Raw genomic sequence first — 69,465 nt, 5'->3', positions numbered from 1 at the left:
TGTATTGTTCTGAAATTCAAATGCTTGAAATAAACAAAATTTAAAAAAAAAAAAAAAAAAAAAAAAAAAAAAAAAAAAAAAACAATTTAAGTGCTTATTAAAACTAGGACTGGGCGATATTAGAAATTATGTATCGTGATGCATCGTCAGTTTTGCATCGCGATATAGCGATGTATCGCGATGTAGCATTTTTGAATTTCATTTACTTGTAAGGCACAGAAAGTTAGATTTCTATCAAAGCTCCATACTCAGATTGATTTAAATCAATTTATAAATTTGAAGATATATATGTTTTGCTTAGGAAAGATATTAAATAAATTGACTACAATGTACAAATCTTACTTAAAATATTTGTTGAAATGTTTGCTTAGAAATTCATAATACGCTTAAAACAAAGTGTTAAAAGCTTTTTTTAAAGCGTTTTTCCACAAATTAATATTTTCTTGTACTATTATGCATAAATAATTACATAATTATTAAATGCGATCGTAATGTTCAATTTCTAAATGAAAAAGTAAATGCAAGTTTTATTACATTTTCTAAAAATGATCACGCAAATAAATGAAATATTTCTTAATTTAAAAATAAATAATAAAAAAATAAATAAAATTGAAATTTATCAATATATTTACCTAACAGTATAGAAAGAAAATTTAAAAAATAAGTTCGTTAAAAATTATTTGTATGTTTAAAACAACGTGCTAAATAAATTTTAGAAAAAAAAACGCTTTTAAAACATTATTTTTTATTGTTATTATTTCAAATAAATAATTAAATAAAATTGAATAATGACCTAATTAAGAACGAAAAGCAAAGTAAGGTTTAATTTCTTAAAAATAAAAGCAAAGAAATTGTGATATTCGGTAATATATTTAGCTAATTAACAAGTAATATGAAAAGAATATTTTTAAAAAAAATTATTATACTCTTTAATAAAACGAAGTGCTAAATGATTTAGAAAAATGAATAAAATACGCAAACTTTTCAAATTTTTTTGAGTAAACAAAGTTGAGTGATTTATGTCCAAATCCAAATGACAAAAAAATAAATTTTATTTTAACTTTATTTCTAAAAATAAAAACAACAAGTTTTATAAATTTAAAATCAGTAATAGAAACCTATTAAATTATTAGGAGTTTTATCCAAAAAGTTTTTAATAAATTAAAAGAAAGTAAAAAAATAACCTAACAAATTTAATTCTTTATGGGCGCCTTAAATTAGATTTCCGATAATTTTCACATTTAAAAATAAAAAAAAGTTTTGTTAAAAAAAACTTATCTAATTAATGTAGAAACTCCTCTTTATATATTCTTTTCAATAATAGATTGTCTTCAGAACAAGGTAACATCGGCGATCACGAAGTTAGTCCAGAGGCGTATCTAGAGAAAATGGCGCCTTTGGCAATCCTCCTATCGGCGCCCTTCTTAAAATATTTTTATTCTCTATTGTTTCACATATATACACACCAGCATATATATATATATATATATATATATATATATATATATATATATATATATATATATATATATATATATATATATATATATATATATATATATATATATATATATATATATATATTATTAAAATAAAAAAACAAAAATTTAAAAAAAAAAGTTAAATTAAAAAAATTTTTATAAAAATTCGGGAAAAAAAAGATACAATCTCTTCATCAGCTCACACTATTATATCCATAAAAAGAAGTGCTTTTCAATATTGTATCAATGTAGCCAGAGCAAATATCAATACAATAGTGTGAGGAGCACTCAAAAAACTTTTTTGAAACAAAATAAAACACATTAGGTAATAAATATCACGTAAAAAGCAGAAAATAAAATGTAAAAAAAAACTGAGCAAAACACAATACGAAATCTGTAAAGCGAATAGCTAATTCAAATGAACTTACATGTACGGGAAAATTTTGGAAATAATGATTTAAATTATTTCCATAATAAAATTGTCAGATTGCACAATATGAAAACAGAAGAGCAAATTGTGGTAAAAGCGTAAATAGAGTGATTTGTTTTAAGGCGCGTTCTTACTGAAGTACTGAAGCGCGCTTGATTTGTTAGTTACCAAGGATTGTCTCGAAAATGGATGTGCGCAAGGTGATATTAAACTGGCTAATTTAAAGATTATTGTAGTTCATTTACGTCACACTAGAGCTGCACAATGGGATTTAGAGAAGTTTATAATAATTAAAGTTGATATTTAATCATACAATTTTAATGATTTTAGAAAAATAACATTTATTTAAGAGGGAAAGGAACATGAATTGCAGTTTTGCACATATTTTTAGCTATGCAATTGCCCGAAATGGACTTGCACAAGAAGTTTTTAATAAACTTATTTATAATGACATACAATTAACTCAAGGATTTCACATAGAATATAATTACTTTAGTTGGGTATCCGTTGTTTTTTATCAAATTTTTAAAGAGTTCGCCGATTTTTTTTTTTTTTTTTTTTTGAATAAATAAACATTACTACATGTTCTTTTAATTCTATTCATTTGATTAAAAATGGTATTTAAATAGATATTTTTAGGAACATTAGAATTCTAAGCAATTAGTTTATTTATATTAAAATTAAAATCATTTCTGTTATCGTTCAAATCAACTAAGCAGATATTTTCTTCTTTTATAATACCCAAATCGAAAAAATTAAAATTAATATTATCATCATGATTACGAAGCAAGATTAATTCCTCGGGGTAAATGCTATTTAATAAAATTGTACAACCCTGAAAATTAAAGATAATTAAATCATCAATAATCTAAAAATAAATTTAATATTAGGAGAATGATTTTTTCTCTTCATAATAGTGCAAAAACAAGTTAGCTAAGAGAGATACGAAATTAAATCCTTTTGGTATTCCATCGATTTGAATAAAATTCTTTTCCATTGTAAAGGTAGTCATTAAAGAGACAAAATTAATTAGAATTTCTCAATGATCAAAATCGCAATTAAGGATATTTTTAAAATCATAGTAATAATTCAAAAAGACATCCTTTAGTTTAGAAAGGGGAATGCTATTGAAAAGATCCTGGAAATCAAAAGTTGCAATAGAATTAATTTCATTATCTTTAATATATTCTAAACTCGGGTGATTATTAGTAATAATTCAAGAAAAACCTTCTTTAATAATATTGTTAATAATTAATATTAAAGTAGTTAGAGAAAATGGAAACCACTATGTACATATTTTTCCGGCATTGTGCTTGAAATTTTTAAAAGGAAAATAAAGGCAGTTAAAATCTAGAGATTTTAGTTTCGTTTCGCATTTTTCATCTTCTTTAGGATATTGAAACTTTTTTTTAAAATCGAATTGTAGACTTAGAACTATCCAAAAGAATTATATATTTAAATAAAAGTTTGTATATTCAAATTAAAAATTCTTATCTTTAATTCTTGTTTGTTCATTTTATGCACATAAGTCCGAAGGTGGTTGGAACCCATCAAGTAAATCAGAAAAAGAATTACCTTTATAATCCTTATTGTTAGTATCAGATAATCATGCATTATTACAATTTTAATGGTTCGATAGGGAAACGTTAAATCTTTCATTTTAAATTACAAAATATATTACGATAAAATTGTAAGTTACTTTGTTTTTCTTTAAACCCATAGAAATAAGCTAAAAAATTAGTATATACAATAAAAATCAAATATAAAAACGTACTTCCCCTTAATAAACACGTTTTTCATCAAATTTAGGTTTTTGATCTTCAAAATATTCCCCAGAAGTTTAGAATAGAAAAGAGGTCGAAATTCTGTGCATCGTAATGATGCTCCCCCTCCCCCTTATATATTTCCTTTAAATTTGAACTAAATGGAATATTATTTTTATGTAAAGAAACAAAAAAGTTACAAAAGTGCAATAGTAACTAAAAACACATTTAGAAAATCAGCACAGATTAATTTCTTTTGTTCATATTTGTCACACAATTTTCGCATATTTCGCAAAATAAATAAATAAATAAAATTGAGGATAAAAACTTAATTTCTAAGAAGAAATATTCTGAATTAATATAATAAATAAAAACTGTTTTACACTAATCTTATTTTTCCAAATATGGCCATGGCTACTGTACCAAGGGTATTGTTAAAAAAATCCATAAAAGATATGATAAAAAATTGCTAAAAGAATTACCTAAAAAAAAAATATTATTTGAGCGGGCATAAAATGTTTTTTATAGGAAGGTAATGTAATATTATTATTAAATATTTCAAATAGTTCTAAGAATTTTCTATAATTACGGTTTATTGAAACCAAAATAGGCTATTATGTAACCAAAATACTACGTTAAACCTAAGTTAATTAAAAAGTCGTTTCTTAAATTTTGCACTCAAGCGGCAATTAGTTGAAAATATATATATATATATATATATATATATATATATATATATATATATATATATATATATATATATATATATATATATATATATATATATATATATATATATATATATATATATAAAAGATAGAGATTAAATGCACGTTTACAGAAAAAATTATTTAAAATTCATATGATCAAATATAATCCAAACATATAGATCGACAAATATATAATTATTAATAGAACAAATTTTTGCCTTAGAGGTAATACGTTTACACATTTGATGATGCACACACATTTTTTTTAAAATTTAAATATTGTCTGGGGTCATAAGTAAGTTTAAAATTTTAAGCGGTTAAAAATTTATCCAATCGAGAACCTTTACATTAAAATGCAACTTCAGTTTACAAGCAACAAATAATTAATACATAAAATAAAGGATTTAACCATCGATATTTTTTTGACAAAGCCATTATCCAAATAAATCTTTCCAAAATGAATTGAATTTAATTAGTTTTAAAATTTTCTATTAAAAAAAGGAGAAATATAAATCTTTTGAATATTTTGAGGAGAGAGGGCTTTTTGAATTTTTATAAAAATGCATATGTTTCATAAATAAACAAGATCAAATTTTTCTATAAGATGTTTATTATTATTTTTTACTTATTTTCTTAAAATAAAGGGAATTAATTAATGAAAAAAATTATTGTTGTTATTGTGCTGCTTTAATAGATAGTTATAAAATACATATTATAGCTTCAATGATATTTTGTTTATATTTTATTTTAATTGTAATGGACAAATATATAAATAAAGGTCACTTTATATGAACCCTTTTAAAAACAGTTTTTTCAAGTATAATTTATAACTACCAAAATAGGTCTATAGCAGGCAAAAGATTAAAAAATTTTGTGTACGAGATGCTTTGAAATTAAAAAAATACTAAGTAAGGTTTTGATAAATTACACAACTCTTTTCTTTTTCTCAATTTGTAAACAAAAGGATTATTTAAACTTGAGCTTAAGTTATTAATTTAAAATTAAAATTGTGTGTGAATAATATTTCTGTGACTTAAAAGCAAAAAAAAAATCAGTTTGAACAATTAACCGGTACGTTCCTTAATCTATTCATTCAATAAATAAATACATTAAAAAATTAATTAATTAATTAAAAATAAATAAATTGAACTTTTATGAGTGTTTAAACCTAAAATCTATCTGTTAATGAATGAAAAGAAATCTATTTCTGGGTAGTTGGCACTCTTAACTGAGCCAATGCTACGTAATTTACAGAAAAATATTTACATATTGCAATAATTTTTCAGGAAACTTATAAAATTATGTTTCCAACATTTCAAATTTTAACATTCGTTTTTTTTCCCATTAAGGCATTGTTTTTAATAATAATGATACAATAACCAGCATTTAATTACACAAAATTCACTTTTTGTTATCAAAATATCATTGTGCATATTAAATGTTTTTTTTATAAAAAAAATTATACGCAAAAACAAAATATTATAATGTAGTAAACGCCCCTCTCAATCTACATATACAGAGATGCAAACTTGCTCTGCTCCGTGTAGAAAAATATTTTTTATGGAGTGCAAAAGTTATATTTATTGTATGATTCTTTATTTATTTAATGTAAAACCATTTTCTCCCTCTACGTATAAATAATAAATAACTGAAAAAAATCATGTGAAACATAATTTTGTTCCAGGTGAGAATTATAAATTTTATCAGAATTATCTTAAATCCTGCAAGGTTTCGTTTTTAACTATCACTCAATAAAATATTTTAAAGAAAGTGGAGCAGTTGGCATTGCTAGAAAATATATCGATCGCTACAAAATATAACGCGAACTAATAAAGTGAGTATGATGCAATGCAATGATTTGAATAAATAAGAAATGATTACTTATAATTTAATCCTTGATTATAAGAAAATCCTTGTAATACTTTTTTTAAATTACACTTATGACTGTCTTTTTTTTTTCATAAAAAAAGAATAAATGAGATAGGGTGTATTCATTGTTAAGTCTTACCATTGGTTTAAACAAGGCACAGGCACCTCCTATTTTTAGTATTTAAATGTTATGTGACAGTGATTCCCACCATGTGTGGCAAAACCTTCCTTTTTGGAAGGATTTACGCCAATTTACAGCAAGGGTTCTATTTGTATAATCAATAAATTCGAAAGCCGCTTTTCAAAGTGATTTTCACCCCTGATAAAATTTAAGACCTCCAAGCATTTTAGATAATTGGGCTAAACTGGACAGGGACACCCCGTGGTTTTCACATTTCTCTGCCCTCTGTCACCACCAAAGGGCTATTCTCTGCCTGCAGGTGTTCTATTCATCCCCGGATAATTGCCCTTTTACATCCTGGTAATGTGATATGAAGAGATGTTTATCTTGTCTTTTTGCTTGACTGGAAAAAGGATCATTGGAAGTTTTTATTCTGCATTCTAAATGATTCGTTACAATGTTTTTTTTTTTTTTTTAAATTTTATTTTTACTTAAAACAAACAAAATATCAAAATATTTTGAAAAATTGTAAAAAGGAAAGAAACGTTGGTGTTGATTGATTTTGCGCCTTTTTCAAATAATGCGCCCGTGGCTCTTGCCCGGCCTGCCATACCCTAGATACGCCACTGAGTTAGTCCCACTGAAAATAATCTACAAGAAACGATATCAAATTGCTACAAAGAAAAAACTAAGAGGTAAGAAAACGAACATGCGAGATTACGATGTCCTCAAAACTCTGATTCTGATTCTACAGCTCACCAATCAAGGCCATTTCAACATAACGAATCGAACATCGTTCCACAGCGAGACGGTATCGGAACGTAAGAGAAGAATCTTATATCGCTATATCGTTTTCTTATATCCTTGCGTGTCTTATATCGCTATATCGTTTCGCGCTCGTTGTCTTTACTCGACGGCCTAAATCAGATTTCTGATGTATCGCCTTGAATGAAAGTCGCTGTATCGTCTTGCCGATATATGCGTTAAATCGATATGTCTCGACACATCGATTTACAGCCCAGTCCTAATTAAAACATATAAAAAATATAAAAATACTAAAAAGAATAAAATAATTAAAATAAAATAAAGAACAGTTTTATGAGCAATCTAAGCTGCGCAAAATATTTAATTTCATGAAGAACAATAAACTGGAAAATGTTAATAATTGTTCATATAGAATTTCATAATTGTCTGCTAGCGTTCAATTAGTTTGTTATTAAAACTTTTTTATGTTTTTCATTTGTGTTTAATGTAAATTGAAATTATTTTCATTCAAAGAGTCTTTCAAAATGTAATTTTATTCCTGTATTTAAATTACAAGTAACTTTGATATCTGGGTTGTGTACAAAAATACAAAAAGGGGCCAAAAATTTTTTAGAGCATTTCACAACATTTACTTTGATAGGCTATATATCAAAGATGATAAAAAAATTATTGATTTTTAAAAAATGATTTCATTGCTGTAATGAACATTTTGCATTGAAATGCTAATATCAAGAAATCTGGCAAACGTTTTCGTGGTTTTCCTTAGCTTAGAATATTATCGCAGAATTTAGCATAGTTAGCATCGCAGAATTTAGAACTTATCGCTGAATTTATTTACTACAATAGCTTTTATAAGTATGCTTTTATTCTGATACTTAACTTGCAAGTTACTTTGATTCCTGGATTGCGTAAAAAAATATTAATACACTGGTTATCATAAATTAAGGAAAAATCACAAAAATAGCGATAACTCTTTCAAAAGTAAGCCAAACCGTGCAAAATTTGCATATGTTGTCCACTAAGAGTAGCTGAGTAAAATTGCAATATGCAAATTAGTGGCGCTGCACTCGGCTTACGTCATCTGCCTGGAGCATAAAAGTCCAAGTTTGAGAGAAAGCACACAAATTTTACTGTGATTGCGACATTGAAAATCTGAGATAGCCAATTCGTAATAATGACCTCTAGGCATCATTTGCCTGAAGAACTACGATGGAGAGCCATCGGGAGACTAGAGGCAGGGCAGAGTCAATCAGAAGTGGCCAGATGGCTAAATGTGAGTCCATCTGTGGTTCATAGACTTTGGAGGCAATTTCAAACCACAGATTCGGCATCTAGGAGGTTCAGTCAAGGACGGCCAACTGTTACGACCAGTGCCGATGACCGATATTTGACATTAAGTGCACGCAGGAATAGAACCGCTACTCCGACACATCTTAGATCCTCTCTTGCTGCAGCCACCGGAAGGTTGGTGTCAACGTCAACTGTGCGCAGAAGGCTCCACGAAGGTGGTCTGTATGCGAGACGACCAGCCATTTGCGTGCCGCTCACATCACGCCATAGGAGAGACCGTTTGCAGTGGGCCCGACAACATGTCCACTGGACGTCAGATTTTTGGAGGCCTGTTCTCTTTACGGATGAGTCCAGGTTTAGTCTAGAAAGTGACAGTAGACGTTATTTGATATGGAGAGAACCTGGGACCCGTTATCATCCATCAAACATCCGTGAAAGAGATGCATACGGAAGAGGCAGTGTCTGTGTTTGGGGAGGCATATCCTTAGGAGGGCGCACATACCTCCATGTCTTTCCAAGGGGAACCGTGAATGCTCAGGTTTATCGAGACAACATCCTTGATGCTTATGTGCGCCCATATGCCGGGGCAATTGGTGATTGCTTCCTGTTACAGGACGATAATGCAAGACCACACAGAGCTCGCATTGTTGATGATTATCTTCAACAGGAAACAATTACTCGCATGGAGTGGCCAGCTCGATCCCCGGACTTGAATCCTATCGAGCACGTTTGGGATGCTCTAGGGAGGCGTGTATCTGCCATCAATCCGCCCCCTCAGACCCTTGCCACGCTTGCAACTGCTTTACAAGAGCAATGGCTCTCACTTCCTATTGAACTGATAGACCGCATAATTGAAAGCATCACACATCGCTGTTTGTGCTGTATTGCTTCTAGAGGCAATCATATTCCATATTAAAGGTACTTTTTCTATTGCAAACCGATACTTCCAATTTGTTTATTTTATACATGTGCTAATTTCTATACTACTATTAATGTCTGATAATTTCTTTTTATGTTGTTTAATACCTTACTATGTGTTGTATATTGTGGGTAAGTTTCATAAAATTCCATGTGTAATTTCTTGAGTTATCGCGATTTTTGTGAATTTTCCTTAATTTATGATAACCAGTGTATAAGAAGAGTGTTTCAGAATATTCACTAAGATGACAGATTGTTTTTCGAAGATGATAAAAAATTATTGATTATAAAATAAAATTTCACTGCGATAATCAACATTTAAGTTGGAAACCTACTACCATTCAGCAATTCAAAAAAAAATTTCGTGGTTTTCCTTCAAATGTAACGCAAATTTGATTATTTTAATTTAAATCTTCATTAAAATTAACTATTCTTATAACTTTCTTGAATATGATTGTATTCGGATACTTAAATTGTTAATTACTTTGATTTCTGAATTGAATTAAAAATAATAAGGATGTTCGTTACATTCACAAAGATGATAAGCTTTACAAGGATGAAAAAAAATTATTGGTTATTAAAAAATAATTTCTTTAAGATAATCAACATCTTGCTAGAATCTTATTACCAATAAAACCGATTTTTAAAAAAAGCTTTTTCGTGGTTTTCCTAAGCATTTAACGCAAAATTTGATAGTTTTAATTAAAATAAGTTATTTTTATAGCAATTGTACCTCGATACTTAAAATCCAACTTACTTTTATTTATAGGTTGAGTAAATAAAAAGAGATTTATGTTTTGTTCAGAAAGATGGTACCCTACGTATTAAGGATAATAATAATAAAAAAATGGCTGTTTATAAAAAATATTTTCATCGAGGGGATGATGAACCACCACTTATCACCAAGCTACTAAAAAAAAAAAAAAAAAAAAAAGTTTTGTGGTTTTTTCTTTGCGTGTAACGCAAACTGTGATTATTTTGATATAATATTAATTAAAATAAACTAATCTTTTAACTTTTATTCCGATATAATTTTATTCCGATGCTTAAATTGCAAGTTATTTTATTTTTTTTGCCAATAAAGGCAATCTGAAAAACATTTTCGTTTGTTTTTCTTAGCGTGCAGCGTGAAATTTGATCATTTCAATCTTGATTACAATTAGTTATTTTTATAACTTCCTTAAATATGGTTTAATTCCGATACTTAAATAGCGAGTTACTTTGATTTTCGGGTTGAGTTAAAAAGTACAAAAATATGAAGAACATCTCCTTATATTCACAAAGAAGTCTCTCAAAGATGCTAAAAAAATGATTCATTATAAAAAAAATTCATTGCGATTACTGAGCTTTTACATGGAATGAAGCAATCTTAAAGATATTTTTGTGGTTCCCCCTTATGTGTAATGCGAAATATGATTGTTTTCTCAAACTTTTATTCAAGCAAGAAAAGAAAAAAAATAATAATTTATACCACTACTAACCACTTCAAAAACCAGAGTAAATACTTTATTATAGAACTGATACGCCAAGAATTTGGAATTATGAAAAACTTGCCGATATATTTTGATTCAATAAGATGGTTTATTTTCTGCTTCCCTTTTTAAAATTTTTTTTAAGGTGAAAAATGAGAACTTATTACACCTTCTGACTCTTATAAAATATATATGAAATAAACATGAACTTTTTATACAGTGATAAAATTCAAAAACTTAAGTACTCGGATTCCTGTGATTTTATTATTTTACTAACAACTTATTCTAGTATATTATACTGAAATAGTATCTGATATATTGAAATGTCTGATATCTGATATATCTGGAGGAAAAAAAAATTCTAACCAAATATTCTTTAAGTTAGAAAAAGACAAAAAAAGAAAAAAAAAACTCTGTTGATATTTTTGAAATATACTTGGCTTTCAAAACAACGCCTTAAAAATTTTGTTCTCGATAAAATTAATTTCAGATGATTTTAATCCTTCATCTCTAATTAACCTTTTAAAATGTCAAATATCAACAGACCCCTACCTATTCATAAATTGTCTCAAACAGACAATTATCTAGAATTTCCAGGGGAATTTCTTTTAGGTAGGGGGAGATTCTTGTAGACATTTTCTATTTATTTTTTTTTCGGTGGTTTTGTCAAGAAAATTTCTCTGACATACAATTATTCTAAATCTTCTCTTACGTATAAGCTCTCACAGTGTTATTCCATCATTATTTAAACTAGATATTTCCAGTTCAAAATTTTGTTAAATATAAATAATTCTGTTTACTTTTATATTTTGTTTCATTAATTGTTTTAACTTAAATTATTAGTCGTTATTTTTTTTAAATAAAGCTTTTATAAAGTTTTTGTAATAAAGTTTATCGTTGGATAACAAGAAGACTGAGATCAGGGTTGTTCAATAATTACCAGGGTAAGTGCGAAAAGAAAAGACAATTGGTTTTTTTTTCATTGCTTTTTATAACAAATCAACTCTAGTTATTAAGTTTATAATAGAATAATATTTATATTTCCATCATTTCTATATTCTGCACTTTACATTTTTTAAAAACATTATTAGAAGAGAGAGATAATGTACTAAGGTGTTGAGTTACTCAACCACAATATAAAAAAATACTACTATATACTTTATTAACTCTAATTTACTCAAGTACTATTAACTATATCATTAAAAAATTAAAATGTTCAAATCATTATTTTAATCAACATTACTTTCATGTAGTTAAAATGTATACTAATCCAATCAGCTTTCTTCATAACACTCATTTGGGTCACCTAGAAATATCTATTTCTGTACTGAGGGACCAAAACTGAATTTTCAACAAGACTGACCTGGCAGTCGTAACAATACTCAGGTCAGAACTGTTAAAAATTCAGTCAATGCAGGAGCATTATTTCCACATGTAACTGATAACAACCTAGAACAAAACTAAACGCATTACAACTGAATATACAAAACACGACGCACAATTTGTGTTACAATACAACTTGTGCTTTTCAATATTATTCTAAATTTTAAAAATATCATTTATAGTAGAAATGTTATCATAGCAGCACCAAACAAATAATAAAATATGTAAACAGAGAACTTTAACACATGTAAGCTAATTTGTAAAACCAATCATATAATAAAATGTAAATCAATATTTTTATTTTAATACCATTTAAGCATATTCATACAAGGAAAGTTGATAATTTAAATGGTTACTTTAAAATAACGGTGCAAAATGTTATTAATTTAACCTTTTACTCATAAGAAATAAAAAAGTGTCCTTTCAAATAATATTAATGAAAATTCAATGCACATAAGTAATTAAACAAATTACACATAACTCCCACTTCATACATACGGGCACACTGAGGTTATTGAAGGAGCTTTAAAATAATGTATTTTATGAGTTGATGACAAGAAAGTCAACCTATAACAAAACAACACATCATTACATTACAATTGTTACATATTTATGCTTTCTATCAACTATTCAAATTTTATTCTAGTCCTTTCATATTATTCCAAACTATAATATAAATTTTCAAAATGTCACTTATAGTAATGTTCAATAAACAGAACCTCACAATAAAGAAATGTGAACTATACAATATATTAACTCTAATTTACCCTAGTACTATTAACTACATCATGAAAACAAATTAAAATGCTTAAAACATTACTTTTAAGTAGTTAATATGTATACTAATCTAATCCGCTTTCTTCATAACATTAATATTTTTATTTTAATACCATTTAAGCATATTCATACAAAGAAAGTTGATAATTTTAATGGTTACTTTGAAGTCACGGTGCAAAATGCTATTAATTTAACCTTTTACTCATAAGAAACAAAAAAGTGGTTTCCATTCAACCTTGTTTTATTAAAGTTATGTAAAGTATTTGTCATTCATATTTTCTTTCAAATAATATTCAGTACACAGACACAAATAACAATCTTTATAAGTAACAAAAAATTTTTTTGCTGTAAATAAAAACACAGATCCGACAATAATGCTATGAAAAGTGATTAAAATGATACCTGCAATATTACTGATTTCAGTAGTGAGGTAGCTGCAATGTATGGCTAGCAAGTAAAAATGTTGACACCAAGAGCTAGTTTATATTAATTCAGCAAGCGGTGCAATACTAAAATCTCTTTGCATGGAAAAAAATATTATTCCGGCTGGCATTCAAGACAGTGCGTTAGTGGCTGCCTCTGGGAAATTGTATCATTCTTAGCTATCGTATGTGAGCTGTATGCACAAGGCAACGGATATGCAATCCAATTCAAAGCCAATCATCATCATGAAATTTCAATCAAGATGGCGAGCTAGTTAAGACTAGATATATCGATAAGACTAGATAATCTAAGAGATCATTGAATTCATTATATTCATTTATCACAATGGATAAAGGAAATACAAATTTTCCTTCGGAATACAAAAATAAATCTAGTGGAACTGAATTTCGATCATCCAATCCTTCGTGTTCCAATAATCACTGGCAAGGAAGGCCAGGAGATATGAAGAGGACGCAAGGTAAGAAAAGGGAACGGAGCCCTGAGAAAGAATGTAAGAAAGATAATCCTCACTCTAGAAATCTGACAAATATTAAAAAAGAAGAAAACTCCAATGAAGAAGAGCAGGTAAATTCAAATTCTAGTATTCAGCAGCAGTTTCAGCCATCTCATCTTACGATCTCCTCTCAACCATCGCTTCAATCTAACACGCAGCAACCAACAATTCCTACTATGGCTCAATCTTTTTCTGCTTACAGTTATGGTGTTCCAGAACAATATAACGTTGACCCGAATCAACGATCTTATTCTATGATGACTCCTTTTAACATGTATGCTGCAATGAATCCTCAGTGGCCTGGTAACCAAATGGATGGCATGGGAATGCCTCCGAATACAATGCAAGCTTCTACTACACTTCCTGTTAGCTCAGGCATGGATATGATGCCTAGTACAAGTGCTGGTATTAATCCTTATGCAGCCTATATGCCCATGACAGGTGATATGTATGGTATGATGGGAAACTATTTACCATATCCTATGTATCCCCCAGACAACTCTATGATGATTCCTCCAGTAAAGGAAACTATCACTTTATCCTCTTGTGTTCTTTATCCTCCTCATCCAGGGCAACATATTAAGACAAGAGAAAGACACCCAGGTTGTAAAACTGTGTTTGTTGGAGGCTTACCGGAAAAAATTTCCGAAGAAATAGTCCGTGAGATCTTTAGTAGATGTGGTGAAATAAGTACTGTTCGAATGAGTAAAAAGAATTTTTGCCATGTGCGGTTTATTGCAGAAGCTTATGTAGATGAGGCAATGATGTTATCTGGCTATAGATTAAAAATTGAAAATAAAGACGAAAGCGCTTATTCTGGAAGGCTTCATGTTGATTTTGCTAAAGCAAGAGATGATGAGTATGAATGGGAATGTTTGCAACGAGCATTACAAAGAGAAGCTCGTCATAGAGAAAGAATGGAGCAAGAAGCTTCGAGACCTCCAACGCCACCACCGGTTGTTCATTATTCTGAGCATGAAGCAAATCTGTTAACTGATAAACTTAAGAGCAAAGAACATTTCAAATCTGCTACTCATGTTTTGATTACTTGGTTAGAAAGAGGAGAATGTAACAGGAAAACTTGTGGAAGTTTTTATTCCATGATTCAGTGTACAAATAGTCATGTGAAGACATTGTTAAATGAGAAAGTTAAGTTAGAAGAAAAAATGTCCGATGCCAAGGGGCAGATGCAGCAGAAAATGACATCTATTTCTTTATGTTTCAATGAGATATACAAGGTTTTTGAGACAATTCAAAGCTTACCATCTTTAATGGATAGTTTCACAAAAGCGCAAAGAAAAGAAATTGAGATTATGAGGGAAAAAACATTGGATATCATCAAAACCCATTCCAGAGAATTAGTTGAAGAACGTGTTGAAGATGAAATGGAACTAAGTGAAGGAGAGGAAGAAGAGCAAAAATCAGCAGATATCTCTGAAAATACCAAAGGCGTATCGAAAGATGAAGTTCGGAAACTTCGTGAAGAAGTAGAGGAGTTAAGGAATCGCTATCAAAATGCTGTTGAAAAAAATGCTACATTGAAAATAAAGATGGAATCAACTTGTAATACATATGCTCAAATTCTGCAAGAAAAGAAAGAAGAAGCTATAGCAAAACAAGCAGAGTTATCTGAATTAGAAAAATTTAAAGAAGAATTTGTAGCTACTCAAGGTCTTAACACCGCTTCTAGCCAATCACATGATGTTAGATCCAGTTCTGTAGATGAAAGCGGTAATAATATGAGCACTATTACTCAACATGAGATGTGTTTAATTGCTTTGATTGCGACGTTCTTGAATGTCCATCCCTTTGGAGCTAGTATTGATTACATATGCTCATATTTAATCAAGATTGATTCAAATGTAAATGCAGGAGATATAGAAAGCTTATTGGAAAGGTTTCCAAATTTATTCAAAAAACACACTTCTGGAATTGGAGCTACTTTGGTGAAAAATTGGAAATTTTTAGGCTTCTCTTCAATGTCTAATTAAGTTTTTTTTTTTTCATTTAATGTTCATCTTTTTTTTCACCTACCTTTTATTTCCTTTAGTTTTCATTTCTTACCCTATCATTTAGCTATTACACTTGTGTAATATATCACTTATAACTTAATATATTTATATATAATAAGCATCTTCAGAGCCCGATAATTATATTCCCTATTATCCAAACTAACTTCTAAATGATTCTGCTGAATTCTACTTTTTTTTTTACATCCAAACAAAGAGCCATATATTAAATATATTTCAGGATTAAAATCTGACAATAATTTAACTTTGATGAAATCTTAATATTTCTAATAAAAATTTATTGTATATTATGATCTTAATAGCTACTTTTTTTTATTTATTTATCTTTGCATTTAGTTCTTAAAATTCTTATTTCTTGATAATTTGTTAATGTATCCTTGACATTATTACTTATGGATAATTCATAATGTTTGCTTAAAATCATATTTCACTTTCCTTTAATGGCAGATATTTAGAAATTTTTTTTCTACTATAATAGTAAATAGAATAGTTAAGGTTTTAATTTCAGTGATCGTACTTTGTAAATCATATGTAATAATCGTGTGATATTAACTTATCAATTATTATGCGTTTATTTGATAAAATTGTTAACATATAAAGACTTCATGTAAGTTGGCTATAAAATCTAAAGACGAAAAAATTAGCAAATTTTTTTTGCATGTTTTTTCATTTTGTAATGTCTTCTAAAATAAAGCTACTTTTACTTACAATCATTTATCGATATTAGCCTATGACAGTTATGCATAATAGGGAGTAATATTTAATTTAATCAAATTTTCTATATCGTGTAATGTAGGGGTGCACAACCTGCGGCCCGCGGGCCAAATGCGGCCCGCCAACCCTCAATGTGCGGCCCGCTACCGCAATCTAAACAAAATGAAGAAAAAAAATTAAATTTTTTTTTAAATAAAAAAAAAATTCGGAAATTTGAAATTTACGCATTTAAGTTTTTGACGCACCCAATTTCACTGAATGTACTTTTCGATCGCTTTTTTTCGATGGTTACCTCTACAGATTTAGGCATAGTTTTGAAAATACCATTATTTTGAACACATCATTATTACGATATACGAGTTTCTAATTTTAGTTATTACTTTTGACTCTCTTTGAGTGCTCCGATTTTATCGTAAATTCAATGACTTTCCGGTAGTTATTGCTGCCCATTTTCACGTATTTTCTGAAATCGCGATTTTTAAAGAGTTATGAAACGCTTTATTTGTGCAAACTTCATGAAAAATCTAATCTTTTTCGGCAGTTGTTGCTACGCATTTCCGCATGGTTTTTAAAATTTTGATATTTTGGCACGATATTATTACGAATCGCGATTAAATAATCGCTCATTTAGATAACCATTTTTTGACGTGGTTTATTTGTGCCAATTTTATTGCAAATCAAATTATTTTTCAATCGTTATTTTGGCAATTATTGTTACACATCTCTACAAGGTTTTGAAAGTCCGATATTTTTTATATGCTATTTTGATACTTTAATTTCGCATTTAAATACATAAAATTTTGACGCGTTTTATTGACACCAATTTCACCGCAAATATAAAGGTATTTTGATAATTTCCTTTGTAGTTATTACTACGCTTTTTACCCGTGATTTAAAAAAAATTTATATTTTTCATATAATTTGACAGCACGCGAGTTTTGAATCGCGCATTAAAATAATTACTTTTTATGTGCTGTATTTGTGTCGATTTTTACATAAATATAAAAGGTTTTTCGAACGTCTTTTTACTTGTAATTTAGAATATCCTGATATTTTAGCACAATATTACAACTCTTAAAATTCGATACTGTTTTAATTTTTTTTTGGAACTTAAAAAGTAATTACGTATTTTAGCAAAATCGATACCTTCCTAAAAAGAATAAAAATGAAAAATAAAAACAAGTTGTGTACATTTATATTAAACGCGTTCCCCTTTGCTAAAAAATAATTCAAAACACGTATATTTCTTTAGTCCCATGAACAAGTGCAAGTTAACATCACACACTCAACCTATTCTTTTTGTTGTTACATGATTTAAAAATCACATGTCGAGATTCGTATTTATACATTTCAAAAATCATACGTTTTAATTCTTCGCGTAATTTAAAATTCACACATCGTAATTCGTATTTACGCGATCTTAAAATTGCGCAGCGCATTTCGTATTAAAAATAACGAGATTTAAAAATCATCCATCGCGATTCATATTCACGCGATTTAAAAACCATATATCGCGATTCATATTCACACATTTTAAAAATCATGCGCTGTGAGTAGTCTTTTCGCAATTTAAAATTGTACACCTCAATTCGTATTCACGCAATTAGAAAATCACACATTGCGTTTTATATTTGCGCAATTTAAAAAGCACACATAACAATTAGTATTTAGGCAATTATAAAATAACACATCGCTATTTGTATTCACGCGATTTAAAAACCATATATCGCGATTCATATTCACACATTTTAAAAATCATGCGCTGTGAGTAGTCTTTTCGCAATTTAAAATTGTACACCTCAATTCGTATTCACGCAATTTGAAAATCACACATTGCGTTTTATATTTGCGCAATTTAAAAAGCACACATAACAATTAGTATTTGGGCAATTATAAAATAACACATCACTATTTGTATTCACGTGATTTAAAAATATGGAAATGAAGAACACCATCTAGGAAGAATTCCAAAAGTGATTAAGTTTTTTGCCCTAATTTAATACTACCCACAACAACAGCTTCTGTCATAAGACTGTTTTCCAGAATAAATTTGGCCTATTCAAAATTACAGAGCAGTCTTTTAACAAATTCATTTAATGGCTCGAAAAAGCATGATCAAGTGAATCACATGATCAAGTGAATAAAATTATCCCAATATTTAAAATTTTTTCAAATTACACGATAACCATTAAGAAAATTTTTTAACCATTTTCTTATGCTATACTTCCACCATTTCATATCATTCATGATTGTACGTTGGGAAATGATTTGTATGTCATTAAATTTTAACAGTAAAAAATATAATCAAAATAAGTTTCGTTAAGTAATGTAAATGTTACTAATTGTTTATGCATATGTGTATTAATTGTAAATAGAAAGTGTCATGTTAAAAAAATACTCGCCATAAAAATTTTAAACAAGTATCTTAATAGTTTTTTATTATTAAGGAAAATAGTTTATTCAAGATTAATGCTTTCTTTCTGTCTTCCCTCTCTCTGCCCCTGCTTCCTATCATTAATTTAAAATAAATGTTTTAAAGTTTAAGTATATTCCCCTTCTAAATGCTAAATCTTATTTTCCGCAGATGGGGTTTTGTTTCAATTTTTATCATTTTTAACCCTATAAACTTTCTTTAAATCAAAGTATTTAACTTGTATTTATTTTAATAACTAGAAAATTTTTTTAAAATTTATTTCTATGAACAAATTTTTTTAAGTTAAAATTTATGTTAAAATGGACTTATGTATTATGTAATATGACTTTTAAAAAACATGTATTTTCCCATAGTTTTTTAATTATTTCAATTTATCTAAATTTTCTTCTGATTAACTGATTCTGTTTTTTCTTAGAAGGCTCAGTTTTTTCTTAGTTTAGAAGTTTTTAACGTTAAACATTTAAAAGTATTTAATTTTATGCTAAGATATTACAAGGTTAACTTAGAAAAGGAATTTAGTGGTTAGAACAATGTTTTTATAACAATTACTACCTAATATTGCTATGAATATGTTTGTCTAAATACTTTGGGTGTTCCCTTTGGCATGCGGCCCTTCGTTAGTCAATCTGCTGCGCATGTGGCCCTTCACTCAAAAAGGTTGTGCACCCCTAGTGTAATGGCAAAAATAGAGAATCGGGAGTATCATTTTCTGTCGTTATTTATCTTTAGTTTTTTAATCGTTTCTTGGAGAAAAAATTTATACTTTCATTTTTGAGTCGTTATGCCCCAATTTTTTTAAATCTCAATGTACTGTTTTGTCATTATTATTTTATCAATTTATTTTTATTTATGTTTATTTTGTGATTTCATCCTTTTTTAGAAAAAAGGTATATTAGTTCATAGAATATTTAGTTTCACAACTTTAATTTTTTATATATTCATGGAGTTCATGAAAATTTAAAGTAAGAATTTGATGAAATCTTAGGAGCTCTCAATTTTCAAACTCAGGAACAAGTAAATATTTTATAAAATCATTTTTTGAATTAATGCATAAATTTTGAATTAAGTTTTAATATGGTTGAAAAAGTAAATATATATTTTCTTTTCTAAAAGAAAAGAATAAATACATTTACAGAATACAGTTAAAATTTCTGAATCTTATTTATTCTTTCTTTTTTTTTCATTATCTGGATCTCTGACCTTTGGACTTTGTTAGGTAATTTTTCTCTTTTTTTTTTATTACCTAACAAATATCTCTAAAAAAAAGTGCACATTCTGATTTGAACATACTACGAATCTAAATAGTGACTCCTGAACAGAATCTATCACAGAGTGAGTGACTTCAGATTCGTGAAAAATGAAAACAATTTCAGCATTTACTGTTATTAGGTAAAATACACACCGGAATTTCAGCATTTACTGTTTCTAGAAAACTCTTACCAAAATTTTAGCATCCACTAGGTAATTCAATTTCTTTTTAAATCTGAATCTTCTTAGTATGATATGAAGAGTACTGGTAACTTTTTGTCCTTCGACAGCTAACATTCCGTAAGTTATTTTTTAAGTTTAAAGCTTTTTTTGATAACAAGGACAGAAAATAGTGAGCATTTTGATTTACTACTGTGCTATTAAGTATGAAGCGAAAAAAGACTTACCTGTCTTAAAAGTAATGTAAGTTACCTGTCTGTAAAGTAATGTAACTTACGTCTCTGTAAGTTATTTTTTAAATTTAAAGCTTTTCTTCACAACAAGGACAGAAAACAGTGAGCATTTTGATTTACTAAGGTGCTTTTAAATGTAAAAGGACAAGACTTACCTGTCATGTAAAGTAATCATTAAGCCTTAGTTAAATTGTTTCTTCTTGTGCCAAACTGAGTCTACATTGATGTCAGTAAACTTCTACATGTTTCCTCCTGTTTGAACTGTTTCCTGCTTGTTATAGGTAAGGATGTTTCTTATACCTCTAATTTGTGTTTTATATATAAAGTACTGTTTTCATGACTTTTTCAGTTTTTAATATAAGGACTGGTAAGTATTAAAGCTATTTAGATTACTTTATACCATTGATCACAAGTGCCAATTCATGGTGTTTAAAATTTATATTGAATAGGCAACATACATTTTTGATATTTATTTCAAATCAGGGTTGGGTTTTTGACATGACAGTGGTAAAAAACGTGTTTTTACCGGTAAAAACCGTCAAAAACCTACTGTTTTCTTTAATTTATGGCATATAGCGGACAATATATTATTTTCACCTAATTGCCTTTATAAATGAATGTTTTAAATGATTGCTATTGATTTTGCAACTATATACAAGTATTCTTATAGAAGGATATACATTCATACAGAAATATTGTGACATACTTATTGAAAATAGTGATACTTAACTTTTATCATTATAACTTGATTTGCAACAGATTCTAAATTTTGCACTTCTTAATTGTTAGAAATAAACAAACAAAAAAACTTGGAACTATTAATAAATTCAAAAATTAAAAAGAATTTAAGATTTGGCATTTCTTAAATATTCTAATAATTCTTAAATATTCTAAGCTAAACAAAACTTTAAAAACTTGTAACTACTAACAAACTCTAAGTCAGGAATGACTTGACATTCTTTAGTAATGTAATATTCCAAACAAAATGATGCTTGGAAATGTTGAAAATTTTGTTTAGTATCCTAATATTTTACTTCAAATTGTATGATTTGATATAATCATGTTGGAAAAATGCAAAAATCTGTTCTTAAATATCTTGTAACAATTTTTTTTCTAATTTTATTGCCCAAAAATGAATTAATTTTAAATCATAAGCAGTTAAACTCAAATTAAAATACAGTTTTATCAAAACTATGGGTTTTTGACAGTTTCTGACGTTTTTGACATTACGGTAAAAACCATGGTAAAAACCGGTAAAGACCATCATGTGTCAAAAACTTGCCAACCCTGTTTCAAATCAAAGTTAACTGTCGGAAAAATTAGCTTTTAATATTAGACTTTGTGACTATGGCTAAATATTTTTAATTGAATATATGATTTGAATTGAAATAAATGAATTAATAGTTTTATTATCATTTTCTCTTGCATTTCCTTTCAATTTTTTCCATAATTTGGTCAAAAATTAGATAATCTACACTGTTAGTGAGCCAATCTTTGTAATGAACTTTTTTTTCAACAGCTGCTACATCTGTTTTTATCAGAACCGAGAAAAAATAGTAAAAACCTAGCAAATACTATTAACTCATGATTATTTATTGGAAGATGGTGATTTATTATTTATGACTGATTCAAATATATTTCTATATCACTAAATATGAGGCATTATGAGATAATTAGTCACTTCACTAGTGCCTTGATAAAATTTTCTTTTTACTTTTACATAATTCAACAAAAGAATAATTTGAAAAATGTTTATATTATTTGGAATAACTTAATTAGCATTTATATTGAAAAGACGTTTATATATTGCCAAACAACTAAACGGGTCTGAATTTCTGAAAGGTAAAACAGAATTTTATTTTAGATTTAATTTTATAATCATTATACAAAAATAAATGTCAAACTGAATTTGTTTTATTAGTTATTTTTTTCTTTTAAAATTATACTTTAGTTTTCTATATTTAAGAGAAAATTATCTTAAATAACTATTTTCATAAAATTGTGTATTCTATACAGAATTAGGACCTAAAAATAATTGAAGTTTTTTTTTTTTTTTTTTTCAAAATTCTTTTTTGTCTTTTACAACATTCCAAATTTTTTTTCTTAAAATTCCAAAGACAAGATTGTGACAAGAATCTCTCGATAGACTCCTGATATGGTAAAAACATTTAATGAAAATAATGTCTTTTTTTTTATATATTTCAATAATTAAGATACAATAATTACTTATATGATCTATTCAGTCAAAACGAGATGGGGGTACGCAAAAGTCTTTCATTATGGCAACAGCCTTGACTGGTTCTACATTAGGGTGTTGTTAGTCATAGAATTAGGAGGTATGTTCAATTTTGTTTTAATTTTAAAACCAATTAAAAAGTTTTTAAGAGCTATATGGAACACAAAATTGCATTCAATATACTTTATAAAGTAAGCATTGTAGATATTGTAAAATGTATTTTGTAAAAATCAAAAGAGAGGAGTTTTGTGGAAGGCCAAAATATTGTCATAAAAACTGAGGTTGGGTATTCATATTCAAGTAATGCTATCACGAATATTATATGAAAATTAAATTTTTTTTTGAGAAATTTTTTTCCAAAGTTTTCAAGTTCTATAAAAAGAAGTTCATAATTTTTATGAACATTATTGACGATCTTTTTACCGAAGGTTTCTGTATTTAAGTTTTTCACGTCCGCTTCAAGATTATGATTTTGTTAAAATAATTTTGATTTTCAAAATTTTAAGTTTTTGTTACAAATTAACTATAAGAAGCCAGCTATTGAGCTTTTTGCGAATTAAGTCAGGAAGGTGCGTCTTTCGTTTTACAAAAGAGCACCACAGGGTTGAAAGTATATCTTAGCTCTGAATCTGTTAGATAGATGGCGTGAGGGGACTTCAATTTAGAAACTAAATTGTTTCATTGACAGCAACTGACCTTAGGACTTTTGATTCCACAGATTTTACTAGCATGTATATTGCATGGACTCTTAACGGAGTCAACGATTAAATCTCAGCCTCTCTGCGATGGAGTTTGGTTCTCTGACCACTGGGCTACTATGCTTGAATTATTTGGACTAAAGATTAAAAAAATTGGTAAATCTGAATGTCTATTAATGATATATTATACTACCTCAAAAAAATCCTCCCAATTTTTTAAAGTTAAAAGTACTTAATATTTATCAAATAGAAATTACGACAATATCGAAAACCAAACTTTAAGTGCCGAAAAACTCTGACTTATTTCTGTTGTAGCTGCAATATGTAGCTGTAAAATAAAAAACAAATAAATAATGAAAAGCATTACTAATGATAAAATGCTCTGTGATAGGGAGTAAAATGGATAATAAATAGGAGCTATCTATGCTTGTTTACAATTCAGAGTAAACTTAACAAAGTATATTCTGATGAAATATGCTAAAAAATAAAAATCTAGTTTCTATGGCTTACAATTTTAAATAGTATCAGATTTAAAATTGAAATTTGATGATTTGATTGTTAAAAATAAGTTATGTTCTAAAAAAATATAAGAAAATTTTTTATGTTTGTTAAAAATGGACGTAATGAGAATCTCTGTTTATAAATGTATTAGTACTTATATTTATATATCAGGGCTCCCACGGGTCAGGGGGAACAAGGAGGACCTAGAAATGTGAGGGAATTTTATTTTGCCTTTGAAAACAAGTCAAGAAAAATTGCATTTAAAAAAAAACACAAAAACTGGAAAACTCCTACATCATGCCGGAAAAATATCCAGTCTCAGAATCGTCAGTAACAGTAATCAGTTATTGAAAAAATAAATCTAACATCTATTACAATTATTTGTTATAAGAATTTCACATTTTAGTGAAACTTCCTTTCTTCTATCCTCATTAAAAGATATTTTTATGCTCGCAAAATCTAATATTTGACATTGCAAATCAAAAATGTCTGACCGAAAATTGGATGGTATTGATAAAATATGGTTTAGATTTTCATTGTGATTTTGCTGATTAGAAAAGTTGAGGAATGTTTTCCTAAAATTGAGTGGAAACCTTATATATATATATATATTGTTAATATTATTAGTTAAAAAATTACTTATTCTGATAATTTGATTAAAATTTTGAGACTAATTTTGAATTTTAAAGAGTATTGAACAATATAAATTATCTACTTTGTTGTAACTAATATTAATTCATACGAATTATTTTAATACATTTCTTTAAAATTTAATGTATTGTTGTTAAAGCATTTTTTTTGTATGTTTCAATTAGTGCTATTGCTTTATTTTATTTTAATTTTAAAAATTTGTCCAAATCTATTAATGTATCTATTTTTCTTTTTTTTTTCTATTTTAATGTATGAATTGTCAATTTGAAATATTAATGACTTGTTTGACCACAGACTTGTGTATCATCTGTTTCAACATTCCAGTGAATTCCAGTTGAAATTAGGCTTTTCAAGAACAGAAGTATGTGATTTTTGTTTATGTTTTAATTTCAAATTGCCGATTTTTTTTCTTCCTATTACTTTTTTATAATTTTTCTTTATATTATCTGAATTTTAGTATGATTAGATTACTCTTTCATAATGAGGCATCAGTCATTATGCACCAATATAGTAGACCTTACCCTAACTACCTTAAATAATTTTCTGTCTAATGATCCTTTAAATAATTTAATGATCCTTTGCTTAGATAAAAATTATAAAAACCAATGAATTAATTTTATATTATGCAAATTTTTATGAGCCCTAATAGGGCAATATTGGAGCAACTTACTAATGATAAATGATATAAAAAATTATATAATGAGCCCTTTATAATTTTCTAAAAACTGTGGGGTGAAGGCAAAACAAAAAGTGGAAATGCAAGTTTGCTACTATTAAGACCATATTTCCCAGATAGCAGGTGCCCCTCTTTTTTTTTTAAATCAAAAACCTAACCTTTTTTTTTTCTTTTTTTAAAAAAATATTTTTATGAACTTTTTTTCTTTTTCTGATTGCATAATGTAAATTATCTTAAATTAATTAGTTTCTGAAACTCAAGATTTGGCCTTCATGTGCGAAATTCTGATCATTAGATCAAAAAAAATTTAAAGTATTTGTTTATTCAGCAAGAAAAAACAAAAACATTTGATGTAATCAAGTTAATACGCTGTCTTTCTTTTTTTTAAATCAATATTTTGAAATCAAAATCAATAATTAAACAAATTTTTGAACGAAATTTAGTTTTAAGTATAAGGCTGTGCATATTCTGCTGGCTTTTTATTAAAAAAATACCTTGAAGCTATTTAGTTTTGGTAAAATATACTAATTATCCTTCTAAAAATTTGCTTTATTTAAAAACATTAAATATTTTCATCTTTTTTAATCTACTTAATGAGAAAATATCAGTAATTTCTATAGGTTGTTAAATTAACTAAACTTATAAATTAAATTATGTATTTTTCTCTGTTATTATATTACCCTCAGATTGCAGATAAACTTCATTTTTCTCATAATGAGAAAAAAAGATTTTTTTATTTTTTTTTATTGTTATATAATCTAAAAAATTTATTGACTTATGCATATGTTTAATTACAATTTATCCTTCAATTTTATAGACTCAGTTTTCTATGTTATTTGTGCATTTTAGGTACATTTTTAAATCAATATTTCTAAATTTAATTTTGTTTTATGATACAAAATTAATGGTGTTAAGATTGATATCACTTTTTCCATTTCTCATAAGAACGCTGACAAATAATTAAATTAATTTAATTTTGTCTGTTTTACAATTTTTCATTTAACAATTGTTTTAATCATGCTACACACCAAAAGAAGGCAGAAAGCAAAAGAGATCTGAAAAGCCAATTGCTACATATTTGTAGTAATGTGTGTGTGCTAATGCAAAAATATGAGAAACATAAGCATAGATGCCAACTCTACTGGATTTACCAGTAAACTACTGGATTTTGCCAGTCTCTTCTGGTTAAATAATTCTCCTAGATTTTGTACATTTTAGGAAACTTCCTAAAATTGAGCAAGTTTTCTTGGAAAAAAAATCTAACTATTTTGACACTTATCGTTTGCTCGAAGATTTAAATAAGTATTACTGTACAAAATGAAGCAAGTGTCATTTTTAGTAATTAGTTTAAGGCTTTTTTTTTTGTTCTAAAATTTTCATTTTATTTTAATTCAGAGCTCCTTTTTTGAATTAATTAGAAATTCTTTTAGCTATCAATAATGAATTACTTGTCTGTTAAAATTTAAAATTATGAGTTAACATAATAAAAAATATTTCAAAATCAGGTTAATTAATGTTGATTATAAATGGAAAGTTATGCAGACCATTCATAGCTATTAGTGTAATAAAGTTTTTGTAATTTGTTGGCAATAATAATCCCTCAAATTCCTCATGTGTAAAATATTTAGTATATTGTGCAACAGGTATGAAATTAATATTATATTGTAAAATCTACTGGACTTTTTTCTATTCAAGATGGTAGCCATGCATATAGCTATAATGCTTCCATATGTTTCTTACTTTTTTAATTGTGGTTTTTATTGTTTTAATCAGGCTGCTACACATTACCAGTGGAAGTGTAAGACAAAAGACAATTTTCTGAATCATTGCATTAACGTATAATGAGAAACATATGGCTATAATGCTTATACGTGTATCTCGCTTTTTTAATCAGGTTTTCAACAATTGTTTTAATTAGGCTGCACACTGTGAGAGAAAGCGGAAAGCAAAAGGCGTGCGAAAGGCAAATTTCTACACATGTGTACTAATGTGAAAATATGAAAAATATTCAGCTATAATGCTTATATATGTCTCTCGCTTCCCAGTTGCTCTTACAATGCTAGGCTCATTTTAGGGTGTATTTCTTTTATGTAAACATTTAATTACATTTTTGAAAAAGTCTTATAGTCTCCAGAAGTGTCTGTATAAGGCTTTAGACAGGATACTATTTGCTGCCGTATTTGGAAGCAAACATTTTTACTGTAATTGTATTTCAGATGAGTTTTTCCTTCTGTATTGTAGCTTTGGTATTGTATTTGTTTTAATGTGGAAAATATGCTAAATAGCTATTATTTTAAATAGTAGCTCTAAAACCGTTTAAGAGAATATGGTAAGTGTTCAAAGAGCATTTTGTCAAAGAACAGTAAGTGTAAAGTTTCAAAGAACATTTCAACAAAATATATGTAAGTTATTTTAAGAGTTTCTTATAAAGTATGTAATAGTATAGGGTTTAAAAAAGGAATTTTAGAATCATTCCATAGTATTCATGTATCTAGTTAAGAAATAAAAATCTTTATGCTCAGCTGAAATAAATCTTAAACTAATTATTTTAAAGTAATGAAGTTAAAAATTTTCAAAAATAGAATCTAAAGTCAGTTAGACGTTAATAAATTAGATTTATGAATACACGTGCATGCTAATTAATTCTGAAGTTATTAATTCCATTGAAGGTAAGCTTTTGATTTTGAAAGAGATTTTGATGATAATTTTTAACATCTGCACATAGCAACTTTGACATTAAAAATTTAATTGCAGCTATAATTGTTTTGACTATTATAGCCTAAGTTTAATTACTAATTAAGTTCATATAATTGTCTTTGGTGATTCTGCTGGACTTTCAAAGGTACTGGTCTTTAGGATCTAGGACTTATATATTTCTGGGCCCCTTTTTACTAAAAACTGGTTTAAAAAACAGATTTAAAATATCATTTCTTGACCTTTTTATCTATCTATTAATATTTACATAAATTTTTCTATCTATTGATAAACAAAATAAAGTATTTCTAAGGAAAAATAGTTGTACTTGAACAATCTAAGGATTTTAATTAGGGTAGATCAAATACTTGCATCAAAGAAAAACAATGATGTAATTAGATAGTACTCAAAATTATTCTAATTGTTTTTCAGCTATTAATTAAGAGGAATTTCTATTTAAAATTTGGCTTCGAGGAAAGTATTTTTTCATGCTGAATAATTGCGCCTCTGTTTGAGTTTTGTCCTATTTGACGCATCATGGTGTAAAAGCAGAATCACTGAGTAAAAAAAATAAGATTTACATTAGGGGTGCACAACCTTTTTGAGTGAAGGGCCACTTGCACAGCAGGTTGGCTGACGAAGGGCCGCACATGTATTTAGACATGTTAATGACAAATGTAATAATGTTTATTTAAACATTATCGTTCCATTTTTTTTATTAATAAACTTAGTAATATCAATAACTTAGTAGTGTTCCATTATTAGAATTCATTCAAAAATAAAAGAACTTATACTTTTTTTTCTTTTTTTTTTACAAAAAAAAATTGCTATTTCTATCATATGAACAATAGATTTATCAAAATAAATAAACATTGAAGAAAAGAAATATTTGTTTTTTATCATATCATGCAATATGAAAACTCATTTTAGAATTAAATTCTAATAAATTAAAAAAAAAACTGCAATGCCCACAGAATGAAAGTAGGAAAAAGTTTAGTCGTAATTAAGTAATATAAATTCAAATGAAATATTTTAATTGAAGAAAATTTATACGTTTTAAACAAAAGCCTAAAATAAAAACAAAACTGTGATAGTTCAAAATAAAATCCAATGCTTATTTTGTAATGTACTTAATAATTTTATTTTATTAATTATTAGATTTTTTATATCGTAAACATTTTCCTTTTTTTTATCGAAAAACATCACTTAAGCAACAAAAAATTGAGATCTAAACTACTAACAGTGAGCAGTTTAAAAATTCACGTTTTCCGCCATTTTATGAATTTCTCAAGTTGCAATAACATTGCATTTAAATTAGGGAGGGATGTAACGAGTATTTGGCCCTTCTGTGAAAAATTCAGTTGGTTGAATGATCAGTCAAATATTTGGCAAAATATTTTTTAGAAATGCATTTTTCTAAGTTTTTTTTATTTTTGAATTTTTATAGATATTACTTTTTTTTTAAAATTATAATCAGACAAGTCAATTTTGTCATTTTTTCGATACTTTGAGAATTGAGAAGGATCCATTTTTTGCAGTTTTCATTATAACCCAGCATTTTAACAGAACGTCTCATACTATTAATTTATTATCACTCTTTCCCTGTACTGTAATATAAATAACCAGTAACATAGAAAAGTGTGATTTTCAGCATTAAAGTTTTGTTTCAGGAACTAAGAAAAATTTGTTTTTTCTGTTTTTCTTTTTTTAGGCATTTTTATTATGACTCAGCATTTTTTTAAAAATAAAGTTACAAATAAAAAAAAAATTTATAGCAATTTTTTTTCTTCTAAAATTATGGCAATGAGAAAAATTTAAATTGAGATTTTCGGCATAAGATTTTCACTTAAAAAATTAAGAACATTTTTTCTATCTTTTTATTTTCTTTAAATAAAAAAAAAACTTTTTTTAGACGTTTTCATTATAACGCAGTAATTTTTAATAGCATTTCTGTTGACTTAATTCTTTTTTCTTGGCTTTTTCTGGTAATTGAAAAATTGAGATGTTCAGCTTTAAAAAAAATTTTCAAAAATTAAGATTGATTTTTATGTTCTCTGTTTTGCTTTTCGAAATTTTCAAAAACGTTCTTGATTGGCCTTATTTTTTAGAGTTAATTAGCGTTTTTCCAGGAAATATTATTCTGACCATTGAAATTTTAGTTTCAGTGTTGCTATACTGCTAAAAGATTTTGCTATTTGGCCCCAAGTGAACGGCGTTCAATAGATTTCTCTTCTTCTTTTTGTCGAATATTTGGTTTTTGATCAAATCACAATTCATTACGACATTCGATCAAATCATATTCGTTGCGGAAATAAAAAAGAAGGAAAAATAACTAGGATAAAACTGTACGGTAATACCGTATCAAAAAGTGATTATTTAATTGCGTGATTAACAATCACGTGTCGTAATAACATCATAGTTAAATAACGGGATCGTCAAAATCACGAGGAAAAGTATAGAAATAATTAAGAAAAAATATATTTATGCTGAACTCAGCACAAATAAAGCGCGTCAAATGCATGATTTAAAATTTGCATGTCGTAACAGAATAATTGGAATTTTTTATAATACGTAGGAACGCATAGCAATAACTGCCGAGAAAATTTTTTGAAGAAAAAGAAAGAATTGCAAAAAAAAGATAGAAAATCACTTAGATTTAAGATGAAATCGTCACAAATAAAGTGCCGAAAAAGTGATTATTTATATTTGCGATCTGAAACTCGCGTCGTTATGAAAATTCGGAATTTTCAAAATCACGTAGAAAAGCGGAAATAACTGTTTAAAAAAAAATCATTTATATTTACGATAAATTCGGCTTCAAGAAAGCGCGTTAAACGTACATTTACTAAAGAATCTGTTAAAATTGATTGTGTCAAAACGTGATGACTTTAAAGTGCGATTAAAAATTGCCATTTTTTAAAATTTTTTTTATTGTGTTTAGAAACTCTCGCGGGCCGCACTTCAGTAGTCGAAGGGCCGCATTTGGGCCGCAGGTTGTGCACCCCTAATTTACATGGTATGATTGTATTGATAGCAGTTTTATTTACTACATTATATTACAATAAATTTAGCATTTCCTATTTAAAATATCTCTGCATTCGATAATAGTTTTGGAGACTTGAATATTTAATTTGAAGTGATTAAGTTAATTTTCGAAAAGTTTTTTATGGCTTAGTTATTTAGCCGTTCATACTTCTGTGATGTACATATTCTGTGTACAAAATTGCTGTAGGTTAAATTTTCGAATACCCTTCTTTAGCTCAAGGTTCTCTAGTTAGAGATTTTCATAAGTTTACTTTGTCTTATCGTATCCATGGTAGTTTTCTTGAATGACTTTAGAAGTTGAACTTGTGCTATTTTGTTGGAACATGTTCTAGTTAATCAGAAAGGTAATAAGACATATTCACAAACTCACCTAATCAAGGTAAAATATGTTAAATACTTTTATTCCTCACAAAGGAATAAAGTTATTATTAGTGTTGTACCCATAGTAACTAAATATAACTACCCATAGAATACCCTTGGAGATTTTTAATACTTTGCATAACCAACATACTTGTGCTACCTATCTTGAAAGACTTTAAAACTTTTGCTATCTTGATTGAATATGTTCTAGCTGAACACAAAGGTAATACAGAATGTAGAAAGCTCAAAAGTAATAATACAGTGCAGAATCTCTTATCCGGAAAGCCAGGTAACCGGAATGAAATTCGGAACTGGAAATTAATTTTCTTCCATTAAAAATTTTTTTTCCCCCTGCAAGATTTTGAGCCCATTTTGTTATTTAGAGCATACGGCGTATCATATATATGTTAGTAACATATATATGTTATTAATGTTAATAATAACATTAATAACATATATAAGCCTGTATATAATTTTTATTTCATAATTTCTTTCCTTATTTAAACTTTACTGTATTATTATATATCATTTTTTATTATTTCTAAAACTATTTGAAAAAAAATTTTTAGTTTCGTTTTATAAACATTAAAAAAATGGCATTTTGTAGCGATTCAGAAAACCGGAAAAATCAGTTATCCGGAATCGCGATGGTCCCGATCGTTCCGGATGATCGGTTCTCTACTGTAAATACAGAAACTTGTCTTATTGTGGTGAAATATGTGTTCAGTTTAAGTATGAATGTTGTAAATTGCTGATAAATTTCTATTTAGTAAGTAGAGTTTCTTGTGAGCTCTGTTAAGTCAAGTCCGCATTGATGTTTCAGTATGGTCTGAATATACACAACTAATATAACATTATTTTGTTAATAATCTAGGTCTTTGTGTCAGTGGTGATTAACAAAAAAATGCACAGTTAGTTTAATTTTCTTTCATACAATCAATAACTATTTGATGCTGGAAGTAAATAAATAATGTATGTGATAATTTTTTTTCCTCCAGTTTGTTGCAACTAAAATTTTGTTTATTATTATTATTAAAGCAAAAATGGTTTGCTTTAATGTTTCTGAGTCATTGCTTTGATGCTCTTTATCTCTGTGTCAGTATCAATCATGAATTCTTAAAAAAGGTAGCTATTTGACATTGAAGGAAAAATAATAATGTATGTAATGATTTTAATTATTCTTTTTCCAGTTTGTAGTAACTTAAGCTTTATTTATTATTTATCATTGAAAAAATGGTCTGCTTTAATGTCTCTTTGTTGGTGATGTTTAGAAATAATTAGGTAAAAATTATGCAGTTTAATTTTCTTTCATAAAATCAGCAATCTTTTATAGCCGGCCATCAAATAATAATGTATGTGATAAATTTTTTTAAAAATTCTTTCTCCAAGTTTCTTGATCAATAATGGTATGCTTTGATGCCTTTGCTTTATTTTGGTGATGTTTTGAACAATATGCCGAAAAATTCCGCAGATTTATCTGTTCACTTAAAATTAGTAACTCTTAGGTACTGGAGGTAAAATAAAGTATGTGATGACATTTTTTAAAAAATTTCTTTCTCCAGATTGTAGCACCCTGAGCATTGCTAATTATTTTTTAGACAATAATAGTATTATTAAGTGTATAGTTAGAAATATTTTTCAAATGCCTTATGATTTATTAGCTCATGAGAAAAAAGGTAAATATTTTAGTTTTGTGTTCCAATCTGAAATCAGATTTTTTTTTTTTTTGTGCTGTAAGTTTGGATGTTTTCATTTTAAACTATCAGAATGTCAGTGCTACTGAATCAGACCGCAGATGACTAAATGTGCTTCTTCCAGAGTAAATCGAACAATTCTGAATAGGAAATTTTTTAATTTCCTGATTAATAATAGACTTTCCTCATATAAGTGAGTGATTTTATATTGTATACGCAAATGAAGTTTTCTATGGTTTTGCAACAGTTTCGTTAACAAGTAATGAAATAACCAGGGACTTCGGGACGGGAGGTCACAGAAAATCGGTGTGACCACCCAAAGATTTTTACTATTTTACCAAATTATGATTGGCCATTCGGCATATTTACAAAATTTCATCTCTCTCTTTCTCCTTTTTTTTTTTTTTTTTTTTTTTTTTTTTTTTTCGGAAAACAAATAAAATTGTTAAATATTACACCTTCTTTAAAAAATCTTAAATGAAGATTAAAACAATCTACAAGTATCTCATATCAGGCATCCATTTTAAAATTCTTATATTTTCCTCTGAAAATCACAAGGAGCTCTTATTTTTGAATATAAACGAGTCAGTTTCATTAGCAAGAGAGCTATGACACCAAGTAGTTCATCTTCATAAGTTCCCTTGTCTTTTTTTTATGAATAAGAGAAATTCAAAAAGTGTAACAAAAAAAAAAAAATTCAAAATATGAAAATATAGTTTGGTTATAGTAATACAGACGAATTATGAAAGAAAAACATGTAAATTTTATTACATACTGAGGAAGCTTATTTTAATTCTTAAATACATAAAAATTTCTATGATTCAAAGACTGCAACACAAAGTTTAATGTTTAGCTAGTGGAAGTATTTTTTTATTATCTCTCATATTAAAAGAAAGCTACTGCCGCCATCACTACTACTTCAGAAAATATTTGCTGAATATGCTTTTCAATGTCATAACTTAATAGCTATTACATGACAATATATTTTGCAAGTTTTTTCGAAAAATAAATCTAACACCAAAATTTTGTTGATGGGAATATTTTACATCACAGTTAGGAATTTTTTTTTTTTAGAAACTTACTTTGATGTTTCTAAGTGGTCTCATAAATTTTAAAATATAATTTTTTTTGGATTTTAGAAGAATTAATAGTAGTAAAATTAAAACTTTTATCTTTGTACTCTTATGATATTGAAGATTTAAAAAAAAAAATTAGACCTCTTTTTAAATTTCAAATTAGTTTAATTTAATTAGAGCAATTAATTTTAACTAGAGCAATTAAAATTTTTATTTTTTATTATAGTAATCTGAAAGGTTGACAAGAAATCTGTGCAATTTTTCTTTCTTTTTTTACATCATTTGGATTCATCGGATGTCAAATTTTCTCCTTTCATTATATAGATTCTCAGCAGATTCTAAATTTACATTCTAATATCTGACAGGATTTGCCGATTACCAAATTATTTGTTTGTAGGATTGTGAAAAATTATGTCTTCATCTTGCAAATAGAAAATTTTTTTTTGTTCATTGATTATTTTATTCATTGACTAAAGTAATTCAGTATATAATCATTAAATGAGCAATATGTTGGTGGAAAAAATTACTGTGTTTTGAAAATATAAGCAACAAAGTAATATAATTTTATTATAGAAACAAATTTATTTCCATTGCTGTTAGTAAACTGGATTTTATTATAAATCAGCTTTTTGAAAATATGATTGCTTATTGAAATTATATTTGACAAATCCTACTTATTTCTTAGCTGTCAACACTTGCACTTATTTAAAAGTTTTTTCTAGTGGCAGTGCAATAAAAGTTTTGCTCACTTTTGGGGGCTGGAGCCCAAAGAATTTTAATCTGTGCACACTCGAGCGTGAGAAGCATGAAATTACTTAACCTGAGTCTGAGATATATGTTTTATAAAGGGCCAATTTTGTGTACTCTGAGCCAATAAAAATTCCAAGTAGACTGAAACAAAAATTATAAAAGAAAGTAAAACTATTAAGTTAAAAGTCATTTTACTGTTAGCGCTAGCCTTAGAAAGCAAAAGGACCAATCAAAAGAAGCAGGTAGCTGAAATTTTTATGCGTTATAAAGTTTAAATTTTTTTATATTCAATATGCTTGTTTAAAAATCGCAAAAATTTTATAAAAATTTTGCCAAGGATCCTAGCTTAAAATCTTCTTTCAGTAAACAATCCTGGCTCAGGCTGAGTCTGTCTCATCTCTAGTCTTTAGAAGGACTTCTCCATTATAAATTACTTGCACATTCCTACCTGCCTTCTCAAGTTAGATACCAAATATTAGAAAACATAAAATTAACTAAAAATCTGAGCTTAAAGGCACTTTATTTATTAGTTATAAATTTCTAACTTCAAACTTAGATTTTTGTCATTATGGTGTAAAATATAAAGATTTAACGGACATTGTTAAGAAAAAATGAAATTTTGAATATTTTGTTTTATAAATACTATTTATTCTACAAGTACACAAATTATAATTATTGGTTCCAACTATGGCATTGACAGGTGAGTTTCCCGTAATGCACTCTTCACGTAATTTTAGGGATTTAAATTCTTAATCCCTAGTCTTGTATTTGTTTTTAATGTAATGACACACTTTTTTTTTTATCTAATAAATGTAATAAATAAATATTACTTGATTTTAAAATTTCTCTATGGTTACTACTCTTTCTTTGAAATAAGATAGAATATTTATCTCAAAGTAATATCAAAACAAAAGCTTTTTTTTTTAATTAATTTTTATTTTATTTTTTATCTTCCTTGCCACACTTGATTTCAATTGAATGAAACTAACGAAAATGCGGTTTCAGCTTCTAAAAATTAAAGTTAATGTGTTTTACTGATGATGAGTGTTAAACAATTTTTTCATAAATAATTTGTATGATTGCAATTTAATTTTATAAGGGAAGTTATGTTATTTTTTTTCTTTCTTTCTCTTTTTTTTTTTTTTTTTTTTGGCTCAATAATCCTTTTGGCTGCACGTAGACCATTCAAGAGTTGCATCTTGTTGGCATCAGGTAATTCATGAGTATTATGCTGCACTTAGTTTTAACGAAATTATGTTCACTTTTTTAGATCCATGAAACGTAGAAAGAAAGAGGTGATCATTTTCAATGACTACTTTGAGACAAGGTAACTGTTGAGTACTTTATTACACATATTCTCATAGTAGGTCATAATTTAAAATAAGTTTTTGTTTTACCTTTTTCTTTTATGCTACTCTTCCTATTTTTGTAATTTTTTCTAATATATATATATATATATATATATATATATATATATATATATAATTAATAAAATTATTATTACTGTTCAAATCCATAAAAATAGGCTCTTAGAACAACGCCCCAAACACATGAAATTACAAAATGAATTATAACCGGAATGAAATAAAAACAGAAGTAAGTTAAAAGTAGATAATTTAAAGTGCCAAGCTGCATTATCACTATAACATTACAATAAAGACAAAAAGAAAAAGTGAAAAACGAAGAAAATTAATAAATTTTATTACATACATATATATTATAGTTTAAGGCATCTTTATAGTTTGTACCTTTATTTTAGTCTATTGTAAAAAAGTAAATTTGCATAGCAATTTTGCATAACACTTCATTTTGTTTTATGCAAAACTAAGTTTCAGCAATGTTGATTGATAGTATGTTGAGAATTTTACTAGATATATTTTTAAATCTTTTAATTAAGAATTAAAATATATTTATGTTTTTAAATTTTTAACTGTTGATTCCTTAATTTCCACTCATTAAAGAAAAATGTTGATGTGTTTTCTGAAGTTTTTTTTTATTCTTCGATGTATTATAAAACTTAATAAAACATGCAATTCCTTTGCACATTTTGCTTATATATTGAAAAGAAATCAGGTAGAAGTATACAATAAAAACTCTAGACTCTTATCTTTCTATGTCATGGGTGCCACACAGATCCATTTTTTGAGGGGATGAAATTAAGTTGCACAGTCACAATAATTTAATAAATTTCACAAATAGGAAGAAAAAGAACTCCTAATTGTATACCTGCAAAAAATTAATTATTTTTATCTCTGTCTAGTTATTAGTTTTAAGAAATTTAAATCGATGATAATCTGTAAAATTTGACTTCTAATTATTGAGAGGGGTGTAAACCCACTGTCCCCCAGCTTAGAACGTCCATGCCCTAATTTATGAGTATTTCATTAGTATACCGCACAAAATAGATTAAGCTTGCCACTGTTAAAACACGGGAAGGAAACAGGTTTCTGAAAGCAGGTTTGGAATTCTCGAAAATCTAAACATACTACTGGAAAACAGGAATATTCACAATCAACTCTGAAAATTCATAGACTATTAGCATTACTCGCAACTTTATTGCAAGTGAATTTCAATCTCTTATTAGGCATTTAAAATGTTTTATTCAGTTATATCTTTCAAGAACTTAGCTAATTAGGCTAACATTAACTAACTATTATTTATCAATTTATAAGTTATTTCTACACTCCATTTAACAAGTTATTGTTTTGTTTAGTTTAAATTTCATAAAAATCATTAGGATAATAAACAGTTTGGTTCAGTAATTTATTTTTGGAGCATTTTATAAAACTAGTTATAAATTTATTAAATCCAAAATTTTGGTTTCCTATGAAATTTTTTTAGGTTCGAAAAGCTATTTTCTATAGAAAATAAATATAGAATTTAAGAGAAAATCTTTACATTTGTAAATTCCTAACTTATTTAATTATTTAAAAAAAACAGCACTATTTTGAATGGTAACTTTCTGTAAAGATTTTTAGTTTTTTTAAAATGTCGGGGAATTATAGTTTATCTGAGGACTGGCCACCGTGAACACTCAAACTTGCTCATGCAAACACATATTCACTATTTAACCATTATGATGAGTATTGTTGGTGAATCTAGCATGATGCTAAATGACCATTAAATTATTACCCTATTCAATTTTGCAGTTGATTATTATAGCTGTATTAGAAAAAATATGTACCATAAATGTGTAGTTGAATTCTGATCAAATTTTAAATATTTAGTTGAGTTCTAAAAACTTTTTATGTCATGATGTTGTAATTAATATATATATTTATACATATATACAGTAAAACCTCCATTCTCGGGACCGAAAAAATTGTCTGTTTATGAGAGTTGTCCACTTACAGGAAGGGTACCCTAATAACGAAGTTTAACACTGTTAATTGTTTTTAGAATATTTTCAAAGATTAAGATATACTTAAATAATTTGCAATAACTATCTACAAGGATATTTATTTAAACTTTAAGAAATATAAAAAAGAATATATAAAGAAGTTTAAAATAAATACATAATTCTGAATTTAGCATAAATGAATATAATTTTCCTATTAGCATAGATACTAAATCAAACATATGATACCGAATAGGAGCTTTCAGTCCTCAGTTGGTTTCAATTATTAGGTTTACATCCCCTTACACCTACCTATCATTTGATATGGAACATGGTTAATACCTTCTCGAAAGTAAACCTCCCACAATTCACAGTTAAGTCATGAGATGAGGACCTATAAAGCTGATTATTCACAATCAACAGCTATCAGGTGTCTAAATAAGTGTTTCATTTATATGAACACATCAGAGATTATATTTCTGTTCTCTTTTTTACCCCAACTGTGTTAAATACAGTCGTCAATTTCATAAGAAAATTAAAGAAATTTTCAATGGGTAAGAAGCATTGAGAGCATTTAAGATATCATTTTAACTTGAGGGGACTCATTACCTGTGTGGTCCAGATGAAAAGATCAAAACATGCCGCTCTCCGAATTATTTCAGGACAGAAGTATCATTTTCTCTCCTTTCTTTGCAACGATAATGCAAGGTGACAGGAGAAAGATTGATTCTTCAGTAGTTAAATAGCTTAACAATACTTTTAGTTATGGATAAGGCAAAAAATTTTACGTGTTTTAAAAATAGCGAAAAGTTGCAATTTTTTCCCTTGCAATTTAAAGCGGAAATAGTTTTTTTTTTTTTTTTTTTCAAATTTAGAAAAGGTAGTGTCTGATTTGAAGAGATAGTAAATAATGCTTCAGGACCAAAATGACTGTCCGCGTCCGGTTATGGGAGTGTCCGCTTTGCGGAGAATGCACGCAATGGTTTATTCATAGAAGATTCCTGGGGAATTAAAAATATGTCCATATTGAGAGGCGTCCATTTTGCAGGAGTGTTCACAAAAGGAGGTTTCACTGTATATATATATATATATATATATATATATATATATATATATATATATATATATATATATATCCTTTCTGCAGTAAAAGAATTAGTCATACCTGTATTTACAAATTTTCACTAAAAATGTATAAATTTCCTATAATATCTGTGTATAAAAATTCAAGGAAAAAATTTACTTTTTACGCTTGAATAATAGAAGGCACATCTTACTGTGTAACCCATATTTTTCTTGCTATGTATAATCTAAATGCTAAAATATTTCATGCAAGCTTTTCTAGATTTTTAAATTGCTAGCTCTTAGATGGTTTAAATATTTGTTTGTTTTTAAAGAATTTAATTTAAAGTTAAAATTTAATTTTCAGGTATATTGAAATTGCTCTAGACAGGAAGATTGGATATCATATGCTGCTACTTAATATTGCTTATCTTTATGGGCTAATGTTACTAATCCAACTCAGGAATCGATAGGAGTTATCATCAACAATGTTTGATCTGTAAGTGATATAAAATGTTTGTTAGTATTTTCCTTCTATATAATTTATTGTTTATAGTATTAACATCTGATGAAAAAGAAACAAAATTAGTGTGCAGTTGTTAACAATTATGCAACTATTAGTTCTATGATTAGTTTTATCTTTTCTTAATAAAGATAATCTCCAGTTGTATGAAAAATATATCTCTGTAATAGAAGGCTTGAAATAATCTTTTTCCCCCCTTAATAATATCAATTGATTTTTACGTGGTTTTTAATTATCCCGGTATATTTCAGACAATATAGGAAATTTGAGACGTTTATTCAAGTATTTACTTTTTAAGACAACAATTCAATTATTTTTTTTTGTTTTTTTTTTTTTACAATTGTTGCTTTTTATTTCCATATAGTTTTTAAAATTCAATTTTATTACAACAATCAAATCTTGAAACTAAGCACACATTTGAGTAACCCCTTTTGAAGAGTCTGGTATTTATAGGTATTTACTGCTATAGATTTCATGATTTTTAATTATTTTTTTAACGTGATATTGATTTACAAAATGCAATAAAAAAAAAATAATTAGTGCGTTTTTCTCCCCAACAAAATGTGAGAATATCTCTCATAATATTAGAATAAAAATTTTTTTTTTTGTAAACACAGTGTTTTTATTACTTTAACTTTGTAAGATATATCTTTGTTATTATTGAAAGTTTCTTGCAGAAAGATATTGATGCTTCAGAGTTTTGTTGCAGAAAGCCGAAAAAATTCGGGGTGGTCTCCTTCATTTTAGCGTGTTGTACATTTTTATTTCCAAATGTAGAATGACTTATTTTATGTTGGCTTACGTATAAGTTTTTAATTTTCTATAAATTTCCAAATAAAAGGTGTATTCTTGATTTTATTTACACATAGGCTTATATATAGATCTATACAATATATTTTTAAATATGCAAGCATTAGAATTTGGGAGTATGAAAATTGTCCTAAGGGGTCTGTCTAGTGTATTCTGAGAGGTACCTGTTTTGTGAAAATTTAGATATAATCTGTGAAAAATTAAATATCATATTAACCCCTTCCTTCTCGCTCCTGTGAGATTTCGCCCACTATTTTATGCTCCCATGATATTGACGGGCTGGAGTGTTCAGTAGTAACGCGCCGATAAGAATAAAACTAATTCTTTTTTCTTTTTTTTGCCCGGAAAACATTTTATTTCTCAATTTACGCACCTGATGGCAGTACCAGGATATTTTTAAGGTAATTGTAGATAGTTAGTTTATTTTAAACTATTTGCAACACTAATCAAATACGTAATACAAATACAAAAGCTAAAAAAATAGGCACTTTTATGACCGTTGTCTTGAAAATTAACCGATTGTTAAGGGGTTAAAAAATCAACACAAAAATATGAATTTAGTATTTCTTACGGGATTCAAAAATAAAATGTTAAGAAATAGTATTTTGTGAAACTACCATTTTTATAAAGTTGAATTTGTGAAGGTATAGGCGCTAAAGGGTAGTAAATTTGGCCTGGATAGAACCCTGGTCCTGCTATACCTCGATATTGACAGGGTATCTGTGCACCTTGAAAGTCATGAATTTCGGTATTTAACAAAATTTGGCATGAAGTGTCATGATTTTAACTATTTTTTAAAAAGAATCATCGAAATTCATGGGTTTAGGTCGCCGAAAAATCTAATTTTTCAAATGAAATTTACCCTCCCTCCCAATTTCACATGAAAACAAGTGTGTAAGAATTGAAATTTAAATTGTAAATGTGTAATATTTCCTTATTAAAATCAATTTCGTTTTATGCTCTTTTGATTTTATTAAGCGGTTGATTTTATTAAGAGGCGATTCAACATTTGAAAAAAAAATCAAATTTTTATGATATATTCTAAATGCACACTCTTTAAAAGCTGAAATAATGACAACATTAATGCTTTATTTTAACTAATTTAATTATTTGTTGTTGTGTTTGCATGTTGATAAAATTTAACACCAAACGAACTTAAAAATGATATGTGCTCTAACTATAATTTACTCAAACGGCTTAAATAATATGGAACATGCGCACAGACAGTTTTTGGAAATCTATTCATGTTCTCTGTTAAGGTAGATAACAAAAGAAACTTCTCTCCCTTCTATGGTTTATTCAATAAAAAGTAAGATAAGAATTCGATCCCCTGTTGAGTGTGATAGGTTTCTCCAAGTCAAGGAATTAACATTGATAAATTGATTTCTATGAACTCAAAACTTCATGAACTTTAAACTTCGAAAAAATAAAATTTTAAAAATAAGAACAAAAAAACCTGAAATATTGCATTTTTGATTTATTATGTAGTCAAAATTTTGATTTTAAAAAGCGGCGGCATTGATTTTTTTAAAGGATGTTTTTAACTTTTATTACTATTGTAACGATTCGGTTCTTGCCGATTTGATTTTATAAAGTGGCTGATTTTATTATCCGGTGATTTTATAAGCAACGGGCACTGTACTGTTTAATTCTGTTGTTATAAAGAGTAAAAGGAGATTCTTTGTTTATTTCCATATACTGTTGTTTTACTCTTAGTTTTTTTTAATTTCAGTTTGATTTTACAGATTGCTTTACCACCATTTAAAAATCTTATATTTACAAATTTGAAAAAAAAAAAAATTTCAGAAATGTTTTTATAATTTTAATAAAAATAATTTTAGCTCTCATTTAATCCAATTTTTATTAATTTCTCTAGGTTTAAAAAAACGTAAAAATAGGGTGTTACAGACCCAATATGTTATAGACATAACACAAGCCAGTTTTTTTATTTAAAAAAAATTTAAAGTATAAATGACACTAACAGTAGTTTTAACGAAAATTGCTGGAACCGCTTGATTTTTTTAAAATTAAAATTTATTCATTTTAAAGTCAGTCAGTTCATATGGTCGATCAGTTAAATGGTGGAAAATCTCTATAATTACAATCAGGGATTGAGTTGACTATTGTACCTGATATTTCTTATTTAATAGTACAAGCATTTCAAATAGAAGCAAATAGTGAAAAAATTGAATTGCGTAATAAAATAATTAAAAATTAATTATTAATTAAAAATATGCTATCAGTCCTATGGTGGAGTGGGGCAGAGACCCACATAGCACTGTTAATTGTTTCCTAAAAATGTGTTAATTGTTAGTTATTAAATTGTGTTATTTTTTTTCCTATTTAATTATTGGTAGTGTAAAAAGTTAATTATAATGTTTTATAATATTGGATTCATTAAAAAGTGCCGGGTGCTTCCTTACAAAAAAAAGCATTCAATGCTGTAAAAATTTATGAAAATATGTATTTTTTAATAACTGAATTTTTTCCTCAACAACTTTAAACTACTTTTTTATAATATTTTATTTGTATTTCAAAAAGTAGTTGCCACTCATTATCAAAATAAGAGGAATAGTTGTAGTTTATAAAAGTAATTAAAGGCATGCTAAACACAATTTCTGTGCGTAATTTTTTTTTTTTTTTTAAAGTAAACTAAAAAAATGGTATTTGATAAACAACTTGAAAATTTTTTAAATTTTGAAAAATTAAACATATAAAGGTACCTCCCCCTTTTTTTAAATTTATTTTTTAATAAAGAGAAATTTATTTAAAAATAATTTTAAATCATTAAAAAAAATCATTTATATATGTTCTCCCCCAAAAAAGAGAAACTTATAAAAAATTGAATCAGTTGAGAATAATCCTAACAAAGTAAATATTTGTAATAAATCAAAATTAAACCTATGAACAAAAATAATTTTACCAGTGTGTAATTATTATTATAACAATGAATAAATTTTTTTGAAATGAAATATGAATATAATGATACTCAAAGAAACTGGATCACACCATTAGAGTTATCTATTTAATAAGAGGACATGGATTATGTATATATTATATAAAACTAAATTCATTAATTTGATTTTACATTGAATATGATTTTACAACTTTAAATTAAGGTAGAACAGTTACTAAAGTATGTAGCGTCTATTATACTTCGTTATTAATTGTTTTTTATTGAAAGATAAGTGTTTATTGTTTCTCCAATTTGCAAGAAATTGTTTAGAAAATTTGTTTTGATAATTGTTTTTGCTAGGTTTTAATGTACTAAATATTTGATATAAAAATCTTATAATTATAAACTTATGTTTTATGAGAGAGTTTTACTGAGAAATTTATATTCAGTTTTTACGTCTGAGACCAAGGAATTGCCCAGTTATAGAAACTAAACAATAAACTGATCTAAACTTAAACAACAAGTGGTTCAATTCGAATTCTTTAAATATTTTACTTTCAAATAAGAAAATATGAAAAAGAATTTTATCTATTTTTTTTTTCCTGTTGAATATGCAGCCAGAAAGTTTGCAATTTTGCATTTGTGACATTCATTTTTGAATACTGAATATCTCTTAAAATAATATTGCTAATTCAAAACAAATAACATTATTTAAGCATTTGACTTAAGATATTGGTGTTACAAAAATATGATCAATATATTTTACAGACAACTTTTTGGATAAAGTACAATATAAAATGGCTCAATATTGAGTAAATTTTTAAAAATAAACTTTGTATTGCTGGTATGAAAAAAAGATTTCTTTTCTTTATGTTTATTTATTTATTTTGTTTTATTTTGACAAATCTATTTCGATGTAAAAATATTTCTTTTAAAAAAGAAGTATTAGTTTTTTCCTTTTTGAATAAATTCTAATAATTAAACGTCTTTAATTTTCTTCAAAAATATTACAAAGATTATTGATAAAAAAAATTAGAATACTAATGTTTAAATAAATATAATTAAATTGGCTGTCAACATGTCTAAAAATATGAACAGCCCTTCATTAGACAACCTGCAGTACACCCCTAGGATAAACATTGAAAATGTAAATAGTATGTATTTCTTGTATGTTGTTTTTCTGGTATGTACATCTGATGTTTAAAATTTATACCATTTAAAAAAAATCATGGCCCTGAAAAGTCCTTGAATTTGCAGGATAAGGTCCTTGAAAAGTTTTTTATTTTCTTAGATTAATTTTCAAAATAGTAATAATTTTTCCTTCAAAAAAAGCATGAGAGAAGGAAACTTCAAGCAAAGCGATTGAAATTTTAATCACACCCTCTCCTTTTCTGTACTGTAAAAAATAGTTCAAGGTCATTTAAATGGAAGTCTTGGAGACAGGTCTAAATTTAGAAGGAAAAAAAAACCCTTATCCTTTTTTACCCCTTTCCTGTGATTGGATTACAAATTACAAGCAGAGTGTGGGGAAACCATGTCTAGTATTAGCCTTGTCATAACCATATCTAGCATGCACTGATTTGGAAACATACAGTTTTTGAAATTTAATTTTACTTGCTAACCCGTGAAAATTAAAGTTTTATTCCAAATTGTAGAGAATGGCGAGCCGAAATTCAATATATTTTCCTTTTCCAATACTGAAAATTTAGTAATTTTTGATGTATGTTATTTACACAATTGCCGCTATTCAGTCCTGAAGACTGAAATTAGTCTTGAACAAAAATCAGTGAACTGATTTTCCAAACTCTAATAAATATTTATTTTCGATTTGTTTTCCACATTAAATTATTATTAACATCTTAACTTTTTCTTTAAAAAATATAAAAATTTAGTTTTTAAAAAATTTTTTTTTTATGTTGTTGTTGTTCATTTACGTCGCACTAGAGCTGCACAATGGGCTATTGGCGACGGTCTGGGAAACATCCCTGAGGATGATCCAAGACATGCCATCACAATTTTGATACTCTGCGGAGTGGATGGTATCCCCGCTTCGGTAGCCTGACGGCCTGCACGCGAAGTCGAGCACTTTACGATAGAACAGTTTAACGAGGACCAATCCCGCACACCCTCGGTCCCTATGCAGGCTGAACCAAGTGGTCGCCCACCTGCACACTGACCGCAGCCAGTGATGCTTGACTTGGGTGATCTGCTGGAAAACGTGTCTTAGCGATCAATCCACTGCATGATTTTTATTTTTGTGAAAACATTATTGTTTTTCATAATTATCGCAAAATGATTATGTAATTGTGTCACATTACAATCAAAGAATATGATTGACTGAATTTCAACATCTGCTTGAGTTTGTGATATTCTCTAGAAATTTTGTTTGATCTATTTTAAAGAAAAGAAAGTTTGGTAAATCTTAATTTGTTATCTGTCAAAATATTCTACAAAAGATTTTATTATGTTCAAAATGCATTACTGATATTCTAAGTTGATGAAAAGATATCGTATTTTGAAATTGAAACAGATAAGCTAAATATTATTTTTCGAATCATTCTGATACACTTTATTAAATTTCCCATGAAAAGTTTTACTGGTGCCAGTCATTAAAAGCTGGCAAGTATGCTAATGTCAATCTTCATACTGATTTAAATCACAATATAACTAATCAAACTGATTGCGTTCTTAGCTGTGGATCATACATATTAAAATATTGCCACAACCATTAAACAATGTAAAATTGATGCTTAATATATGCTTCAATGTAATAAAATCTGTTTGATACTAACTGTTTGATCTGTTTAATCTGTTTGATTATAGATTACTAACAATAACTAAGTAGGTCCTTGAAAATTTTGATTTTGGTCCTTGAAGATCATCAAAAATACTTTTTTTTTTTTGTGGAAAATGAAGTGAAAAACCTATTACAAAAACAGAGATCTGTTTAGAAGAAATTTGGGTCCTTTAACGGACCCTTCACAAAATGCCTTTTCATAAAAACGGACCCTTCACAAAATATTTTAACTTAGAAACGGACCCTTCACAAAATAATTTATCTTTTAATCGGACGCTTCACAAATTTGTTTATCTTTATTATTATTTTGTTAATCGAATAAATCCTTCCCAGGAAGGGAGGGGGGAGAAAGACAAATGCAAACGAACTAAGTTTTGTCTTCGGCAGAAGCTCCTTCCCTTATTCGCCCGAAATGAATATTCTGCGTTCAGCTGTATAGGCTAAATACAAAATATTCGTACGTTGCATCTCTAAAATAGTACTAGCAATAGCTATTTATTATTTAAAATTTAATTTTTTTTATTATAATTTTACAGTGTTGAGCATAATCTTGTATGTCTGTACAATTTAAAAACTCCTTGAGAAATTTTTTTTTTGCAATAACGGACCCTATTTGCACAAATTCACAAAAGCGGACTCTGGTTGAAAGAATGTGACTTAAGGTTTATTTTATATTCACAAATGGCAAGTAATTTTTTCACAATTTTACAAAAACGGACCTTTCGCTAAATTTCTGGACAGACCCCTGAAAAATAAACATTACTTTCTAGTCCCTTTAAATTTGTGATAATTGCAATCTTCTTAACACAGTTGATTGATCCTATCAATTTCATTATTTTCTTTGGTAGTGTAAAATTTGTCTATATGAGCAACATGTTATTAATTAACTTGCTGTTTCCCCCTTAGAAGCTGTAGAATTATTTCTTTTTGATGCATTGCATTATTTATTAATACTTACTATGTTTCTAATTTATGTTTATTATCTTAGTTAGGAAAAGATTACTCTTACCAGCTGTTGGTATGCCAAGATGCTAGTTCGCAGCCTCTGCCTTCTAAAAATGTGTTTCAAATTTTCATTTTTCTCTCAACCTATTGTTTATTTTATGTTGTCTCTGAAATAACTTCATCCTGTATGTTGAATCAAGTATCTTTTCCATAAAATGTTATCAACAAACTAAATTGCCTAAAGTCAATGTTATTTTAGAGATTATTGCTACATTCTCTATATTGAAACCCATAATTAATCCATTATGCCAAATCTGCCAGGATTAAAATTTAATAATTTGTATTTGATTATAAATCTACAATTTGTTAAATTGTAATTTAAAGATGATTTTTTTATGTTGAAACTAATTCTGTAATACTGGACAAAATTTCTATCATAAAATTTTATTAGTATAAAATGTAGTTTCTCACCACTTTTGTCAGAAGGTAACTCAATATTTAAATTTAACCCATTATTTAAATTTCATCAATTTTATTTATTTAAGTTAAGAATAAAACATCTTATAATTCATATTATATTTGACTTCATTTTAAAAATATGGTGGAAATTTTTTTTTTTCATTCCAATGCATTGTATAGTTAGCTTTTTGGATAAATTCTTTGTTTTGTATCTGTACTGTACTGTATATTCAATATTTATCATTACTTTTACCTAATTTGTTTAAAGTGTTATCATTTCCAATGAAATAATGGAATTAATATAATTTTTAAAAAAAACTGGAATCAAATATGCATATGGAAAAATAAATACTATTTGTTTATGTTCACATTTTCTCATTGTTTTACTCATGAATTAGTTTTTCTAATTTTAGCTTCGCTGTGACTTATACTAAAGATGATAAAATTGTTTATCTCAATCTGGGAAAACAATTGCTGTGATAATTCAGTATAGAGGCATCTTCAGAATGAAATTATATTTGAAATTCTTTACATATGAGTCTGCTGAAATTTCAATGTTAGGATCTTTAAAGCTATCATAATAGTTCAATAAGTTTTTGTGCCACGTACTACATTTTGAGACAAAGGGAGTAAATGTGTATATCATTTATTTTATAAAGCATCAATTTTATGAAAAGGCTGTGTCATGAAAAGCAGGTAAGTGGATATACTAAATTTTAATTTTAAGATTGAATATAATTAAATCTTTTGTAACTAATTAGAAATATTGAGTTCTGTTATAAAGCCCAATAAGTTTTATTTCTTGTACAGCCAACGATTTTTGTTGAGACAGTGATATTTCTGTATTTTGAATAATATAGCGGTGATTTACTAGAGATATATTTACTTTGTATAATGAGTAAGACGAGAAGTAAAATTCAATAAGTGCTTTAGGCTAAAAATTTTAAACTGTTTATGTGTTTCGTAACTATTTTCATTTCCTTATTAAAGCGCAAATTTTTTAAATGGTTATGAACCAACATATTTTATCCAGAACTGAAATTTTTTTTTTTGTATATATATGTTAAAAACTCTCTCTCTCAGTGGCGCGACAGCCCATAAAGGGCCAAGGCCTACTGTGCCCATCTCAGTTTTCTTGACCTTGGGCTCTGGTGTGCAGGAGCAGATGTTCCGGTCAGGTGGTCAGCCGAATGCGGAACCCCCAGTGTTTAGTTCCCAAGCATGCTTGGTACTCATTTATCGACCCACTGAAGGGATGAAAGGCTGAATATATATATTAGGCCCTGTAAATTGTGCATAGATGCAAAAAACTGTAGCCTGCTTAGTTGTTGAATGTTTACTTAATTCTTTTAGTCTAGAAATTTTTTTTCATATTCCAGATAAATTTATTGCTTTTATATTTTCTGTGCACCTTTAAATCATCCTTTTCAATTATACTCAGCTCAGCATGGGTCTACGTTTTATTAATCAGTATTGTACTTCAGAAAGACTGCTTAAGTTTATAGTCCAGAACAAATGGCCTTTTATTACTGATGATGAGCGGGTATTCAAAAATATTCCAGGAATGTGTAGCCTATTTATGAAACTCAAATATACTGCATACAAAAAATGACTATGTTACAGAAAGTTTTACTTTGGACTTAATATTCTGTAATTCAGAAATAGTCTCAGGAAGTTTCCAAAACTGACAAGAAAAACAAGACAAGGGCTCTGAATGCTGCCTACTTCAATTGGGCACTTGTTAAAGTTATGGTCTGTTACAGCCAAATATTTATGAAACAAAAATAAAGTTTGAACTAATGTTCAACTTTTCAACTGACTTTGCTTCAATCTTCATATGGAAAAAGTAATCTAGTTAAATTCTTTATTGTACTAATTGAAAAATAGTAATTGTTTTTCAAATTAAGTTTTTTTGGAAAGGATCATCCGTAACTTGATCAAATAGTTTTAAAAATTTGCCACACTCTTGTCACATTATTTTAAAAATATTTCCAGATAATTTATAAAGCTCTAGTTAATAAGCCAATTCTAATCAATTGTTCAATTTTGTTACCTACCAACCTAAATTTTGAATTTTGTTCTTTTCATTTAACTATTATTAATTAATTTATTTAAAGGGATTGACGTAACCTTTTATGCTACTAAGCGTTGCATTGCACTACGCACGGTTCTGCAATTTTTTTATTGCTATTTTAAGTGCATCGCACACTGGAATAGGCAGCAGGGAAACAATATTAAGGTAAGTAATTTAGCTATTTCTAAGTGCTATGTTAAACATTCCGTAATCTGAAAATTAAAGAGAAATACAGTAAAGTCCTGATTATCTGCAGAATGGAATGGCCCCCTTAGCACAGATAAGCAGATTTGCTGATAATCCCAAAACACACATATATCATAAATTTTTTTTTAATATAAATGATAAATTTTAATTATCATCAGCAGTTTTCTTCACATTTTCTTCTTTTACATTTTTTAATTATTACTGTATGAAAAAAAGCCTATAAATTTTTTGTTGTTGAGTGTCTTGGAAAGGCAGGAGGCTAAAATAATGCAAGCGCAAGCAGACTATTGAATTCATAGACTATTGAAGAAAAAAACACACAAAACAATATTATCTAATTCAGGTTACTAAATAAATAAAGTTTAAAGTATTTTTCCCAATAAAAGAACTCAAAATTTTTCATATTTATATTAATCATTTTTTATCTTGTTTAAGCTTAAATCAAACATAATTGACTTTCCTATGTCTGAGCTTCAATTTCATCAATAACGGTGTCATAATGTTTATTGTTTAAATTTTCCTGAGTGAGATCGATCAGTTTAAGCGAAGCTGGTTTCGCGAGTGAATAACTTCATTTCACCCGGTTTATCTCGCTCAGGAAAATGTAAACAAAAAATATTAAGACACTGTTGTCGAAGAAGTTGAAGCTCATATATAAGAAAGTTACTTATGTTAGATTTTAGTTTTAAAAAGATTAGAAATTATTAATATTAAATATGAAAAACTTAATGAGTTCTTTTAAGGAAAAAACACATGAGATGCTATTTATTTAGTAGCCTTAATTAGAAAAACATCGTTAAAGTAAGTTTTTATACTTTCTATATAGGTTAAGGTAAAACTTAATAAATATTGTACTTAGATTTATCTAATTAAATATTGTAACAAATTTAAATAAATATTATATTGAATTAAATTCATTTAATTTGTTAAACATTGTGAAGTAAATCTGAATCCCTTATAATTTTGGTAAATGTTCTAAACATTGATTATTACATATTCTAATAAAATGAACAAGCTTTTTTAAATATCATTCTTGTAAATAAAGTTGATAAATTTTAAGGAGAGATGTTTAAATTTTTTGCTACACATACGCTTTTTCATGAAGTGCTGATTGAAAAACTCTTTAGCAGTGCATAAAAAAATTTTCTTATACAATGAAATTTTCTATTAAACAAACTTAAAAATAAATTGGTTGGATTATATATAAAATTAGATAGATGTGGTTCTACTGTGTCTAAATTTGTTAAATAGATATGTTATAAAAAACTTGTTTTCCAGTTGCAGACGTGCCTTGCACACACAGCACGTCTTTAAGACTCAGTTCCATATAGAATGCACTGCTGATATAAGTAAGTGTTTATGATTTCAAATTTTCTCTTTTTATCCATTTGTAATTGTAAAATTATTTCATATAAAATAATTTAAGTATAAAATTTTTCTAGTTTCCTTATTGAACAAAAAGCGTGTTTATTTTTTATTTTTATCTTATCTGTTAGCATGTTTATTTATTTTTTTTATCTTATAAATATTTTAAAATTTGCTAATTTTTATTGTATATTTTTATTACCATTTTTTTTAAGTGCATTTAGTGTGAAATCAGTCTCACTCAATCTTAGCTTGGTAGAAAATAACTTACAATGAAAGTAATTAAGAAACCTTAACAACATTTTACACATTTTCTTTTTTACACTACACATACTTGAAAATCTTATAACTATTGTGCTGTATAACAGTGTTTCACTACATGGTTGTTATTGCTGACTAGCCTTAAAATTCTTTTTCTTGCAACCCTCAATAATTGCTAACAATTCATACTTTATAAAAAAAGAAAACATTTTTTGATAAAAATATATTGCTATTAGTAAGGAATAATTATTTGTTATGAGGTAAATCTGAATCCCTTATAACTTTTGTAAATATTTTCAACACCAGTTATTAAATATTCTAATTGCCATTGTGGGAAATTAAGGAGATTTTTTTAAAATAATAATTTTTTTAAATAAAGTTGATAAATTTCAAGAAGATATGTTTAAATTTTTTGCTTCACATAAGCTTATCATGAAGTACTGGTTGAATAAACACTGCGGCAGTTCATAGAATTAATATGTACAATGAGATTCTCAATCTAACTAACTCAAAAATAAATTGGTTGGATTATATATATAATTAGATCGATGTAGTTCTATTGTGTTTAAACTTTTTAAATAGATATGTCATAAAAAAAAATTGTTTTCTAGTTGCAGACGTGCCTTGCACACACAGCACGTCTATATTTAAGACTTAGCTCCATATACGTAGAATGCACTGCTGATATAAGTAAGTGTTCATGATTGTAAGTTTTGTCTTTTTATCCAATTGTAATCATTAATTTTTTTCATATAAAATTATTTCATAAGTATATAATTCTTCTAGTTGTTTCCATATTAAACAAAAAGCATATTTATTTTTTTAATTTTCTTATTAATATTTTAGAATTGACTAATTTTTATTATATATTCTTATAACCATTTTTATTTTAAATAGATATGTCATAAAAAAATTGTTTTCTAGTTGCAGACGTGCCTTGCACACACAGCACGTCTTTATTTAAGACTTAGCTCCATATAGAATGCACTGCTGATATAAGTAAGTGTTCATGATTGTAAGTTTTGTCTTTTTATCCATTTGTAATCGTTAACTTTTTTCATATAAAGTAATTTCATAAGTACAATTTTTCTAGTTGTTTCCATATGAAACAAAAAGCATATTTATTTCCTTTTTAATATCTTATTATTGGTTAATTTTTATTATATATTCTTGTAACCATTTTCATTTTAAATGCATTTAATGTGAAATCAGTCTTCCACACAATCTCAACTTGGTGGAAAAGGTCTGTTTATGCTGGTATTTGAATAATTCTATTTTAAAGTCCTTCATCCGTTGAATCTTTAGCAGCAGCAGATAACTGAATTTACTTTAAAGAAATGTGTGTTCAGTGAAAACACAATCATTAGTCGTGATTTTTATACTATTGGTAAACAAAATAGTATGGTAAAAAATGTGTACAAATCATAATCATTTTTCTTTTCTTTTTCCCACTATGTTTATTGTGGGTCAGTGTCAACATTTTACATATTTTACAAATTTATATCATCTTGTGTCAGCACAAAGTGTTTGTGTACCCACAAAGTTTTGATGTGATGGCAGATTCCTTGCTACATCAAGTCAATGTGTTTTTATAAAAGGACTGTAAAATGGATAGGGGGGGAGGGGATAAATCAGCAAAATAGTTTTTAACACAAAGAGATATGTTTGTTAATACGTTATATTTAGTATTTTTTCATACCTTCATTATTATTAAAGTTAATGATTTTGACTTATAAAATTTGACCAACTACGTTTTTGATGCTATTAAGTTTTTGTGCATTCAATTGCAAGTTGTCAAATGCTTTTATTTGTGCTATAGCTTGTTAGTAAGAACTGTTTTCAATATTTAAGTTGCATGATTAAACTAGCCTTTTTTTTTTCAAATATGCAGGATTTTTAAAAAATTCCTAAAAGTGCCCTTAACATGGAAAAAAAATCTTTGTAATTAAGCAAGGATTGTAATCTCAATCACCATTTATTACCTGAAATTTCATGCAATTATATTGTACTTGCAATTGCATTGAAATATAAGTAAAGATGTAATTTTTATAAAATTTTGAAAATGATGTTAAAATCCAAAATACTTAAGAAAAAAACTGTTTTGATGTACATTGTCAAATCAAGTTTAGAAATTTTTTTTTGCAAATGGCGAAATTTAGGTGGCATTGGATTTGCTATTTTTAAACACACCTATAGGAGGTGAGACTAATAAATAGGAGGTAACATATAGGAGAACTGCCTTTATGAGGTAAAATTTTTAAATGAATTAGTACTCAAATGGCCTAAAATGAGAAGAATAAAATTTGTATAAATGGCCTAAAATGAGAAGTAGAAAAAATTCCTATAACTAAAGAATGTCCTAAACTAGCAAAACTGTCAACTTTTGCAAAAAATGCAAATGTCATAATAATCCAGGTCTTCTTAATCAAAAGTTGAAAAGAGCTTCTTCTTTTAATTATTTAATACCAGCTACCTATTTTACGCAACTATGTTTGGGTGGTAATTGAAGTATGATATTTCTTCTCAAATTGATCAAGTTAATTTTTTCCTCAAAAAATTTCCTTTCTTTGTCTGTAACCAAATATTTGCAAAATTTGAACAGCCTACCATTCAATTGATATTTGAAAACTGAAACATTTAGAACAAGATGTACCAGTTGTAACTTTTGGTACAACCTCTCCAAAATATATTTCTTGTGGTTGCGGTAATAGAAAAAGTGAAGTAATTTATAAAGCTTTATCTACTCCAAATTTGATTATATTTATTTAATCTATCTTGGTTGATTTTTTACTTAAAAACTTATTGACTTAATTTAGGATTGGCAGTTTTAAAATTACTAATTTGAGGAACATCAGACTATCGTATGTTGACAGAAAGGGTAGACTGAAAGTAAATAAATAGGTTCCAAGTATCAAGACCAGTCTTTCCATTTTTGGGTCTTTTCACTGTGTTCTTTATTTTTCCAGTATTGTGCTAAAAATGAATAGCAAAGGAGTTATTCTGTTTATTATAAATGCATGATTGATTCCAAATACAAGGAAACTACATTTTTCAAAATACTATATACAATTAAACATTGAATTTCATTTTAAAGTATTCAGTCAGTTGTGATTTTTATTTATATATTTGCAAACAGATTAACTTTATATTATTGTGCTTGCTAATTGTTTTTGTTTGATTTATCAACCCTTAAAATATTAGAAAAAAATAAATAAAATGATGGGGTAAAATTTAATCATAAATTTTAACGCTATTGATTAACTGATATAGTAACATAAAGGTGTAATAAAAATATTAGTAAATTTTAATAGCCTTTTTTTTATAAATATACATAATTAATTTGTAATAATTGTAATAAATACATATTGAAACACAAAAATTCAAGATAAAGTACTGATTGAACTCGACGAAAATCGCTATTAAAAGCCACATAATTAACTATCAGATCTATTGTATTTTCTACCTCATCGTCTAATTCTCGCACACGATTTTCTATTTGTTTAACATGTTCTTTAAAATTATATCACTCTGTTGGTACAACATCATTCAATATTTTTCTTACACAGTTCTTTTACATAACAAAACTTGAAAGCTTTATTCTCTTTAGCTTTTAAATTTTTCACTTATACCTAAATTAACATGATAGTATTAATTTTGCAGTGGGCGGTAATCTTAAAATTGTTTTATGACTTTCGACAATTTCATTCAGAGCAAATTTATCGTATCTATGTTTTTTTCACTAATTCACTCTTTAACATCCCTTTACCAAAACTAATATTTTTATCTTAAAGCCAATCTATAATTTGTTCTTGTCTCCAAATGCATTTGGAAATTTTTCTTGAATGGTATGGTGCATTATCCATAACTAAAACAGTGTGTTGTTCGAGTTCAGGACGAGTGTCAGTGCACCATTTCTCAAAACATGTTGAATCCATGTCGTTATGACAAATTTTGTTTTTATTTGATTTAAAAATTAGAAAGCATTTTAAAATCAGAAATTGCTTCCAATTTGTGTTGTCATCAGTCTTTTCCCTTTGCAGCATGGAGCTTTCAAGCCTGTAGAATGACCAGATAACAATGCTTTTTTAGATGTTGTTACAGTTGTATTTGTCCGTATTTTATCAGTCATGTGACCCACATTCAACCAAGTTTTATCCATACAGTATATCCCTCGTCCTTGCTTTCTCTTTATTTTTATAGATTGCAAGTACATTCTCCATGAAATTATTTCTTCACTTTCAATTAGCACACTGCTTCTACCTCTGTTACAATGTTTGAAACTCAATCCTTTTAAAAGAAAGTAAAAAAGTTTCCGTTTAAAATCAAGGAAATCAAGATCGTCATTCACAAAACTAAGAACTTTATTAACTGTCGGTATTTTGTTTTGGGCAAAAAAATCACACACTTTCTTAGGACATTTCAGTAAAAATCTTCCATCTTTTTCAGGTCACATTGTCTTGTGTTTTTCTTCTTTTGAAATGCAGTGCTTCTTTTATTCTGTATTTTATTCTTCTGTTTTTAATGTCATCTGCGATGACATTAAAAACAGAAACTCTACATACTCCATTTGCGAAAGCTTTACCTTCAGCTACATATAATTTTGAAAGGTTAGGATTGGATTCCAATTCAACATTATAACTATCTAAAATCTTCGCTGCTTTCTTAAAATGTGATTTTTTTTTCTGATGCCTTTTTACTAGACTAAACCTTGAACTGTTTTCATCCTCTATCATTGTATGTGTCAGAACGAACGAATCACAATGAAAAAGGTAACAAATATCTGCTTAGTGCCACGCCAAGCGGTTAATTTTTTTTATTGACATCTAGTCTACCTTTCTGCTTAATGGGCTAAATTTTTTTAAAAACTCAAAGCAGGTTTGCTGCAGACGCGTATGGTTTTCACCCTTCTATATTTTACTTCTAGTTGTGTAATAGAATTGTTTTATAATAACATAATACTACATACAAATGTGATATTCAGAATTAATAAAAATAGAATTCTATTAGCTAGTGATAAGATAAACAAATCACAAAATTAATAATTATGAATTAAAAAAAGGCAAAGTTAATTTGTTACCTTATACCTTAATTGCAGGTTTATAAATATTTCAATATAGAATGACCTTACTAAAGCATATATTAAAAAAATCTTACTATTGAAAAAGGCTATCTGAATTTGTCTCTAAATAGCTCCTTTTTATTATATGTTACAGCTCCGGCTCTTTTTTTAATTATTGTACATGCTTGCTTTGAGAAATGCATTTGCAGTATTAAAATGTGGTTTTAAAGCTATGAATAGACAAGAGTTTCATCACTAACAGGTTTATCGCAATAATAATAATATAATGATTGTTTGCAATAACTATATTTTATTGATGTATTAAACTGCATCACAGCAAAATATTTACCATTAAACTCAAAACTACGAAAACTGATAAAAATGATTTTTAAATTGATGATTTCTCATAAAAAAAAGACTGGATATAAAGTAGTATAAGGTTGAATATTAAATAAGACATTATAAAATGACTACCTGGAATATTGCTTCACATTTATTAATAAACTTTCGTGATTTGGTTATTACAATTTCCCTTTCTTTTGCGTTGGACCGTTTACAACAGAAATAAGGGTGGCACTTATTATTCATTAACTGAAATAAAATGCAACGAGAATTGATTTCAAATAAAAAAAAATACTATGTTATAATTATTTTAAGTTTTATAAAAACAATCAAAAATAAATAATTTTGATTTTTCTTAATAAATTTAGAAACAGAGTATTAGTCATGCTACCGACAAATATAGATTCTACGTGAAAATAATCAAATTTAAAATTAATTGCTAAGATTTCTTAATCCTACAATCTAAATAATTCATTTATAACATATCCCTATTATAATCGCATTTTTAACGTAGAATAAATTCAAGATTTATTTACCCTATTATTCAATTACATCTGGTTCAATTTTACAAGGAATCTTGCTAAGCTCCGGAGTTTTATTTAATATTACGATCATTAAAGTAAATTAAATAATTTCTGAGCTCAAATCTGCTTTATTTCATAAGATATTAAGTAATTCTGGTGCGTTTGAAATGAAAATTTGTTTTAGTTATTTTAAGATATATTGTTAAAAAAGATGACATGGTTGCTAGATTTTGAATAACTCGTTTTTTTGGCAGTACTGATTTGGCCTTTTTCCATTTGTTTATTACAGTTTGTTCTTGCTGCAAACTGTACGCCATTTTACGTTAGTGTTAGTACCTTTAGCATGGTGCACTCAAGTATTGTTAGCATTGTAAACACGAGTAGTAAATAATCAAATACCACGTTTGCAAGATCTCAAAACACTCAATGTGAGCCAAATAGCTTTAAAATACACCGGAAACAATAACCCGGAAGTATAGGTGGTATGGAGCTTGCAGTGTTCCTTAGTGTAGAAAACACCATCCATTCTGAGCAGAAGAATCCTTAACGCAGTTTATATGTTATGGATACACAAGTCAGAATATACAGGGACGCTACGCTGACCGCGTGCGTAGGCAGGCCGAAACTTATTTTAAAGAAAATTATTATGAGCTATTAGTCTGATGTTCTTAAAATATAACAGGGTTTGCGTTTTTTAAAAGCCCCTTAAAGGTGCTTTTTTTTTTACTTGGGGTTTGTAAAAAGTGCTTAATTTTTCATCTTTTTAAATTAGATTTTTTCTTTGCCTTGTTGGTCTAAATTACAAAAAGTGCCGTGAATTTTCACTATTTCCACTGTAATATTTATCAGAGACAAGTTATTTTATCATGATTAAGTAAAATTTTTGAATTTTATGAATTAAGAACTTTAAATAGTAAAAAAGTGAACAATTTTTATTACATGACATATCTTAATTATATGTATTTTTGCAAAGTGATTAAAAATGTTTATTGAGTGCTCATATTTTGTTGAAGAATCTGGCTACGCACCATGGATAAGAATAATTTTTCAAATTGAAAATGAAGAGGATAATGTCACCAATACCCCATCATCGCTCAACTTTCGATTTGAAAGAAAAATAGAGTAAATTTATAATTCGTTAAAATAATAACATTTGAGAATTTAAAGTGGACCAACAAAAAGAACTTTTCTTAAAATAAAAGTGGAAGGGAAGAGGAAAAAATTATTTATTCTGTATCATAGTTTGTTTTAAGTAGAAAAAAAACCCAAACCAACCTTTGAAGATTAACGCAGGCTAAGGAGATTATAACAGGGTTAATTTTTATCTTCGTTTTAAGAATCATGCCCGGGCATTAGTGTTGCTGGTTTCAACGCAATTTTTCCTATCTTCTTACTAACGCCATTCTAATGTTTGGCTTTATAAGGAAGACGCTAGAATGATATATAATGTGAAAACTACCAATCGGTAATCAATAACGCAGTTATCGACTGCGATGTTGATTATTAAATGGAAAAGGGATGTGTCCCGCAATGGACTGATCGTTAAGACAGGGTTCCCACCAGATCGCCGAAGTCAAGCATAACTGGCTGCAGTCAGTGTGCGGGTGGGTGACCACTTGGTTCAGTCTGCGTAGGGACCGAGGGTATGCGGTATTGGTCCTCGTTCTACCGTAAAGTGCCCAGGTCGTCAAGCTGTCGAAGCGGGTGTGCCATTCGCTCTGCAGAGGATCAAAATTGTGATGGCATATCTATCGGATCATCCTGACCGTAAATGAACAACAACAACAAACGGGATGTTTCCTGAAAAGTTATTTTATTTAATATTGTAAATAAGTATTTTAATATTATTCTTAAAATTTAAAACGAAAAATTGATAGCGTATTTATTAAGTCATGCCCGCTTGTTGTTGAAAAACTGATAGCGTATTTATAAACTTGTTTCATGACGCCATGATTTTGATAACAGGAATCGATCGATAACAATAAACGAATCCTGAAATTATACACAGTCTACGTACTTTAGTGCAAACCCCCCCCCCCCCCCCATTAATTCGCTTCTTCCTATATAACGACAGCTACATTGTGTGCTGTTTCATAGACGTAATGTTATTTTAACGCCCAGTAAAACGTCCGAACTGAACCGTTCATTCCAAATTGACCCAAATATCTGCTTAACGCAAGCTATGGATGGTTGGCTAAATGTTAACAATAACAAGCTTCCTAAAGCTGGAAGAAATTAAGAAAATTTCCGGTGTATTCCTCCTCTTATGTTATGCCTACGAGGTGATGAGTGAACAGGCTTAATATTCTAGGAAGTTTTATTTATTGGATTTGTGTTAAATTTTACGCGTAATTTTACCATTCATAAGAGATTTCTTTATTTTGTAGATTCTAACAGTTCGTGATCCAAAAACAAAAATTAATATCACTACATTAAAAAAAGTGTAAGGTTAGTCATTTCTGAGTATTATCCCTGAGTTGGATGGTGCTTTCAATATAAATGTAAACAATAATCTCGAGCTCAAGACCAGCTCTAGTTTCGGTTAAAAAGTTTGCAACTGCTTATTTTGCGAAGCGATATTTTCAAACGGATAATTTTGTTTTCAATAAAATAAAAAGTAAATTAGATAATTTCTGAGCTTAAATCTGCCGTATTTCATAAGAAATTAATGCTATTAAATAATTCTGGTGAGTTTTAAGTGAAAATTTGTTTTAGTTATTTATGGATATATTGTTAAAAAAAGGTGACATGGTTGCTAGATTTGTAATAACTCGCTTTTTTGGCAGTCCTGATGTGGCCTCTTTCCATTTGTTTATTACTGTTTGTTCTTGCTGCAAACTGTGCACCATGTTACGTTAGTGTTAGCACTTTTAGCATTGTAAACACAGCTAATAAGTAATCAAATACCACGTTTGCAAGAATCTCCGAGTCCCGCAGTGGACTGATAGTTAAGACACGGTTCCCAGCAGATCACCGAAGTTAAGCATCACTGGCTACGGTCAGTGTGCGGGTGTGTGACCACTTGGATCAGTCTGCGTAGGGACCGAGGAATTGCGGTATTGGTCCTCGTTAAACTGTGCTACCGTAAAGTGCTCGACTTCGCGCGCAGGTCGGACTACCGAAACGGGGGTGCCATCCCCTCCGCAGAGGATCAAAATTGTGATGGCATGTCTTCGGATCATCCTCCGTGATGTTTCCCAGACCGTCGCCAATAGCCCATTGTGCAGCTCTAGTGCGACGTAAAATTAACAACAACAGCAAGAATCTCGAAACACAGTGATCACATTGTGAGCCAAATGGCTTTAAATTACTCTGGAAACATAGTAACCTGGAAGTATAGGCGGTATGGAGCTTTCAGCGTTCCTTAGTGTAGAAAACACCATCCGTAGAATTTTTTTTTTTGTAGCATCATAGCAAACTTGCGGAGTTTTCCGAATTCATTTGTTTGTGTCGTTGAAAAAACGCGTTATACTGAAAACACAACAAGTATAATAATATTAGATGGTGAGTTTTTTTAAGTTAGGCGTAAAAATCAGTCGAAAGTAGTGACCTAGTAGGACAAATTTTAAACTCCAGCGAGATTTGCGCTTAGCTGCTCACGGTCAATCATCCATGAACTAGTAGAAGTTTAAGTAGAGAAATATGCAATCGTAGATCATGTGTTTTTTAGATTTACTGACTTCAATCAGGTATACTGGTTTACTGACTTCAATCAATAATGTAATATACTTTCGCTCCTCTCTGAAGGATATCTCTTGAAAGTTTAATAATTTTTATAGTTCAGCACTCTTAGGACACTTTAAACTCAATATATTAGGAAAGTTAATTTTATTTTTTGATCAAAACTACTTTATTTGGAAAAAAAATAGTTAAAAATATTTTATAAAGTTCAAATTTAACGAAAAACTAACTATTAAAATTGGGAAACTGCAATAAATGTGTAATGTTCGAATATACCGTCATCTAGTTGCATTTCTTTCATTTCAAATATTTATCTAAAATTGTAATTTTTCGTGTCTTGAAGTCCGTATCCATTTAAACTTGAGTAAATTTAAATTGTAGCAGAAAGTTTTACTTTAATAGGCGATTAACAGTTATTTTATACTTCTATCTCTGATCGATTATTCCTTTGCAGACATACATAAGCTTATTAGATTTATAAACCATTATTTGAAGACAAGTTTTAAGCAGTGCCAATGTTAACAATTTTTTGAGGGTACCATATATTTAAGAAAAATTTTAACTCGTATGTTCGTATGATTTTTTTTAAAAATTAATATCGGATGAAGAATGATCTTCATCAAACTAGATTTTATTTCTGTGTAGTTTTGAAATATTATAGTATTCTGGTAAATTAAAATTTGTTTATTTTTTGCTTATTTTATGATGAGTATTGCGTTTTCAATTGTTAGTTTTTGTTTTTCGTTGCTATTCGCTGTGAGAAAAAACTATCTTGTTAAAAAAAAAGTGCAACGCATTTCTGATTTTTATTCGATATTTTAATGTATTTGAAAAGAATATGTTTTCAAGAACATTTGAGGACAAATGGTGAAATTCGGTGTACTTTTTTCTGTGCTCGAAGAATCTGAAGTTTTTGAGGACAATTAATGAAATTCGCGAACTGTCCTCAAGATTTGAGGACGGGTCACCTTACACACACTGATTCGTGTAGAGATAGCACTGCTGAAATTTCTGGAAATAGTCTACTTTCAGATACGATCTGCCGACTTATGTGAAGACCGCACTCGTAAGACAATCTGATTTTTAAAAAAATATCTGTTTATGCTCTAGTAAGAGTTGTTTTACTGACATCATCAATTCCTCTTACATTTTGAAGAAAATGTGTGTTAAGAAAATACGTCTATTAGGCTTTTTCGTACACATAAAATAAGTTACAGGTGTCGGGAATTCTTTTTTTGTACCGCAAAAAGACCTATTGTATATTTTCTGATAAGCACTTTGTTTTATAGAGAATTCGCAATAATTTTTATTTCGTCTTTCCTATTAATCCCTACCTTTTTTTGGATTGATTCGAATTCGTAGTACCGCTCCTATTGACTCTGCGTCAATTCGATGAGAAATTAAAAGCAATGAATGCCTTTGAATCATGAAAATCTATTTTATTAAAGACAATAAAAAATATTGAGGGACCGTAAAATTTTCTCAAGCTTGGGCTCGGTGGGATTTGCTGGTAATCACTAGTGAAATAATATTCGTTTTTAGAATGTAACTTCAAGCTTAAAATATTTAAAAATTGAGATGCTAATGTTTTCTGTTGCATTTTATATTTTTGTATCGTATATATATATATATAGCTTACTGTGAAAGCGGCCAATAATTTGGAGTATAATATTGGAAATATTTACATTTCATCGCTTTGAAACTGAACCCTAGTAACTCGAAAAACGAGATATTTAGGTCATTTTGTAAAAAAAATCACCCTTTTAGAGAAACAATGTGTTATCTTCATAGTTCCATCAAATTAATTTAGAGAGTAGTTAAATCGTTATCGCATTGCCGCGATTAGCACTAGCACGGAAAGTTTGAAATCGCTCTCCTAAAAAACTTGCTTTTTTTGAGTTACCACGGTTTAGTTTCAAAGCGACGGTTTGTTAATTGTTTATAGTGGGTTTCAATGAACAAAATTTTTTTGCTGAGACAATTGTTTCGTTTTTTCCGTAAATATATGCCTCAACTTTTGTCGTATTTCTAAGCCAAGAAAGAGATTTAACTTGTTCAGTTACGTAATAGGCTTTGCTTGGAGAGCACCACTTTAAATCCGTTACTAGTTTACATTTCAAACAAAGTTGAAGCAAATTATTTGTATTTCGGCCGTTGGCTCGGTGAACTTCACAAAATGAAAAGGTGACATGGTCTCGTATAGTTAAAGATAGATAAATTTTGGTCTAATAGTATAATTTTTACTCTAAATGTAAACCTTAATTCGATGGGTAGACTTCAACTATGTAAATTTTTCAGTTTAAGCTATATTTGAAGTTACTAAATCAGACATAGGACCGAGTTGTGAATGGATAAACACCATTTTGACCATCGAAATATACTTCGACGAATTTTTCAATTATAATTTATTTCATAAATAACTAAGAAAAAAATCTTATATCTGCTTTAATTTCAGAGATCCCGCATACTACGCAAAGAAATAATTAAGGGACGCAAATTTTGAAAAAAAAAAATAACTGACTAAACTATTGGTTCTATATTTTGAGAGTAAAAAATCCGAATTCGACAATAAAGATCTATATACCGATAAATTTACGGTTTTGTGTCTGATTTCGTAACAGCAAGTATAGTCTTCTGTAAAATTTATGATCACACCATTTGTCACATCTTAAATTGGGTCTATTTATGTAGCTTTATTTCACAGCACAGAAATGAGCATATATAGACTAAGATGGTGTAAAGAAAATTTTTAAGATTCCAGAGCGTTCAAATTTAAATAACGTTCTCTTTAGACCTCTTATATTACGCTGTGAATAAATTTGCATATTCCTCGATTTTTTTATGTTTAGTTGTAGTGAGTTTTTTCTTCGGGAATGTGTCATCAATATAGTTGCCTTTTACATTACGTTCTAGTTCATTAACCATTACTGTTTTTATATTATTTCATTTTCCTAGAAACATTTTTCATTTTGAAATAATAAAAAAAAAAAATATTTTTCGAATGTTTCCTTGCTAGCTAGAGGTTGAACCACGTGTGAAATGATTTATTCCTATAATTAAAAGAATGTTTATTTTATTTTAAACTCAATTAATCATCGAAATGCATTATATAATATTGAATATACATAATATCGCTTAAGTTCTCATATAAACAACACCGGTTATACGATTAATAGAATAACGATGGGTATTGATATGTGGTATAGTAATTGTCCTGGAAAGTAACACCATTAGAACAGTATAGCCCATTTTTTACAAAGTTTTATTATAATCATTGCAGTAATCAAAGGATATTCTATTTAGGAGACACCTTTCTTTGAGGAAGATCCCATTTGTGAGAGGGGTTAAGGGTTTAACTTTTTGAATTAAATTAATGATTGATATTCATTCGATTTGGCAGTATTTTTCGAATCGTTTAAAATAAAAGATCGTTGCCTAATCATATTCGAAAAATAAAGCGGACGGTATTTTAAAATTTCAACAGACTTTGCTTCTCTGTCAAAATTATACAAATAAATTTTGCAATCGGTGTTTACGAAAAGCAAAGTACTATAAGTTTACCTGCATTCAGTTTTTTGAAAAAATATCTGTTTTTAAGCAATTAACGTTAAAAGAGTTTATCAGCTTCGTCCAAATCAGTTTAAATAAGCATGAAAGTTTCATTATTTACCTTTTCTTAAAATGGTGTGGTAAGACTGCTCTTAAGCGTGATGCGCCATTTTCTCTGTAATTTTTTACATCATAGTGGTCAGAGAAAGTAGAATATACTTCTTAAGAAAATATATATATAGTTTTGATAAGGGGAAAAAAATAAGGGCGTGTTAAAGCAGAGAGGCGAGATTGTCAGAAACTTCGTAGCAAGAGTTGACGAGTCACTTTTTGTAAGCAATAATCACTTTTTGTTAGCATTGTACTTTATATTATGAGTGACTTAGCTCTTCGGAAGAGACACAGAAAGTTGTACGTTCATATGCCCTATTACCCAATCGTTTACGACAAACCCTTTACTCTTTCATTATATTGCAGCTCTTTGAAAAAACAACTAAAATGTTATCGAAATCTCTCGCGAGAATGATTAAACAAGCGTACTTATATCACTTACGTTGATTTTTTATATTATAGAGCAGTACACTTCTCTACGTCTCTCATAATAATGCGTGGGTACAGACCCTTAGAATGAAAAAGGGAGTAGCGTTCAATCCCTTTTTCAATATTTGTGAGTTTGAGCACCAAAACCAACAAAGAGACTGTGCTTATACAGGATAAATTATGCATATATAATTTTTTTACGAAATGAATACGACAAAGCTTATTTAACGCGTTCACGCCGGGGTGACCCACCGGTGGGTCACGCTAGATTGTCTCATCTTGGCAGCTCACCGGAGTAAGAACTGGTAACAATAAATTTCATTTGTTAGTTTTTTCCCGGGAATAATAAAAATCCATAACAACCAATTGTTTTTAACGGATGCAATTTTTCATATTGAATTGCTTCTTCGCCTTGATAAATTTCCTTACAGTGAATTGTTATTGTTGAAAAGAGATTAACTCCTCCCGAATATTTTCTAATATTGAAATAGTTCTTCGACCAGTATTTTCACCTTTCCCGGCATGAACGTGTTAAATGCGATTACTTTATCTAAAAACAAACATGATATTTAGAGTGAAATTAATTTAAAGAATTTCGGGCATAATTCATTTTCCTCATTTGAAAAAGTGCGTAATCTTTTCTATTTGAAAAGTGGGTACAAAGCGTGCTGAAAACTAGAATAAACTAAAGTACGATTACCCTTTTTTTCCCCCTTAGAGAAGAAATATTTATAAGCCTCTCGAAGACGTTTATCTTCGCTTTGCTCTGTGGCGAGATTGATTTATGATGAGAAAGATATTCTTTCTTTTCTGCAGCAAAATCCAAAGCAGCCACATTGCATCAATCAAATTCTTAATTGCTGCAATGTGATTGTACTAGAATTTGGATCCGCAATAAATATCATTCCTCAAAATATATCCCCTCCCCTTAAATTATTTTTCCACAAGCGTTTTAAGATTCTCTCACCTCGAGTTACTTTATTTGTCGGGTTTTCAAGCGCTGGGGCATAAAAAGAGGAACTTAAGCGTCGTTAATTTAATAAATTTACCTGTCATTTACTTTTGCACCGTTGTGTTACTGTTCGTTGCTGTGTACTGCGCAACACTTGTAAATTTGCGTTTTGCGGATGGGTACCAAAGATGCGACACATAATGTCTCACGTTCACCCCAATCACGAAGTCTCTAAAAAAATCTTAAATCTTTGCGATTGAATATCATGTATGCCCTAAATTATAGCAATATTATTTAAGTTACTTTAAGCGCCTGTCGAATTGACAGGCTAGGAGGTAATTAAAGAGATGCAAAGTAACGAGAGAATCAAACTATGTTAGGGGCAGACCATGCAATTCGGCTTCGACCGCTCTAATTATGTCGTGTTTCCCTAACTTATGACTTTTGTGTACCCTTTCTAAATGTTTCGTAACGCTGTGTACCACTAATAAAAAAATTAATGTATTTTTTGTTATACAGAAATTGCACAAAAGTTAAAAATCGCAACTGGCTGTTGACACCACTAATTATTAACTGTTAACTCTGCAAAAAATAGCCAATAGAAATATACATAATCGTAAATTTTAATGACTAGCTTTGTTTTTAAATAAAATTTTGTTAATTTTCGTTCGTTGCAAGATATTTCGCATTAGAACGAGTACCCCCGCTCAGTGGCGTATCTAGGGTATGGCAAGTATGGCGAATGCCATGGGCGCATTATTTCAAAAAGGCGCAAAATCAATCAACATCAACGATTATTTTTTTAATTAAAAATTTTACTAATTTTTTTTTCAAGTTATGGCAGAATTAAAAAAAGCATCCAACATTTAACCTTTCCTCGAGGGCTCGAAAAGAAGACATCGAGGTCTTTCGAGGAACTCTTTTTATAACTGGGGGAGTGAAATATGAAAGGGAACCGCTAATAATAAAAACAAAGTAGGTGACGAGCGTTAAACAATTTTAACCTCCCACTGTTTTTCATTTTTTTAATAACTTCGTTTGAAAACTCATAGACCACCTCAGTTAGGGATAATAGGAGGGCCAAGGTTTCCAGCGCTTTTACATAACTCGAAAAGCGCGGGAAATCTAAGTTGTTATATTGGATTCAACATTAAAAAAAAATGGGGGAAATAAGAAGAAAAAAAAAACATTCCACATACCCCCTCTTTTTAAACAACTTGACGTCTGTGTAATAACAATTCATACACGTTTCTGCATTCATTCACTAGACACTTTTTCTTTCATTATACTTTCAAGTTGAGCAACAGAGGATTCGAAATAAATAAAAAAAACTTTATATTCATGAATACATTCAAGATAAATACTAAAATAAATCAGTAATTAAAAGTAGCTTTTTCTTTTCTATTATATTTACGATGATTTCGGCAAAAACCAAATTTTAATTATAATATCGTAATTTAAAGAATAATGCAGAGTTTTTAATAATTATAATTATAACTCTCTTTACTAACTTTTTGATACTTTCCAATAAAAATATTTTTAATTTCAGAGAATTTCCTAAATATTTAACATTTAATGTCGATCAAAATCCTTTGACAAAAAGACTTTTAGCCCCATATTTAATTTTATAACCGTCGTTGAACAGCCGACCTAATTCCGTAGCCTTGTAATTTTGAACCCAATCCAGAAGACAAGGGAACTCCTATATCGAGAAATGGGAGAAATTTGCCTTCGTGGAGCTAACCCGCATTTGCGTTACATGGAGAGGAAGACCACGAGAATCTCCCACGGTTAGCCTGACGGGAAGGGAACTCTAACCCATGATCCGTCTACAACTGAGGATATTTCCATGATATTTCACGTCAGCACTGTGGTCGGTGCAAGCCGGGTGCGGAATTCGTATCAACTGGGATTCGAACTCGGTTCGCCTCATTGCAAGGCGAATGCTCTATAAATGCGAATGCTCTTAAATTAAAAGGAATTTAAACTTATTTTTTTTCTAAAATGTAGCTTCTTATTGCTTCACGATACGTCAAAGCTGTAATAGAAAGAATTTAAGTTATCGCTGATAAAATGAAAAGACAAAATGTAAGCTCATTATTTATTATAGAAAATTACAGGGAATTTTATTTTTTTTATTTTTTTAGTGCATTATTAATTTCATTTTTTCTACTAAAAACGAAAAATAAAGCACAAACTTAACGGGAAATTTTTTGAGGAAAACGAAAAAAAAAATTTTTTTTTTTCCAGGTATAAACGATGATAAAATAAACAGTTTAATAATGTTCATTCAGAGGGGTTATTCACGAGTAAGAGTTATAAATATTGAAGTTCCCAATATTATAAACAAGCAAGACATTATTTATAAGACTTTATTGAAACTGTAACTCAGAGTCAAACTATAATATTGCACAAGGGAAAAAAAAAACACTAAAATAGCCACAAAAAATCATGGTTACATATAAAAGTAAAATAATTAACTTAATAACATAATTTAGATTACAAAAGTATGGAATATGTACTAGCATTAAGAATGTATATCGTAGAATTGTAATGAATGTGTATTGTAGTACTATGTATGATGTTATAGCTCTTGAGTAGCAAATATATAGATATAAGTCAATGCCTTTTTCCTCGGCAATACATAGCGTATTTGTTTAAAATCGTGTCCTTTTTTATAATAAGATGATAAAAACAGAAAACAAATCCTAAAAATAATATTTATTGATTTCGTTTATCTAAAATAGTTTACTTAGACAGTCAATTAAATTTAAAATAATTTATTTGGAAAAAATGCTTTTCTACTTAGATTATTTGATATTATTTATGTATAATTGAAAATGCTATACGTTAAATATAAATTATAATAATATAAGCTGAATCTTTAAATTTAAAATATTTATCTATATGAAAAAATTAGTAGTACAACAGACTAAAAAAATGAAA

The 69,465-nt window shown here is 28.1% G+C and overlaps 1 protein-coding gene and 1 long non-coding RNA gene across 2 annotated transcripts; both read left to right on the top strand.

Moving 5' to 3' along the window:
* Positions 1–13,625: 13,625 nt before the first annotated feature.
* LOC147811058 (ecto-NOX disulfide-thiol exchanger 2-like) lies at positions 13,626–17,347 on the top strand. The gene has a single exon (XM_087161366.1). The coding sequence runs from the start codon at positions 13,748–13,750 to the stop codon at positions 15,905–15,907; it is 2,160 nt and encodes a 719-aa protein (XP_087017492.1). The 5' UTR covers positions 13,626–13,747; the 3' UTR covers positions 15,908–17,347.
* Positions 17,348–19,221: 1,874 nt separating this feature from the next.
* Positions 19,222–48,333, top strand: LOC107452937 (uncharacterized). The gene is made up of 5 exons (XR_015433139.1): positions 19,222–21,036; positions 25,136–25,202; positions 36,407–36,463; positions 39,903–40,034; positions 47,550–48,333. It is a non-coding gene; the product is annotated as an uncharacterized LOC107452937 (long non-coding RNA).
* Positions 48,334–69,465: the final 21,132 nt, after the last annotated feature.

This window comes from Parasteatoda tepidariorum, chromosome 4, assembly GCF_982258835.1.
Source record: "Parasteatoda tepidariorum strain Cologne lab strain chromosome 4, Ptep-v5.0, whole genome shotgun sequence".
NCBI lineage: Eukaryota > Metazoa > Arthropoda > Arachnida > Araneae > Theridiidae > Parasteatoda > Parasteatoda tepidariorum.
This window is presented reverse-complemented; position numbering and strand designations above follow the sequence as displayed.

Coding starts and splice junctions, on each gene's coding strand:
- LOC147811058 (XM_087161366.1), top strand. CDS start 13,748: ATGGATAAAGGAAATACAAATTTTCCTTCGGAATACAAAAATAAATCT.